Below are 72,089 nucleotides of genomic sequence, written 5' to 3'. Positions count from 1 at the left end.
TTACATGCAGCGTGCGTGTATGAATACATTATGGCCATGCAATTGAATACTGTTAAAGATAGTATATGAAGTTTTCTTCGTAATTTGTAAATACATATTAAATTGAAATATCTTCGTAATTTGTAACTTTATTTTAAAAATAATGTAAATTGTACTGTGTAAACTGTTGGTTAGATTGGGGCAAATTGGGACAAATTTAATGGCGCATTTACGTATGAAAGATGTCTTGTGATGTGTTGTTATGTTGTCGTCGTCGTCGTTGTTGTTTTTCTATGGACTGCGAGTCTGTAAAAAGGTTTTTAAAATGATAATACTGGTAAGTACACTTTCTAATTATATTTAAGGGTGCCGGGTGTCAGTCTACCTTTTTCATAGAGTAGCTTAATTAAATGATGTCATTGTAGTACCTGTGTGAGGCTAGCTCTGGATGTATACGATGGTCTGTCTAACCTCGTACCGCATACATGGCTCGTCAGAGCACAGGGTACTCGGGCTTAGTTATGTTTACGAAAACCAACCAACCAACAAACAAACAAATAAACAGACAAACAAACAAACACACAAACACACACACAAACAATAGATACAATGTAAATACTGACAAGCATCAACAAGAGAGTAAATACAAATCATTATAAACAACGGTAACAATTACAATATGTTTTCCCATATAATGGGGTATGTACAATTGTGGCCATTTAAATGCATTTCGCATATAGGAAAACATATAGTAATTTTTGTTGATAATGATTTGTAATTACTCTCTTAAGCTTGTTGATGCTTGTCAGTATTTATTCATTTATTGTTTGTTTATTTATTTTGTTTGTTTTTTTCTTTTCGTACGTATAACTAAGTGTCCTGTGCTGTGGTCAGAGACCATCAGTACTAGAGAGTTCCATGCACGTTGTATGAAGTAACATGATGTGAAACCGAACCATGGACGGATGAGAAAATGCATCTCAACAATCATAGTAGGGTTATTTTCCAAGAAATACTAGTAAGTATTACAGAGAATTGCGTCAGGGACGCGTTTTCAGTTTTATAGGGTACCAGTACCAACATGTTGAGTTCTAGCTCCTCCCTCATATTCATCTTCACCGTTCGCCCTCTACAGGGGGCTAGGTATGTTGTTTAATGTCGCTTTGGATTATGGGATGTGCAGTTGTCAACATGGCGTTCAACTATGCAGTGTCTCTGACACCTGTGTTTTTCCTGCTGTTTTTGACGTTCGGTATAGCAGCAGAAAACCAGTGTAAATTTAACTGCACATCAACGGTAATTATCCACATATTTCTTATTTCCTTATTGCACTAATGACCTCGGAAAGTACCATTTGCCATTTTTAACCGTGCAACTTCCGGCTTTTTGAAATCTAAACAACTGAGAGACTACTGTGAAGAAAACACAATATATTCTATTATTCAGCAACTATAGTTGGTGTTACATCGGGTCAGATATGATTTCACATTTGATCATATTTAGATTAACCGTGAGTGCTTGTCATAGATCACGATAGAACGAAATCCGTTCGTACACGTCACGCATATCTGCTGCGCTATTTGGACCAGTCGCAGTCAGGCGAGACAGGCCCGTTTGTTTCACCGTTCGCTTATCATGCTAAGTTATGGTGATAACGTGAACATGTGTAAACAATGTACGACCTGTGACTTCGATACCTCACATGTCTTGTGCCAAACACCCGACCCAATCGATAGACCCGCAGTATTGTTATTTTGCTGTAACTATAACTACTTGAAGACGGCATAAGCCGCATTATGACTAAGTAAGTTGAGGCAAACGGCAAATCTCTGAACAGTGAACAGTGGCTCTCAATAAGCTGTGCAGCAGTGTGCGCTCTGGGGGGAGGGGGGGGGGGGCAATGTCAGAATGTAGTCCAGACTTACTTGTAAGCACTACAAGTTGGTACATCTATGGTGCATGGAGTAACGCACATTGTATTATAATATAATAATATAAATTATGTGTTTTATTGTCATATATATATATATATATATATATATATATATATATATATATATATATATATATATATATATATATATATATATATATATATATATATATATATATATATATATATAATATATAACATACATTGTATCAGATATAATTACACTGGTACATATATGATAACGAAACATGTATTGATTTTGTGTGTAATAAAGAATTTACAAAAATGTATATTTTATAATTTATATATAGAATATGCAAGTATGGTGGGGTGGGGGTCAGAAGAGTAGCAACTGATGAGTAGTCACATATATTTCTACTTCTATCAAAGCTAAACATGTGTTACTGTATCACAGTACCTTCTTGTTTTTCATGTACTGTTGTACTTTTACAGTCTAATAATTTGTGTTCTGATTAGAATTAGTCATAGATTAAAATGAATAGGGTTGACACAACACCAAAATCATGTTTTCTTAATTTGTCGCAATGCATGTTTGAAGTATGTGAGTTATCTGGTTACCCCAACACAAAATAACGCAAATACAAAATAAACTATGCATAAAGTATATTCTACAAGTGGTGGTAAACCTTGGTAATTTAGTGTGTATGAATGAATCCTACATTTCTATAACATTTATGTATGTTGTAGGTGTTCATTTCATTAACACAACTGAACTACACTTTTTGTCATATAACCTTAGCATTTGGGTGTTTGAGACACACACAATTCTTGTTTGAGACACACACAATCCTTGTTTGAGACACACTGAATCCTGGTCATAAGACCTTAGCATTTGACGTTTTATGCTACAATTTACTCTAACACAGAACACATCAAAAGATGCGTTAGTCGGAGGTGACTTCTTCAAAGCATCCTGCTTTACACACTGTTACAATTTCGTGTGGTGTCTATTAGACACACTAACTTCTGGTCTGTCGAACAGAGTAAATTGTTGACATTAACTCTCAAATGCCGCTTTCAACGTTGAAGAGAGCGCTCGAGCAGTCAGTAGACGTCTACTACGCGATGTTCAGTGTTTTCAGTGACCATCCCGCTTTCCACTGATATTTCTCGTGTCTCCTTTTTCACCCCTCTCCTTTTTCACGTTCGTCCAGTGTCTACATCAAATTTTAAAAAGTGGTGTATGATACGCTCAAACTTCAATGATTCTTCATCCAAATTAGATGGTACTCTGCCGTGATAGTAGTCCCGCTTGCATACGGAGTAAGTCGTCCCTTGAGCGAAACGCGTACACCGTCTGTGAGCATGACTACCGTGAAAGTGACTCTTCAGAATCGCAATATCACAATTTACGACCTGTTTTCTTGGTCGCGGTCCAATGGATGTTTCGCATCTCGTCGGCCATCTAGGTCCATGGAATCGTAAAAAGGGGGTACTTTTTCAGATCACCCTCCGAGAATATGGGTACGATGCCCCATTTCTCTCTCTCTCTCTCTCTCTCTCTCTCTCTCTCTCTCTCTCTCTCTCTCTCTCTCTCTCTCTCTCTCTCTCTCTCTCTCTCTCTCTCTCTCTCTCTCTCTCTCTCTCTCTCTCTCTCTCTCTCTCTCTCTCTCTCTCTCTCTCTCTCTCTCTCTCTCTCTCTCTCTCTCTCTCTCTCTCTCTCTCTCTCTCAGTGTAAGGATTAGGTGTCGTTGAAGGTATAGCTCTGGATTTATACGCTACGGGGTTTTGACACGACGTGTCGAAACTCCGTAGCATAGAAATCCAGAGCTAGTTGAAGGAAAAACTTCCCGGATTTCGGAAAAAATGGGGTTTTTGAAGTGATTTTCTCCCAGATTCACTATGGGGTACATATGAAATTTCGCTAACAAGCCGGGGTACCCACCAATCCATGATCGAGCGACTGCCACTGCTGGGGCGTCGGAGAGTCAGAATTGTACAGGGTGTTGGTCACCGACAACACCCGTCCTGTAGATTACCAGAACTGTCAATCTGTGTCGACGGCCCTTTGATATGTGCTGTTTTAGAGTAAATTGTTGCAGAAAATGCCCAAATGCTAAACTCTTATGACCAGGATTCAGTGTGTTTCGAACACCTCAATTCTGGTCATAAGACCTTAGCATTTGGTTGTTTTCTGCAACAATTTACTCTAAAACAGAAGACATCAAGGGTTCCGTCAATGAGAGTTGATGCAGACACAAGTTGGTGTGGTTTCGACTGGAGTGTTTGTTTTGTCGCCTGGAACTGACACATCTTTTGATGTGTCCTGTTTTAGAGTAAATTGTTGCACAAAACGGCAAATGCTAAGGTCTTATGACCAGGATTGTGAGTGTTTCGAACAAGAATTGTGTGTGTCTCAAACACCCAAATGCTAAGGTTTTATGACAAAAAGTGTAATAAAGTGCAGTAGTGTAATAGGCATGGTGCAGTGTCTGTGTGTGTGTGTGTGTGTGCGTGCGTGCGTGTGTGTGTATGTGTACGTGTGTGTATGTCTGTCTGTCTGTTTGTCTGCCTGCCTGCCTGTCTATCAAAATAGTGTATGTGATAAACATGAACAAAAAACCCCTACAGTACAGTTGTGCTACAGTGCCATTGGTGCTATTTTTATATTTATAAAAATAATTTCACATCCTACAGTGCCAAATAGTTTGTTGATGTTATGAATAGTGTGAAAAATAACTGATTGATAGCTTCTGAGATAGTCACCCATGTTTTGTACTGTAACTTACCCACTACTTTTTTTTCTCTCTCTGACAGCCGCCTACATCCTACAGCAACATAAGTTATTCCGTAAACTGTAAGTAAAGAATAATGATTTTTTAAATTTCATTTAGTAACTTATGATGAAGTTCAAGTATATGAAATATCACATGAATTCATCAGGTTTTCACTTTCTTTTCAAATTTCAAAGAAATTAACATATTATATTCAGATAATGTCATTCTGTATTAGCTTCCTGCTATTGGTTTACACGGAAGTTGATGTGAAATTTTACACATTGTACAAAGTATGTCTAGTTTAGTATATTTTATCCCTGTTACTAACTTTGAGAGAGTGGAACTTACTGTACACGTAGTCTCTTGTACATACGTTGTAAGTGCAGCGAACTCTAGAGATGACACATACTGGCATGACAGTCTCTATATACTAACCTTAATGTAAAGGTCGTAGTCCAGATCAGAATGAGTACAGTATTATTTTTCACAAATTTTGTTTCATGTGAAGAATTAGACATCATTGGGTGTGTGGCATTGACGGTGTATGATCCAAATTTAAATGAATCAATGACATCATAGTTTTGGATTGACCCATAATCGACATTCATGATTGACATCACTGTCATAAAGCAACTGCATACACTTGTGTGAAGGTAATTTTTTACTCTTGTCAAGGCACAAATCGATATACAATCGTAGATGAATTTCTTGTCAATTTATATATTTTAAAAACTGTTTTAGACTCTCAAGATGAACAGTGATTTTAAACCAAGCATTGTGGGGATGGTGACTGGGTATTGACGTATTGTAATTTTTCTCTGTGCTCTGAATGTGAAAGTTAAATTAAACAAGACATGAAACCCTTGAATGTGCAGTCTAGAGACGCATTGTTTTGTTGTCAGATATTTCACTGTTTTACAACTTCAAAGCCAAATGACAACAGTAGTGACTAAGTCTAGACTGAAGGTGAGGTCAGAGGTGGGGAGGGGATGGGGATGTGGAATGTAAAAATGTAAAAATAATGATCATTACAGTAGGGTACAACTCTTGTCATGCTCAGCTGTTCAAATTGAATGGAAATTCCAAGAATGGATCGTACAACTGGACACTTCAGTTACTTTAAAACAAGACATGCGATTCGTACTAGTCACTAGAGTGTCAGGAATGTTGATGGGATTGTTGAATGACTGCCAGAAGGTCACACATGACCCAACAAGGAAGTATCTCATTTTATCATGTCATTCTGTACTTCAATGGCTTATTCATATCTCAAAAAACTGAAGAGATCTCGTTACAATAGATTGCTTTGTATTTATGTAAGAATATCTAGTTACTTTTCTGAGAATCGTAATTATCTGACCACACACAAAGGACTAGGGGAATTTTTTGGACTTTAAGTCTGATTGATGAGGGGAAAATATGGGACGGTCAAAAGACATAGTTGTATAACCTAGTAACAACTAACATTGATTTGGTGTACAAAGATTTAGTCCACTTTAATACAATGTACTGTTAAAAAAAGTACCATATATTGATTCATATGCTAATACTAGGATATGTATTTTCATGGGTAATCAAATGTAATGGATTAAAACACTTCAAAGTCATTTTAGATGGATTTTTTTTCAACACAACACTAGGATTTGTCGTGTGGAAACTAGGCTATCTGACTCAACATACAGGCTTGACAGTTAGCCATGGTGTACAAAGCTGTACTATAGCAACACCAAGAAAGTCTCTGGGCTATAGGATTGCAGAATGTGTTTGTGTGGGTTTTGAAACTGTTAACTATTAAAGTTTTAAGTCACTTTTGTTATTAGTAGTGATTTGTATGTGGCTGTGAAATATGGCTTCATGTGACTTGTGAGTATCCTGATTTGTATTTCTGAAGTGCTTTTGAGTTTACTGACGGTCTGACCACTGAATTGCGTTTTGGACCATTAGATTTAATTATCGGTATAGGTTCCAGTGCTGCATATGTAATGTATTCACTATTGCTTTCAAGGCATGAAGGAATTTAGTCAGAGTTTGAAAAGAATGAAGTGTTGTTGATTCATGATCACTATAGCCGATAGCCCTGTCCAGCCCTGTCCATACCTGATCTGGATCCAATCTGAATTAACTGATCCACTTTAATCTGCATCAAATCCTCTTTCCATATGCACTAAAAAATTGAAAGATGGAGTTGATATCTGTCCATACAATACATGTACTAGTTTTGATTCAGATTACTTATTATCAAAATAATTCACTCAAATACTCACCTGTCCATACCAGGCTTAACTGATCGTGATCTGATTCAAATTACTGTGATCTAGATCGAAACCACCACCCAGATGGAGTATGGACAGGTAAATCAATTCGGATCAGATTTTGTGGTATGGACAGGCTTAATGTCTACATTTTGCATTGATTAAGTGTACATTTATTACAGTCATAAAACATTTAATTGGCTAGGTTTGGGAAATTGTAATTCAGAAATTTTGGAGATACATGTATTCTCAGTCTATATGAAAAAAGATTGCACAGGAAGAGAAACATGATCAGAAATTTAGCCACCAATAAAATGAACCAAACATTGATAGCGGTTGAAATATTGATTGTCAAGATCTTGTTGTGGTTGACCAATCTGTCTTACACCAAGAATAAAGTAAATTTGGACCCTGAGTTATAGTTATACAATGTGAATCCCACCCCTATCAAAGCCCTAACCACTCTCCTTTTCAATTTAATGGCTTGATTTCTGTAAAGATCATGTAAAGTTTAAAATTTGAGACGAAATTATTCTCGTTTTACTGAGATATTTAGTAATAGCCATTTTACATCATGATCTGTGATTTTGTTTCTGTGTCTCACTAACTGTTTGTATAATTGTTAACAACGTCAAACAATTAATGTTGTTTGAAGATTATATACTCAAACCGATTGGGTTGAAAAAAATGCACCAAACTGATTGGTCACAATGGGAGTGATAATGTATTCACTCGAGTAATTTTTATTCCAATGAAGTCAATATGTAAATGTACCCTCATTCAGATCACAGGCACTTAAATCAATCTGTATGATTTAAAAAAAAATGTGTAGTAAAACATTAAAAAAAAAATTACACAGGTTGATCCAAGTGGCTGTTATTCAGATGGGCACAGGATTGACAGTTCATTCACATATTTAAGGTATTAGTCATACACCAAATTTGAATAAAAGTTAGAGGACTTTGTCCTTACTCTTTGTCTCCACCCACACACCCACCCACACATAATCTACTAATGTATGCAGGTCTGTGTTCAACCCCTCTCTTTTCATGATTTTATGTCATTCCATGCCATTTAATCTCATCGAAAGGCGACAAAAACAAAATATTGTGTTACGATTTGCAGTAATGTATAGTGGTTATTATTTTGTATGGGTTATACTTACTACTACTTATGTAGAGTTACAGAGGCAGAATTGTAGATATATTGGTACAAGGGAATGCAAACTCTACATTTAAATGTAAATCATTCTAATGGATCATTCTGTATGACCATAGTGGTGCTTTCTATATTGCATTCCAACACATGACTTTTCAACAATTTTGTATTAAGCCGCTCTGTGTCAGGGAGAAACTTTAACTACCATTCAGTGATGTACTAGTCAGTGGAATCGTATCATATCAATACCTTACAAATCTGAAACATATAAAACTAAATGGTGCTTGGTAGTACATTTCAAGTTCAACAATAAGGGTGTCCTCAAGTGTTATAGCACAATGATCCAATGCTAGTAAAGCCATGACTTCATAAATCTTCACTACAATCCAGATCATAGAGCAGATCTTCACCAAAATTGCATCAATTATGTGGATTGGTCGTTATCTCACAGACAATCTTTGCAAAGTTATTCATTTAATCCAGCCATATTAAAAAAAAAATTAGATATCATGCAAGCAAACAAATAAGGCCTAAAAAAAATTGTTTGGTTCCGGTTACCCGACCCCACCATTTTTTCACACTGACCCCAAACTTTTTTTTATGTATTCAAGAAAAAAATAATAAAATCCTGAAAATTGTGAATTCCCTTGAAAAATAGTGGCTGTGGAAACTGACATCAACCTAAAATAACAATATAAATCTGTTCTTTCAATATGTAATGGCTGTACATATGACAAGAAGAAACCAAGAACACATATGGAATCATATGGAAAACAACGGAAAACATAACTATCTGAACTAGACACTCACATATGAAAAAAATATATATAAAAAATAAGATAAAAAATCTACCTACCCCACCTACTTTAAAATTAAGCGTAATCGGAACCACACAATTTTTTTTGTTAGGCCTAAACCAGGTGTGAAAACATATTTACATGTATATGCAGTCAGAATAGGCCTTTAAACACACGTTATGTCTTACTATGCATTTCTTATTGTCTATCACAAATCAACCAGTGGTAGTACTTGATGCATATTGTACTACATGTACTTGTATTACTCTGGAAATCAGTACCTTTAACATCTTTTATTTGGAATTACTGTGGTCCTAGCAATGTTTACATTACTCATTCTGTTCTGTTGATGCAATGTTTCAATTTTGATTTCTAAAATCTTGTCGCTTTGTTGTCAGTTCAGTCCTCATTCGGTATATAGAAGATAGGTTACATGGTTGCCATAGTAATGCATAATTCAGTAGTACCATGTTCATGAGCAAGTTAGAAACTAACTTTCCATCTTTTTACTTGTACTAGATTGCCAACCCTATCCATTTGGTGATGATCCAAACAGTTATATGCATTTTGTGGACAAACCAGACAGTCTAGATGTCAGATTTGTTGATACCTACCAGTGTAACATGAAACATTTCCTTGGATTAGTAATTTCTTGGTCAGTACCTATTGGTAAGTGAATGTTGTTACATTGCTAATGTGTGTTATTGTCACAAAATATTGCGAGGTGGTGAAGTTTTGACATTGTACAACACACATTGGTTTCCCATGTTCTGTGTAACACTGTATTATTTATAATTTATTCCATTAAACAAACCCACTTGTGTATAACCAGCCAGAATCAACCATATACTAATATAATCTATTTTTGTCATGTATTTTTGTCATGTACCTGTATATATATATATTTATACGTCACCTGTCACCAATCTCGCATTCTGATTGGTCGAGAGCCCTGCAGATACACAAGCGTATTTTTCACCAACAGCCGTATTTTTGCTTGTTGTATCACGTGATCACTGCACGTCCCCTTGTAAACAAATCTACCAGACAACTAGAGATCGAGCTATAACCAGCATTTCCAATGCCAAATTTGTTGTCAATCGAACAAAATATCACCGTTGTATACATTGTAACAAGTCTTTGAACTGTACTTTTCATGTCACAGGGAAATAGTCAAAAATTCCACACACAACCGTGAAAGTCCAGTGACGGCGAATGCACGGTCGTCATGCGATCGTAAACATGAATTCCTAAATTTATGAAGGATATGAAAATTACCACCACAGAGGGTGTAATTTTTGCTTAACTAGAACAACAAAGCATATCACGAACATTTATGTACATTTAATGGAATACAGTACGCAAAACAAAGATGCACTCATTTTTCAGCTGATGGTTATAAGTTTGAATATATCGCTGATTGATATGCAAATAGTAAACATTACGTCATACTACTGAGCAAAGGCGCACTCTGATTGGATGATAAAGTTAAGGCTGACATGTAAACAACCGCATTGCAGTTATCAGAGAGGTGCATAATACTACGCTCAACAGTATAACGCGGAAGTGATTTTATTTCAACATGAAACAGCATTTTTAGACATTCAAAAATGAATTCATAGTCGCAGGTGACGTATAAGTATGTTATTTGCCATATACTGTTCCACATCTTGCTGTTCGAGATAATTTTTCTGGTCTCCGGCTCTCCATTATACCAGAAAAATTACCTCTCGCAGCAAGATATGGAACGGTATTTGGCAAATAACATATACATATGTATATATATATACTTTACTTCGAAACCACATTGGTCTTTGAAAGGACAGTGTCATACTCATACAAGCTCAATAAATGAACCTAGTTAGTTTGGGTGGGCAGGGTCTAGTGTTAATATGATTGCTGAACTTCATTTTTGCACATCTAACCAAGTTTTGAAAACATTCATGCCTTCAATAATAACAGGTTCTGTATTTACTACTGAGATGTTGATAAGTTGATTAAAATTTACTTCTAATGTAATATTATACTAATTGCATCAATCATAGTAATGTGACCACTACAATTTTCATCATGGTTTACACCATATATAAATGTGTTGATGTTGCACTAGTGAACGTACGTTAAGGGTTTTTGTCCTAAACGAACAAATTTCATTTATTGAGCTTGTGTGACATTGTGCTAGGCATGAGTTTTAAAAGCCATGTTAATCTGCAATCATGGCATTTTAAACAGCCCAACTGGGTTACATGTTTGGCACCTTTAAACAATATTGTGTACTGCATTCAGGCGCTTTACAAACGTTTTTGATTAATTGATTGATATTTTTGTGTTGTGTTTTACAGCTGGCATGGAATTCCTCAAGGGATTTCAGATAAGAGTCACCCCTACAAGTCCAGATGAAATTACAAATCGTCCCATAATGTGTCGAGATATGCTGTTTAGTGATAACACAGTGCTGACAATACGTGATATGGTATGTACAAGTGGTGTAGACTTGACTACATTTACATGTAATACTAATAAACACACAAAAAGTTGTTGAACGTAATGGGTATAGCATAAATCAACTTACTATAATTCACCTCTTAACTGTTTGCTGGAACTATTTCAGAAAATCCTGCATGGTGTAAGTTTCTGGTGAAATTGGCACTTGCACAGATACTATACCCACTCTTAAGGACACTCAATATGGATCTACATAAGTAATTTTTATATGAGAGTCTATATAATATAAAGTGTAAATATTTAATATATTGTTTACAGTCTTGTGTAAAAGAAGTATGTACATGTAGTTGCAAAGTAGATAGTTGATGAAACCAGATTTTATCAAAAATATATTCAAATCAAAATTGCAATATAATATAGAAAACCTTTGATATAATAATAATATTTATTTATACTGGATAGTTCTTTGAGTATATAAACACTTATCTCCTAGTGAGGGCCATTCCTCATGGGTTCAGTGTTAATGCAGGAGGAAACTGGCATACCCAGGGAAAAACCTGCATTGTTTGGTAGAGTCAAACTGAACGTACTTACTTATAGCGTGGTAAATTTAATAAAACCATGAATGGGTTTGAACCCTGACAGCAGTGGTAAGAGGCAAGTGGTTTAACTACTTGGCCACTGACAACCCTGTGTATCTTTGTATACATTCAGATTCTCTATGACCTCATGTTTAGATCCTAGAAAACAGATACAAATGTACATATAGTATTGTTGATATCCACTACATGAATATTGTTAACAATATTTTGCAATGAAATTAGACAAGTCGTTTAAATTTGATTATATTTCTTTAACCAGTATACTACCTTCAGCCTGGATTGCTTGAACCGTGTCACCCCTGGAAATGAATACTACATTGAGGTACAGAGTCTACCCAAGCCTATGCCAGGCCTTCAGAAAGACAACACTGTTTTCATGAAATATCAAGCACCAGGTAGCCATATTGGATTTCAAATTATTATCATTCAACAAAGTATTGGTTTTGATAGGTGTTTGTATAAATCTGTTTTTAGACAGCCATTGCAAAAAATATCAATGAACAAACATGTTTGATAGGAACTGCTTTTCACCAAGTAAAACTTCAATAAGTAACATCTGACCACCTAGAAACATCAACAAAAAACTTCAATAAGTAACATCTGACCACCTAGAAACATAATGTCTGTCCAATACAATGGATGGGTGCAACCATATCTATATCGTACCATAAACTTATGTTATAGATCTGGTTGTACTCACTCATGGTTTATTCTGGACAATATTTGGACAGTGGTCACATATGTGGCACTTATCAAATATGTATGCAATTATAATTTCTGTTGTTTCCTTGGGGACTCGATCTCTCCAAAGAAATTAGTTTCTGATGGGGTAAAGCTGATTAAAACATTAACACACAGACCTGAGTGTTGTTGTGTCACAATACAAAAATCATTCTGTACAACCAAAACAAGCATTCATGTAATCAAGTGATCAGTTGCCTATTTATTAATCATCATAGCAGTAAAAGTTTAAACATTAAAAAAATGGTACAGTTTTGTACTTCAACGATAAAAGTTAACTAAACATTAAAATGTTATACTAGTATATTTATTCATCATAATAGCTGTGAATGGTTCCCATAAGTGTATTGAAACTGAACTGGTGTTATGAATACTCACAGACTGGTGATCTGCCAGTAATTTGCACAATTACTTTACTGTAGTACTGTGAAAGTATAACTGCTAATTCTCCTCTGTGAGTTATTGCTAGTACAAATGTGTTTATTATCTTGTTACAGATTGTTCTTCTGTACCCATGGTAGTTGACTGTCCAGATGGTGCATCAGGTAAGTAAACAAGTACATTGTGTACCCATGGTAGTAGACTGTCCAGATGGTGCAAGAGGTAAGTAAACAAGTACATTATGTACCCATGGTAGTAGACTGTCCAGATGGTGCAAGAGGTAAGTAAACTAGTACATTGTGTACCCATGGTAGTAGACTGTCCAGATGGTGCAAGAGGTAAATAAACAGGTACATTGTGTACCCATGGTAGTAGACTGTCCAGATGGTGCATCAGATAAGTAAACAAGTACATTATGTACCCATGGTAGTAGACTGTCCAGATGGTGCATGGCAGGTAAGTAAACTAGTACATTGTGTACCCATGGTAGTAGACTGTCCAGATGGTGCAAGAGGTAAGTAAACTAGTACATTGTGTACCCATGGTAGTAGACTGTCCAGATGTTGCAAGAGGTAAGTAAACTAGTACATTGTGTACCCATGGTAGTAGACTGTCCAGATGGTGCATCAGATAAGTAAACTAGTACATTGTGTACCAATGGTAGTAGACTGTCCAGATGGTGCATGACAGGTAAGTAAACAGGTACATTGTGTACCCATGGTAGTAGACTGTCCAGATGGTGCATCAGATAAGTAAACAAGTACATTATGTACCCATGGTAGTAGACTGTCCAGATGGTGCATGACAGGTAAGTAAACTAGTACATTGTGTACCCATGGTAGTAGACTGTCCAGATGTTGCAAGAGGTAAGTAAACTAGTACATTGTGTACCCATGGTAGTAGACTGTCCAGATGGTGCAAGAGGTAAGTAAACTAGTACATTATGTACCCATGGTAGTAGACTGTCCAGATGGTGCATGACAGGTAAGTAAACTAGTACATTGTGTACCTATGGTAGTAGACTGTCCAGATGGTGCAAGAGGTAAGTAAAGTAGTACATTGTGTACCCATGGTAGTAGCCTGTCCAGATGGTGCATCAGGTAAGTAAACTAGTACATTGTGTACCCATGGTAGTAGACTATCTAGATGGTGCATGACAGGTAAGTAAACTAGTACATTGTGTACCTATGGTAGTAGACTGTCCAGATGGTGCAAGAGGTATGTAAACTAGTACATTGTGTACCCATGGTAGTAGCCTGTCCAGATGGTGCAAGAGGTAAGTAAACAAGTACACTGTGTACCCATGGTAGTAGACTGTCCAGATGGTGCATCAAGTAAGTAAACAAGTACACTGTGTACCTATGGTAGTAGACTGTCCAGATGCTGTAAATGTCGTGATATTACTTCCTGAGATGTCATGAAAATGACTTAAGTTAATGTATTTCCACAACATTAAACCTAATTACTTAAAAATATAATTGTCAATGTGATAGATATTGCTGCATTTTTATAGCTATCTTACCCTCCAAAGATCAAAAACAGAATGGGCTAGACCATACCCAACATGAATACAATGTATACAGTAACCAATAATTTGTACCCATGCTTGAATCTAAACAGTACATACTGACCTGCATACTAACTGACAATATATTGTGTACCATTATTTTATTATACCACTTTTGATAATTTTTTTATTTTTGTTTTAAGGTGTAATTCTCAGCGATTGGTTGCCTCCATTAATGCCACAAGTTGTGGTCAGTAGTCGAACTGTGCTTGTTAATTTTGCACTAGCACCTGAAAAGTATAATGTCAATGAATACACTGTGAATCTATTCTCTAAAAAGCTGAATAAATCAGTACTTCAAGAAATTGTGTCAGTAGCAGAGGGTGATAAAAAGGTAAGTAGTGAGAAACATTCCACCTCATGAATTCAATAGGATGTTTTAAAGCCTAGCAAATAATTATATAAGACTACGCTGGCTGACAGATAGTCACCTTAGTAACCTGGTATTTATGCAGACATTTGGCATTCAGTCCATGCTAACCTGTCTTATAGTATGTGAAATGACAAAAAATTTGAGCCTCAATTTTCCTTAAATTTTGGTACCCTTTGGCAACTTTTCTTTCAAGAATGATTGGAAAACAGGTAACTGGAAAATGTACAGTAGCATTAGGTGACCACTGACATGTCTTACACAGCGGTAAATAAAAACTGTCACATCAACAGAAAAAAACTTTGCCATACACTGTTTATCTATATCTCTGTTTCAGGGTACAGCACAATTTGAAAATGTAGACATTGGAGAATATGAAGTGAGGGTATGTATATGTTGACATGAATTTCTATCTCAGCATAAGGGTTGTGTGTTCTCACGACAATTCTTCAAATTTCAGTCACTTTCCGTGAATATTCCCATGTCAACTGTGATAGCTAATTTTAGATATAGTCAGTAAAATGTGAAAAGTATGCAGTAATACACTCATACACATACGCCAGGATGGAAATGTACTGGTTGACACCCCAGTGGTGGCAGTCCCTGGATGGGTGGCAGGGTTCGCACGGTCCTGGAAAACCCTGGAAAACCCTGGAAAAATGCGCCCTACCCCTGGAAAACCCTGGAAAATGATCATGGTCAATCGATCGATTAACATTGACGATCGTCATGTATGTGCTCGAGCCACCCATTCATATGATTCTGAATCTCGTAAATGTGAAATGGCGAAAATATTTTCAGTCTTTCGCCACGGTGGTGAATCAAAATTCACGCCGATTGAACCCAGACAGTCATAGTCAAACGATCGTTCCACGAGACACTTTGCCCCACGGACCGCCTATGATTAGTTGAATGGGCGCCGCAGTGTTTGTTTCGATCTTTCGTATATTGCTACTCCATACATCTCCCAGTCATCATTTCAGGGACATGATATTGTTACAGTCCCGGCCGGGGGTAACAGTAGGTTTGTTAACAAGATTATTGTAACATTGTAGCGAGTATTAAAGCATCATTAACCTCGATTAGAAATTATTACAAGTTCAGCGCACGAGTCGACATACTACAAGCTCAGGCATGGCAATACTAGGGCTAAGGCCTAGGGAAGTGCAGTTGAATTTCCGGGTTGTGGAAGTACGGTTGTGACTTTTATGACGTTGATAAATGGGTATTTGTGTTACATGTTCTAAAAGAATAAACTACTGTTTTATGTTGTCGGTACAGTAACATTCGTCAATGGTCAAGTTGAGTTGAGAAATCGCGATGTTCTGCAACTCGTGGCATCCTTACATAAACATCGAGACGCAAGCGATGAATGTATTCAGATATTCATAGCTCGAAATTTCGTTACGTAAATGACGTTTTTATGCAAAATTTTGAAGAAAAAAATTATTTTAGGTGACTTATAAATCTAGTAACCTCAAACCATACAATAACGAGGACAAACTTTAGTTTTTAATTTATTTTTTCTGGATATGTCTGAATTAGACTGACGAATGCTGCGACTCAATCTTACACGATCAATGCACCAGCTTGACGAAACTGCTACTTAGGGGGCAGGACAGAGGTTTCTCCGTTAATCTTAGCGTGCAAACGTGGTTTTGAAACCAACATCTTGCATAGTGTCGATTGTCTTTAAAATGTTTTGTGACATATTATGGGAACTGTTGTTAATTTTTCTCGTCCACATCAGACAATTAGATGTCATTCAAAAAATATACTTTAGTGTCAACAGCCCTGGAAAATGGCCAAAATCAATATGAATACCCCTGGAAAACTGACGAAAATCCTCTGGAAAGTCCTGGAATTTTGTTTTGCTTTAAGTGTACGAACCCTGGGGTGGGTACCCATGCTTGTTAGCGAAATTTCAGATGTACCCCTTTTCCTGGAATATTTCAATGAGAAGCTTCCCCATTTTTTAGTGAATCTGGGAGAAAATCTCTGCTAAAAACACCCCCTTATTTCCGAAATCCGAGAGGTTTTACCTTTAAGGACACCTAATCCATACCCCCTTTTTACGATTCCATGGACCTAGATGGGCGATGAAGAACACCTTTTTTCTGTGAAATTTCTAACAAGCATGCATACCCACTTTACCTGGTACTACCACCACCGGGATTGAAACAGAATTTTAGAACAAAGTGAAGGAATAGTAGCCAACAAAACATTGCACTGTGTTGCCAATAGTTTTTGCTAGCTACTGGCCCTTATCAACATCCAAGGTTAGAAATGTTGGAGAGTGCTAATTTTCCATTTCGTGAAGTTTGATGTTAGATTGTGAATGTAAACATTATTTGATATTTCCTCTCTCTTTCACGACTTTGTTACTGAGAAACATATATTTTTATCAAGACTTTTATGTGTTTTATTTTTTATATACATGCAAGTATTGAAACTAAAGTAGTACACTTGTTATAAGGAGCTAAAAGCAGAATGTAAGTGTGCATCTCTGAGAAGACATGTTTTTAGCCTGGACTTCATCTTGTATATATGAAGTCATGCTGTGGAAAGTACTTCGACTGCTCATTTAATTCAATCTCCCACTGAATTTGTTTTATTCATTGACTTTTTAGGTATTTCCATGCAGAGACTGCATCGGAGCTCAGTCTGAGATATTTGATGGTGAGTGCTTTCGAACCACATTGTACACTGTGACTGTGATATTATCATGAAAGAGTGACTGTAAGAAGCATTATGTATCATAAGATTAACTTCAAAACACCTTTTGTATGGAATGTAAATTGCTTGTTAAATGAAAGGTTGAAAAACACTTGCCTTGGCTGGATATAAAAATATATTGAATGGGTGGGATGGGGTAAAATTTTAGATCTTGTAATTCATTGCTATCACAGCTACATTCACAAACTGTTTTTTGCAAGAAATCTAAGTTTATCACATGAATTGTGGTTAGGCCAAATAAAAAAAGTTGTTTGGTTCTGGTTACCTGACCCCACCTAGTTTTCACGCCGACCCTAAACTTTTTTTGAGTATTTGAGAAAAATAATAATCAAATCGCAAAAATTGTGAAGTCTTGCAAGAAACAGTGGGTGCGGAAACTGACATCATCTTAAAAAGACAATATAAAACTATTCTTCCAATCTGTAATGGCCGTACATCTGATGAGAAGAAATAAACAACACAGAGACCATTTGGAAAACAATGGAAAACCTGAACTAGACATTCACACTGTGACACATGAAAAAAAAATATAATAAGATAAAGTGAAAAATCTATCTACCCACCTATTTTAAAATTGAATGTAATTGGAACCACACCATTTTTTTATGCCTTATCACAGTAAAGTCAACCACACTGGGCTGAGGCCTTGCTCTAATGTTCATTGATAGATATGATCATGATGCCATTAGTTTACAAATGATGGGGTTGAGAAGAAAGAAAAAGAGTGATATTTTGAACAGCACATTTCAGAATAGATAAAATTTACATTTAGAATTGAAGCAACACAGCACTGTTGCAATGCATCAAAATCTATATCAGAGAAACTTTTACAAGTAATGTAAAACTCTGCACAGGTAAAGTTCATAAACCATACATGTATAGTTTATCAACCTGCATGTCAGCACACTGACACAAGTCAGATTTCTAATTGTATGTGAAAACACAGTATTCATCATAACTTTCTGTCCTTTTTCTCACAGTGGAAGAATGGAAGGCACAATATATACATGGCAATGTACAGGGAAAGAGTCGCACTGTTGAGGTGTATTTTGATATGGCAGATGGTACATATGGTAGTATTGTCTACAATTACACAGTTCAGCTAGTCAGTAATGATTACAAAAAAATGGACCCATTGTCACAAGTGGTACAAAAGGTAAGATGAACTTCCATGAATTCAGTTACGTTTCTAGTCCCATGCCCATCTTCAACCTGTGCACTACCTTTTAATTTTAATACATGTAGCTTTTTTATCATGTGAAAATGACACAGTCAACAAATTCATCTGTACATATGATGTGGCTCTACCATGTAAAATTCAGAACTTTTTTCTCATTTTTGTGTCATGACCTTTTCTTATACAATTCTTTCTGTCATTCTGTCTTAACAGCCTCCAGCAACATTCCATAACATTCCACCTGGGTTCTACACTGCAAAGGTAGGAAAATAAAATGCACAAGAAAAAGAAAAGAATGAAAATATTTACTTGATATTACACACGGTTGCATGTAATGTGCATCTATTGCTAACCAAGGGATTACTTGACAGTGCTCAGAATTTTGATTCCTATTGGAAAACAAAGTGTGTTTTCGTACCACTCTTTAGGGGGCCATTGATAACTACAAAGACAGCAAACATAATTCCTTTTTTTAGTCAGACCTCCATGGTTTATCATTGTAACAGTATAGCAAACAAAGATAGCATTTATGCAAACATTTCATAAATCACATTTGTCATACAACACTATTTGTTGTTATCAGTGATTTATTTATTTATTGCTGTTTTCTGTAATGTGTACAATGGATTTTTTCTTGTCTAAGGTTGCGAAGTACAATTGTACACAGTGTGAGTGGGCAACGTCTTCGCCGCTTGAAGTAGGTAAGTGTGTAAATCTTGCTTACTCAGCATAAACTTGCAGAACTGGCAGACATTGTTATCAAGAAGCTTCTTTGTAATGTTGAAAACAAAGTAATGTTTTGTAATGTTGTTATTAGTAGTGTATACAATAGATATGATTTCTAACTTTTCCAGATGTAAATTGTCTAGCACTAAGTGACCTGCCAAACGGAAGCAAAAATTGTACAATAAATGGAATAGAGACTACAAATACAACTTTTAACACAGAGTGTAGATTTAGTTGCCATCAAGGATATGAGTCAGCTGGTTCAACACAAAGGACTTGTAGAGCTAACAAGTACAGCACCACGTGGTCAGGAACTGATTTCACTTGTACAGGTGAGTGGAAATACAAATGTAAAGGCCAATGATTTGATCCCAGGTTCCCACATTACTTTAGTGCTACAGAACATGTATATTGTCAGTGGGGTCATTAGAATTAAATAGGATCTTTCTTTTGTTTAGAAATGATTTTTTTGTAGCTCTACCAGACGACTGTGTTTGTTACCAAAAGTTTAATTCTAATCTGACATTGGCATGTAATGTACTTCATAAAATACAAGCTATAATGACCTGCTTGCAGTAGAGGTATACTGTACTAGCCTAAAAACTTAGCTTTAGTTACATTTTATTGATTAAACTCTGAGACTGTTGGCAATATTTTCTACAATGAGACTTTAATTTCTTGCTTTTCAGCGGTCAAATGTCCAGTTTTGAATAATCCTCCAAATGGAAACATCACATGTAACAAGAATGGAATGAATGCAATGAGTACACCAATTTATAACACAGTGTGTACGTATAAATGTCATGATGGGTTTGTCCCAGGTGATCGATCTGACAGGACTTGTCTGGCAAATCGCACGTGGTCAGGACGTAATTTTAGCTGTATAGGTGAGTGGAATGCAAATTACTGTATTAATGTACAGAGTTAGAAACACAGTTTTATGACAACAGGGATATCAAGATGAACCATAAATCATTAAATCTGTAGAAAACTGTGTAAACTTCCAAAGCTGGATTATCACATTCCTACATACATAACACACTGTGGAGGAAGCTGGTAGCAACTTAGTAATAATGAGTACTTTCAACAATTGACATGATATCCAGAGTTTGTATTCAAGATTTTAATCTGCCAACCTTATGAAATGGAGTTTGAAAGTTTTTAAGTGTACTGACCTTTAGTGAGACCATTACTTTCATTCTCAAAACCAATTCTAACTTTTAAGGGGGCTAAGTCCAAATCTGACTTTTTTTTATGGTATTTGGTTTCATATGAAGAATTACTACTGTGTTATTCTACGTGTGTGTAAAATATAGTCAATGACCCTACATGTGTTGTGACAGGTTTAAGCAGAGTTTCTCGTCAAGCCAATATCAATGACCATTTCTTAACGTCTCCAAATATGGTGTCATGAAATTATTCATTCATTTCACCTAATAAAATGCAATGCTATAGTTCTAATAGTTACTATGATGATTCAACATGTGTCAGTAAGTACAATAACATAAGTAATTATTTATATAATGAAATAAAAATTGAAAACAGAAAAATGTTTAAAGTGGACTGTTGCTTTCTCTAATGGGAAAATGGAATGTGGAATCTTCCCAAAAGTTGTAAAAGAATTGTTACTTGTTTGTGACTTGGCTCCATAGAACCTAGATCTACCATTGAGTAATGTATTATCCCCTTGTCTGTCTGTCTGTGTCTGTCTGTCTTTCTGTCTGTCCTATGTCTGTCTGTCATATGTCTGTCTGTCTGTCTCTGCATCACAGCAATTTATATACCACAACAAGAATCACAGCAAAGAGAGATTGGAAAAGTTGCAGCAGGTGTGATAGCAGGTGTATTAGGAGGTATAGTTCTGGTTGGTATATGGTACTTGATCAAGAAGAAGAACCATTGCATCTCTGACAAGATGTCACAAAGTAGTGAAGATACTGATCCAATGATTGAAGACACTGAGGGTAGGTCTTATTAATCTTTACGGTGTAGCTATGGGTTTTGTGGACTAAGATTGTATGGCGGATGGGTCCAACTTTAGTACGGCTTGTAAAACACAAACCCATATCTGGGCCATAAAGGTTTTAATATACCTTATGTGTGACACATTATTTTGTGCTCAAAAACAAAAGATATTGAGAAAAATCAAAACCGAATCACTGAGCATTATATCCACATAATGAAGGCACAGATATCACCCACTTGTGAAATATACCACCTGCAACAACAATAGTTTTAGTTTGTGTCTACCTTAGTTTGGTATTAGCTTGATTTCTGTACTGTAGTAGTAATTACATGTATGATGTACCCAGATTATGAAGTTGTAGACTTGAAATTTGGCCAATAACTGTGGGAGCTGTGTTCCTATGGTTACCACTTGATGTCCACACCAGTATTATCAGAGGTCACCCTTCTAATAAGACACTACTCCATGACCTTGCCCTTTGTAGTCAAGGTCAATTAAACAGTTGACGTTTTCCATGTATGGATGCAATTCAAGTGTATATACATCTGTACTTTTGGAGATGATGTTTTTGAATAAAGCTGACCTTTGGACTAAGTATAGGTGATATAAATTTTCCCCTGTCGTGTATTGGGATAGAAAAATTCATATCACTTCATGTTTTGCATAGACCTTGCTATGTGTTACCTTAAACTCACAAATTGTAGGAGGACCATATCTTAGACACCCATTAACAGCACATTAATGTAGGGGGAGCTATGATATTGATAGACTGTAAGAAATGTATCGCTCTGCCCTCACTGACCTGCTAAAGGGATTGGCTGATGCGTGAGGGCGCCCTGTCATAGCATACTGTACAGACTATGACTTTAAATACAGAAGATTTTTCTTTTAACTATGGTCGTCTTTTTATTGATTTGCATTTGAAATTTGAAACAAACTGAAAATTTGATACAGAGTGTCTACTATGTTTTTATGTTGTAGGTGAAGATGTAACGTCTGAAGTACAGCCATTTAACAGGCATGTGACACAGGTAGACAGACTTGCACCTGAAACATTTCCATACCAACCGCCTGCAGAGAATGAGCCATCAGTGACTAACAGTCAGTACTTCCGTGAGGTAAATAGACAGGTCCACGATGTACTGCCACTTAGCCAGGAAAATCGCTACACAACAACGATGGTGGATACACCAGAAGAGGTAATGCAACCACAGTACGAAGATACACAATTGTGGGAAAAAGATCCCTACTTTGAACAACTACGTGGCCATGCTGGTGACTGGAGGACAGCTGAGTATTTAGAACCTTGTCCAAATGAAACATTACTGTATGATGAACCAGACTGTTACAGGTACAGCATAGAAGGTCAGAACACAGATCTTCAACCTGATCAGTTTGCTGTCTTACATAGAGACACCCATTGTCTACCGGATGGGAATTCTGCAAGATGTAAGAATGAAGGAGAAGATGAACTTGAAGTTGGAGATCGAGTTGATTCCGGGTATTATGAGCATTGTCAGATTCAGGTAGAGGCTGATGTTCACAAGTCTGATGACACTGGTAGCTATATGATCTGATAATGTTGTCATAGTGACAAGATGTTGTAGGTATTTCCTTGACTTCTCTGGGTCTGGATGAAAGATGCAGATGACATTATCATCATAAACAGCTCTATAAACAAAGTTTGTTATATCTGGTACAACTGGTGCTGGCCTCATGATGACCTCTGATCTGAGTTTCAGTCAGTTAAGAAGCTCCAAAGTTTAGTCTCAGAGCCTTAGGGAATATACATATACACAGAGGTGTTTATTAGTAAAGATATAACGTACATTGTAGTCATCAAAATGATAACAGCTGTGTGCACACTGATACATATAAAGATTATCAGACATCCAAAGTAAACACAGTTCAATTTTGCAACTATTAAAGTAATATGAACCAAAGGTGTCACCGTGTAATTCCAAAGGATACTCAACCAAACTACCCATCTAGCAAAAAACCTACGTGTCATCCATTCTGGCCACTGCGCAAAGTCTTTTCCACATGTCCGCACTGGCCATTACTCTTGCTAAGACTTACACACACACACACACATGTACATGCATGCGCGCGCGCACACACACACACACACACACACACACACACACACACACACACACACACACACACACACACACACACACACACACACACACACAGTGACACACACCCACACACAAACACAGTGATACACACACACACACACACACACACACACACACACACACACAAACCCACACACACACACAAACCCACACACAAATACACACTGTGACAGACACACAAACTGAGAGTCTTTTAAACCAAAGTCACTAAGTACACAGTGTTGCCACCAGAAACTAATCATTACCCTTAGCGAGGTGACTGGCTATCATCAGATCTAGCAATGGCTTTAAAACAACACACATTGTGTAAAAAGGAAAGGTAACTTCAAAAAGGAGGGAAAGTATCAATGAAATTAAAAAAAGCTAAATAACCTACATTTGTGTAGAGGTAGAATGTAGATTGTTATATTAATCAGAATATTATTATTATCATTTACCACCAAAGCAGTTTGGTTTTTATGAATACATACGCCTGTATGCTAATAATGAATGTCACAGTGGTAGGGCAGACATATGGACTTGGTAGAAATACGTCATACCAAATTTACGGTACTGTGGAAAGGAAACCATAACAAATGAAATATGGTTGTCTAATGATGTATTGTAGTGTTTTGAATTGTTCCATAGGTATGGTAGAATTGTTCAATATATATACTGGTTTATTAGAAAACTGACCGTACTATGACATACCTATTGCATGGTACCTAAGAACGTTATCACAACAGAGGAATGTATACCATTATCACCTTGTCAAGGAATTTCTCATTGTAGATTTTACCTACCATTATTGCCTTTGAGAGTAAAAGTTTGATTTGGGTTTTGAATTTCAAGTACCGATATTCCTTATTTACAAAATGAAAAATATACATAAAAGTACAAGTATTTGTTTATTTGTACTCCATGTATAGTATTTTAGATACCGTGTATCTTATAGATCCAACCTAAGACCAGACTGTAGTGACATCATCGGTCCTGGCGTATCAGCCTGCCCTAATAAGACTGTAGTGACATCATCAGTCCTGGCGTATCAACCTGCCCTAATAAGACTGTAGTGACATCATCAGTCCTGGCGTATCAGCCTGCCCTAATAAGACTGTAGTGACATCATCAGTCCTGGCGTATCAGCCTGCCCTAATAAGACTGTAGTGACATCATCGGTCCTGGCGTATCAGCCTGCCCTAATAAGACTGTAGTGACATCATCAGTCCTGGCGTATCAGCCTGCCCTAATAAGACTGTAGTGACATCATCAGTCCTGGCGTATCAGCCTGCCCTAATAAGACTGTAGTGACATCATCAGTCCTGGCGTATCAGCCTGCCCTAATAAGACTGTAGTGATGTCATCAGTCCTGGCATACCAGCCTGCCCTAATATGGCTGTAGTGACATCATCAGTCCTGGCATATCAGCCTACCCTCATAAGACTGTAGTGACGTCATCAGTCCTGGCCCACCAACCTGCCCTAACACCTATACTTTCAAGTTGTTTCTCTTTGTCTCTGTCATGTGAGAGTTCTATGCAGGAGCATGTTAGGACTTTGGATGAAGAATGTGTTTATTTGTTCTTTTATTCTCTAGTCTAAATTTATGAGTTTAATTTGTTGTGTGACGTACCCCATGTAGCAGTTTTCATTGTCAGTGTTGCAGTTAAAGTCCCTATTAGAGAAAGTACATGAAAGTGAATTTCATATTCATTTGAATGACTTGTTACTATAAAACTGCTTGTATTTCTTGTACATAAGTTTTCAATAATCTATTTTTCCTCTATTGAAGTATATGGTAGAAAATGTCATGGTCTATTTTCTGCAGTATTCTGCTATGTTGAACCACACTACATTTTGCCGAATTTGGTACTGTTTTTGAAGTGTATCTACCTCATGGGTTGGCTTTACATGTAAGATATAGCAGTGTACTTCTTTGAGTCTGTCTAGTCTTTGTTTTAATAGTAAGTATGGTCATACACACTGTCTATGATATGATGTTACGAAAAACTATAGATTGATTTGACAGATTTCATACATTGAAGGTAATGTAACCGAACCCCATGACACATGAGTGACAGTGTAGTGTACTCAAGAGTATTGGCCTGAGTGCATATGGTATTCTATGCAAGCACTTGTTCAAGTACCCTAATACACCACATTGGCAATCGCACACCATGAGGTTCTGTTATTATTACCTGTGTTTATCCAAAACAATAAATTTCATGGAATATAACCATGTATTCACCTTCACGGGATGTTCTGTACATACGTTATGAGATACTTGCATGTTCCTTGACGTTTGCATAGAGGTATGCAATAATGTTTTCAGTATGGCATTGCAGTGCAAATACCAGTGGTATGTGGGTGTACTAATTCAAGTAATAACTGGTATATAAGATAATAATTTCAACATTATAACCCGAGTAGCTATATATCTAAGCTCATATTTTACAGCCAAGATGACTGACTGTTGTTGTTGTTTTATACTTTGCTTACACATGCCTTAGACTTTAGCATGTGTCTTTGTCTAGTTAGCAAGCTGCAGAGTTCAACCCTCAATTTTGTTGTGAAAATCTCTGTATCTCAGAGTCAAAATTGTTTACATACATAGTACTGAATGTAAAATCAATTCTTTAGACGATCAACTGGTTTTCAGTGACATTATGGTTGTACTTTTATCAGTATGAAAAGAATACATTTGCTGATACCGTTTGTGTATTTCATTGCTTGACCTTGTTGGAATTTTACCGTATTATTCAGAGATATAGTAAACTCAAAGATTCTTGTGTGTTTTGTATATTTTTGTTGAAAACTATTATCTTTTTGTAAATTTCGTCATAGTTACCAGAGTCGCTATAAACAAATATTCACAGATTTGTATATTTATCACAAATAAGAAAGAAACAAAAAAAAAATTTCTATGCAGCAGATTATAAAGAAAAAAAAGAAGTTTTTCTTTCTGTGTAAGATGTGTATAATAACCAGTATATTCAGATCTTCCACTTTTATTGTCAGTTTTATGTATTGCTTTCATTTTCTGTTTTATCTAATACTGAAAATAATAATGGTATAATTTTTTTTTTGAAGTTCCTGAAAGGAACGTTGATTGAGATAACAATAAAATTTGATAGTCTTTCGAAATCTGAACGTTATTATGTCTTTGTACTCAGAAAGTGGTGACAACATATTTATTGTCAGCTATAAATACTGTAAATATTTGAAGTCATTTTTGTAGGAGAGTGAATCGTGGTGATATTATGCCATTAAATATGCAGGAAAAAGGTATTCATGTGAAACATAGTAATTCAGTGAGTACATAGCAACAATTTTGAACATAGACTTTTGTCATACGTGAAACTATAACATTACTTTCCATTACAAAAGGTGAAAGGGTTTATGTCAAACACTAACCAGATTTATAATAGCAAAATGTGCCGTAGTGCCTTATTAATAGAATACAAGGAAAAAACTTGAATATATCATTGAGCAACCAATCAGGATGAACCTTATAAGTTTTGTACATTATTAGCCAATCAGGTTGAACCTTGTATTTCTTCACACTCACAGCCTATCAGGTTGAACTTTGTATTTTCTTCACATTCCCAGCCAATGAGGTTGAACTTTGTATTTTCTTCAGATTCTTCAGATAATCAGTAGAAATCATGCATGTTGAATTGAAAATTCAGTATTTAACTTTATTCCACAAGAAAGTGAAAAAAAATGTCAAATGGTGAAAATAATGTTTATAATGATGTCGTCACCATGAAGTATATTATTGCTGTGATGCCAACCATTTGTTGGTGTTCAAACTGCAGTAGTTCATGCATGGTGACCAAGATAAGCTGTCTGTCTCAATGATAATATTTGGATTGCAAAGACACAGTTTCAATGAAAAGTATGTGTAAAGCAGTACATCCGTTATAGTTTTTTGATTCCGATCATATATTAATATATCACCTACTGCAACACTAATGTTGAATTTGTATGGCTAACTATGATGTACAGTTTGTATCTATAACTCGCAGAATGGAATAAAATATGCTGTATTTTATACTCATCTTATAACTCATCTTTATTACTTAACAACATGCTGTGGAAGCATGGTATAGTAAACAATACAATACAATACAATACAACACAAAAATACAATACACATTACTTGTCTGCTGAGGATATCTTTCGAGATGTATCTAAAAGAAATTTGGCAAAAGGAAGTTTATCATCTGAACTTAGAATATACAAACATTTCTCTTGACTGTTTAAAGTGTTAAAATAAGCACATTTCAAAGATATCGAAGAAAATAAAACCTCTCATTTTCGTGTTGTGGGCAGTGAATAATAAAATGATATTCATCTTTTATAAAACACTCTGGTCTTACTCACTTCTTTCCTATACCTCCCCCCACACCCCATGGGTTTTATCGATGTAGAAGTCCGAGTCTACAGCTTAGTGCATTACACCTTGTTATTATGTAGAAGGCTTATTGTACATATGATGTGTATGTGATTGTGAAAGTTCTATAATTTTCTATGTTTCATTCACTTCTAATTTTAATATCTCCCCATATACTGTCACATTCCAGTGAATCAACTGTGTAAAAAGGGATGTAAAATCAAAGGAATACAAGGAAAGCAAATTTCAATCGAAGTTATTAGAAAGTAGAGAATGTATAGTTGCAATCTCTAGATACTTTTGCTCAATGTAATAGTTTTCAGTATGTTGGTAATCGCTGTGAATCTCATTGCACAGCCTGTCGACATGTCCAGCCGGCATTGCAGTGAGTACGCCCTCTTGAGCCAAAAGATCACAATTACCTCGCGAACTTTAACCTATCCGGTACACTTTGGCCTTCGTCGTCAAAAGTGTGTTTTGTAATCTTTCCTAGTTTGAGTGAGAGAAAGTGCAACATGTCTTCATTGAAGGAAGTCTGTGAGTGGCCGTTGGATGAGTTGCCCCCAAGACGTCCCAGGGATGAATCAGTCCCCCATGCACCTGTCAGAACACATAATCTCAATCAAGAACAGCAAAGAGTAAGTACAGTGTCCCAAGTCAACGGGACACACATTGTTGCAGTTGCATTGTTGCTTTTAGCTTGCTGTTTTCAAGAGGAAATCATCACACGAATCATGCTACTAGTACTACAAATGTATTAAAGTCAAAACATCATACTTATACTGCATGTAGACAAGGAAAACAATCTTAAGAAATACCACTTGGATGATATTATTCATTTGATACAATTCCCCGGTCTGACATTTACGTTGTATTCTATTTACGGTTTTTACCCAAGTAATACATGTAATAATAGGCAACTTCACTGACATCTCTTGATCTGACTTGACAAGATACTGTAAGGGGTAAAAAAATTGTGTGGTTCCGATTACACTCAATTTTAAAATAGGTGGGGTAGGTAGATTTTTTATTTTATATTATTATATATATATTTTTTTTTTCATGTGTGAGTGTCTAGTTAAGGTCACTTTCCATTCTTTTCCAAATGGTCTCTGTGTTGTTTATTTCTTCCTATCAGATGTGTACAGCTATTACAGATTGGAAGAATAGTTTTTATTTTGTCTTTTTACCACGTGATGTCAGTTTCCGCACGCACAATTTCTTACAAGACTTCACGATTTTCGCGATTTTATTATTATTTTTCTCGAATACGTAAAAAAAAAGAAAAATAGGGTCGGTGTGGAAAGCTAGGTTGGGTCGGGTAACCGGAACCAAACAAATTTTTTTTTTATTTGGCCTAATACGTAAGTGCCAGATCAAACTTTCAGTCGCGACAACGTTAACTCAGCCGGCCAAGTTACATTGCGCATAAATTAGTAGGACCCATATTGCGTGTTCATTTCGCTCGCTCGAGTCGCGCAGTGTAGTTTGTTTACTTGATATAACAAAGAATGAAAGTGGCATCACACATGATCAAAGCAAACTCGACTGTTGAATAAGGTCCATGCATAGATAGACCATGTAAGTAAAGCTGCACACAGTATGCTGGTGCAATGAAAAAGTGAAAGCGTTCTACACTATTGTTAAAAAACTTTGTCTGTCTGTCTGTCTGTCTGTCTGTCTGTCTGTCTGTCTGTCTGTCTGTCTGTCTGTCTGTCTGTCTGTCTGTCTGTCTGTCTGTCTGTCTGTCTGTCTGTCTGTCTGTCTGTCTGTCTGCCTGTCTGTCTGTCTGTCTGTCTGTCTGTCTGTCTGTCTGTCTGTCTGTCTCTGTCCGTCCGTCCGTCCGTCCGTCCGTCCGTCCGTCCGTCTGTTTGTGTCAGTCTGCCTGTCTGCCTGCCCAATGCCCATCTGTCTTGTCTGTTAGTTCAAGGAGGCTCTGACTTGAGTACAGAGTCAGATATATTTGGTCAATACAGTCACTTGTAAGCTAAATATTCTATTCAACAAGGATGGTCATAATACAGAATGAGTGTGTTATTAGGTAAATACCATCACCGATGTTTGCATTGGAAAAGAGTAAAAATCTTAAGCTATAGATACAGATTCAATACACCCACACCATTATCTACAATATTGAGAAGTATGTCATGTAGCAACAAAGCAAAAAAATGTCCAGCTAGTGCCGCTTGAACAGTTAGATGCTCTATGTGGTTAAGATGTGTGTAATATTCACCAGATTTATAAATGGTACTCAAGCTACATGTACCAGCCAGGTAGCTCCTTCAATCTACTTGTTGTTGTAATACACTTAGTTATGTATCATAGTCCCAATATTATTGCATGCATATACACCAGTTATAGATAACCATGTCATACATGGATTTATTTAGTCAAAAGGCATTGCCAACAGATAGGCTAAAAAGAACAATTTAAACACTCACATATGATGATTTCAGATATGTATGAAATATAAGTACTGAATAGTAACAACAACAACAACAACAACAACCACAACAACAACAACAACAACAACAACAACAACAACAACATCAACAACAACAACAACAACAACAACAACAACAACAACTGTATTACACTACTATACCTTCAGTGGATACAGTATCTACTATGGTAAAAAACAACAATAATGGGAATGCTAACAACACATTTGCTGTTAAAACAGTAACAATTATGCAAGAAATATTCTAAAAAATTAAAAAGAAATTATAAACAACTTTTCACAAATTTACATGCAGCATGATGATTCATCATAATTTTATTATTTTGTTTATCCCACTTTCCTTAAATAATATTGATCTTTCAAAATAATAAACTGGAAATAAATCAAATTTATTATCTACTAAATCTAAATTACATCTTTTACAATATCTTAAATCAAAATTTCTAAATTAGGATCACTTAACCTAAATTTTGATAACAATTTTCTTAAATTAAAATCTTGTAATAATATTTAAATAATTCTCAAAAATAAAATCATTTTTATATGTTCTGAGTTTGTTCTGTCCGTGACCATGTTTGCAACTGTTTTGCATTTCAATCATTTTCTCATTTCATTACATAATTATTTTTACATTGACACAAATCACTCTCCCTCAATCTTTGATATAAACCACCAAATCTGAATTAATATCTGTTGATTCACTATATTATTTCCATTTTTCCCTTTTTTTTTACCTAATTGCATAGCTGGCCTTACAGAATGCTTTGAGGTATTTTCCATCTGAGATGCATGACACACTAGCTCCTGAGTTTGCAGAAGAACTGAGGCAGTATGGACATATTTACATGTATCGATTTAGACCAGACATTGAAATGAGGTATGGCTCTACTCACTTTTTCCTGGAACTTTTATGAATTTGATGACAATATCATCATTTTTAATGCCAGAATTTCTCATATTATTTTTATAAAACATACTTTTCTGCACTATTAAAGTGGTAGGTCCCAGTAGTGTTTTTATTGGGTCCAATATTGGTGTACCATGTATTAATAGGGATAAAAAGCTTGCATACATACGTAAATATACATGATCATCACTAAGCACTCTGATTCATACACAAATTCTCTTCTTCCACTTCTGACTGGGGAAACACACATGTTTCAAACAAATCATTTTCTTCCAGCAAATTTGGATCATTCTGTCTAGCATTGAGATTCGGTTACTGTAGACACTGAAGAAGGACAGTAAGGAGAATTAAGTGATTTGTTCAAAACATGTCTGGTTCTCAATCAAAATTGGAAGAGAACTTGTGTGTGTGGATTCAAAAATATATATTTTGATATACAAATGACTATAAATTTTGATATGATTTAGACCACTATTTCAACAATTTGTATGATGAACCCAGACTTGTTTTATTAGTTTTAACTGAGAATAGGTTGAAGTTTTGTGGAACAACAACTGTATTTTGGTTTAGGGTGGACAAATGTAAAGTGTGACTTGCACTTATCTAGTACATAAATTTTGTTTATGATGGATACTAAGTACTGTGTATGGTCATATGCTGTTTGTATCGTACTATATTACTATGATACTACTTCAGAGTATTTAAGACTGCCTTTATGAGATATCAAATGCAAAATAATTGTTCCTGATTACAGAGCTCGTCACATCAGCGAGTGTCCATGTCAGAACAGACATGCAGCAGCTATTATGCATATGATAATGAATAATCTGGATCCAAGAGTAGCGCAGGTAAAGTTGATCTTTGACACCTTTCTCATTTATCTTACCTATTGAAGGCACTGTTCATTATGCTGTGAATGAGACACTTTCCTTTCTACTCAGACTACTGTGTAGATGAAATTTTTCATTGCCATGGTGATTGCATACATGTAGTGCTGAACTGACAAGATTTCAACAAGGCTAGACTGAACTGTAAAATGTAGTCACTAGCCATTGCATTCCACTGAGTCTAGAATTTATAACATGGTCATTGATGGTATTCCAAGCATTTAGTTAATAATAATATGTAGTTTAGTGCAATTTGATTACACTAACTAACTGCATGTTTGGAGTGCCACCATGGCTGTATTTTACATTCTAGACTACAACAGGCCTTGACCAGGAAGTAAAGTTTAAATTTCTATCAGTAGTTGAGATCTTGAAATATAAAGTTGATAGAGTGGCAATAACAAATTTGTTGTATTGTAATGTTGTAGTTAGATAAAACACAACTTTTGACCTAGACTTTGAGTTATCTCAGTCTTTAAGATACATCACAGCATTGGTATGCAGTTTTACCCACATAAAAGGCAAGTGAATGTGTACACAAATATTTCAAATCTTTTCCTTTCTCTGTACAGTTTCCACAAGAATTAGTTACCTATGGTGGCAATGGACAAGTGTTTTCAAACTGGGCACAGGTAGGAAATAAGAATAACTCACTCTGTGACTGGGCACAAATATTTTGTGTAGAGTCATCTAAGAATATTCAAACATTTATGAAGTCTTTGTGCCAAGGAGATACCAACAGTGCTAGAATGTCTTATCTGTGCTGTATAAGTTAACATTTAACCATGAGACAATTATCCCATTTCTGCAAGTGTAAGTCTGGTCTAATGTATGAAGCAAAAAAATCGAAGTTATAGATTTATGATTTTGAAGTGGAAAGAAATGATGCTAGTGGATTTAGTCTTTGCTAGAAACAAAGTCAGTCATATCACAGTAGGGAAAAGATAATGTTCTGATTTGGAATTTTAGGTTATCAAAACCTCTTGAGTTACCAGCAAAGAAATGATAGACCAACTACATACAAACTGTTAATTATTACATAGGCAAGTGCAGACTCTCTCAGTCCTTGGGAGCATTGCCATTAGCTGTTTTGTATGTCCGATATCTACCGCATAATTGTACTAGAATATCCTTGTACTGTGGACCCTCATCAACTATATAGTCCTTTAAGCAATGCTCCCAAGGACTGTGAGAGAGTCTAAAGCAAGAGTTAATCGTCACTGACCAACCAACCCTTGACAGTGATCATGTATTGTAAAATACACCAACACTGTATACTCACAAGTCTAAATCATGATGACACTATTTTGGGTTGTGAAATTGATCACATTATAACTACTAGACATGACCATAAGTTAATTATGATATAAATTAACACAATTTAATTTCCGTAATTGTAAATATTAAGTGTTATTTTATCTTTGTTGAAATTTCCAGTTTCGGTTGACTATGCACTATTTATCCAGAATGACTGAAGACCAAACACTTGTGATGTACTCAGGTCATCCCCAGGGTCTCTTTCCTAGTCATTCCCAGGCACCAAGGGTTATCATCACCAATGGAATGGTAAGTTTACTATTCCCTAGTCATTCCCAGACACCAAGGGTTATCATCACCAATGGAATGGTAAGTTTATCAATACTTACCACTATTAACATGGCTGTCATGTCATGTTTCTGTTAATGATAACAATGGAACTAGTGTGTCAACATAATGAACTTTATCAGTATAGCGTGTGCTATGGAAAAGAATGTGATGTCATTATGATAGCATGTTTTGACCAAATAATTCAACCAACTAACCAACCAACCATACTAAAATATATTGTTTGTGTCAGTGCAGTTTTAACTGAAATCTTTGTATCTTTTAATCTGTAGGTAGTTCCAAACTATTCCTCCAGGGAAGACTATGATAGAATGTTTGCATTGGGTGTTACCATGTAAGTACTTATTAGTGGCCAATGTCTGCTTTAGGTGTTACCATGTAAGTACCTTTAGTGGCCAATCATAGAATGTTTGCATTAGGTGTTACCATGTATTAAAGTACTTATTAGTGGCCAATCATAATCTGCTGTATTTTTACTGTCATGCTATCATTCTGCATCTCTGTGACTGCACAATTTTCAACTGAGTAGCTAAGATAGTAAAGTTTCATGTAATAATTATGTTTCGTGCAAGCGTGTGTGTGTGTGTGTGTGTGTGTGTGTGTGTGTGTGTGTGTGTGTGCATGTGTGTGTGTGTGTTTGTGTATGTGTATGTTTGCATGTGTTTATGTGTGTGTATGTGTATATGTGTGTATGTATGTGTGAACACTAACCATTTCAATCTTAGATCATTTTGAGATGCAAATGATGAGGCAGACACAAACTATCAATTGTCAGTATTATAACAATATTTAATAATTTGTAATTTGAAGGTATGGTCAAATGACAGCAGGTAGTTATTGCTACATTGGACCCCAGGGCATTGTTCATGGCACAACAGTAAGTATAGAGTCAATGCATATATAGAAAGGAAAGTTATGAGTTACTGTAAAATCTGAGAAAAATAACAGAAAAGTGCTAACAGAAGGAATAAGTTTTATATGTTATAGATATACCATCAACACTTTGATATGTAGTTACATGTTCTTGATCCCTCTCCTTCATACATACCTAAGTGTTATTTTCACCAATCTTACTATCTGTTATTGCCTTATCAGCTTCTCCCACTCACCCACCCACCCACCCACCCTCATCTTCTGTACCCCAGAGCTGTTTTCACCAATATTTCTCTCCCTCTGTACTTCAGATAACAGGTATGAATGCATTTAGTCAATATCTATGATTGCCCAATCAGCCACCGTGGTCAACTATCATAAATCAGCCACCCTGGTCAACTATCCCAAATCAGCTACCCTGGTTAACTATCCCAAATCAGCTACCCTGGTCAACTATCCCCAATCAGCTACCATGGTCAACTATCCCCAATCAGCCACCCTGGTCAACTATCCCAAATCAGCCACCCTGGTCAACTATCCCAAATCAGCCACCCTGGTCAACTATCCCCAATCAGCTACCCTGGTTAACTATCCCAAATCAGCTACCCTGGTCAACTATCATAAATCAGCCACCCTGGTCAACTATCCCCAATCAGCTACCCTGGTCAACTATCCCCAATCAGCTACCCTGGTCAACTATCCCAAATCAGCCACCCTGGTCAACTATCCCCAATCAGCCACCCTGGTCAACTATCCCAAATCAGCCACCCTGGTCAACTATCCCAAATCAGCCACCCTGGTCAACTATCCCAAATCAGCCACCCTGGTCAACTATCCCAAATCAGCTACCCTGGTCAACTGTCCCAAATCAGCCTGGTCAACTCTCCCCATGCACACCCTTTCCTGTTTTCACCAATACATTACTATCTCTATGTACTGCAGATAACAGTTATGAATGCAGGTCGCCAATATTTAGGTGTTGGAGATCTTAGTGGCAAAGTATTTTTGACGTCAGGTCTTGGTGGTATGAGTGGTGCGCAGGCTAAGGCAGCAGTCATCTCAGGGTGTGTTGGTGTTATAGCTGAAGTCAGCAAGGAAGCACTCATGAAGAGACATAAACAAGGGTATGTTAGGCTGTTTTATGCTTATCATTCAAACTTTTTTGATGGGAATATCACATTACTGTTGCTATAGCAACATCATCTTTGAAACTACTATTCAAAATTATGTTGATGAGAATGTCACATGTTACTGTTGCTATAACAAGTTAAATGTTGAATCTATGATATTCAAATTTCTCCCAATCTTACCTTTTGCTATTACCATAGCAACATCAGTAGTTATAGATATCATCACATCCATGCTCAGTTCTGTTAATGAAGATGTCATGTTACTGTTACTATAGCAACATCATGTATTACATTCTCACAGCCATCGACAAGGATGTAATTTCTTGTTGATGGAGCAACAACATTAGTGCGCCTATCATATTTGAATTTTATATTGATGAATATGTCAGATGTTGTTGTTACTATAGCAACATCATTAGTGACTCTATTATTTATATTCAAACTTTTGTTGATGATGATGTTGTATTTAACCTAAACCAGTGATGAATCTAACATCACTGGATACTAGTATTTAAGTGTAATAAACTAACTGTTATCACCATGGTGATCTTTTAGTTGATATTATTAATAAACGTAACAACCTTTAATTTGTAGATGGCTAGTGGAAGTTACAGACAACTTAGATGACCTAATGCGAAGAATAAGGTATGTTACCATGACTACCATGTGTCAATCTTATTTTGATTTCATTTCCAATTCTTTATTTATGTTAGATCAAAACAGACTATATACACTCTCAAAGATATTCATGGTATTTCCATTTTTACTGGGTATATTCTTTATTTCTTCAAGGGAAGCAAAGCGTAACAAATCTCCTACAAGTATTGGTTACCATGGAAACATTGTTGATGTTTGGTAAGTATAATGATCAGAAGCGATTTGTTATTATTTATGGGTGCTCATGTTGAATGCTTTGTTGATATCAAAACTGTGTGGTTTGTGGTGAGTAAGATGATGGCTGACAGATTTGTAATCAAGTGAGTTATTGGAAATGTTATATAAAACATGAAAAAGTACATTCAGATTGAAAGTTTTTAGAATGTTGATATGTTGTAAATTGTGTTTTCACTGCTTTAGGGAATCTGAATAACAATAACTAACATTCTTTATATGCGAGTACAAAGTACATACTGTTACACTACATGATACCACCTGGTAGATTTGACTACACTACATAATACCACCTGGTAGATTTGACTACACTACATGATACCACCTGGTAGATTTGGCTACACTACATAATACCACCTGGCAGATTTGACTACACTACATGATACCACCTGGTAGATTTGGCTACACTGCATAATACCACCTGGTAGATTTGACTACACTACATGATACCACCTGGTAGATTTGGCTACACTACATAATACCACCTGGCAGATTTGACTACACTACATGATACCACCTGGTAGATTTGGCTACACTGCATAATACCACCTGGTAGATTTGACTACACTACATGATACCACCTGGTAGATTTGACTACACTACATGATACCACCTAGTAGATTAAACTACACTACATAATACCTCCTGGTACATTTGGCTACACTACATGATACCACCTGGTAGATTTGGCTACACTACATGATACAACCTGGTAAATTTGACTACACTACATGATACCACCTGGTAGATTTGACTACACTACATTATACCACCTGGTAGATTTGACTACACTACATGATACCACCTGGTAGATTTGACTACACTACATGATACCACCTGGTAGATTTGACTACACTACATTATACCACCTGCTAGATTTGACAACACTACACGATACTGCCTGGTTCTTGCATGAGACTAGTGTAATCCTATCACTGGAGCCTAAAGGATTACAGAGCCTCATAGGAAGATTCTTTTGTTCTGGACCAACTTTTTCTATAGCTCTGCAAAGCAGCTAATTTTCACATTAACTCAGTTGGAGCTATTTGTCATGTCCTTCACCATGGTATACCTCTAGTGTTTGTATTGAGTATTCATAAATTGTGGAAATAAAATTGGTGAAAATAAAGGAATGCAATGCAACACAAAACAACACAATGCAATGCATCACACCACACCACACTGCACCGTTCTGTACCATGCCGCATATTTTAATCCTAATCTGAACTCTTTGAAATCTGTTATATTGGTAAGTGATTCATATGAGAATCTTAAACTTATGGATATAAAGCCTGTCGATGTTATAAATGATATATTTTTGACACTACTTTGATGTATTGGTTGTGTTTGGTATAGGGAAAGATTGGTGAGTGAATACGAGAGTACTGGAGAGATGTTGGTAGAGTTGGGCTCAGATCAAACTTCCTGTCATAATCCATTCAATGGAGGATACTATCCAGTCCAACTCAGTTTTGATGAAGCTAATGAAGTGATGCACACGGACCCAGACAGATTTAAAAACCTTGTACAAGAAAGGTAATAATCACAAAAAGTTGTTCATTCTTCTTTCTGATATTATAGCTACACTAGCAGCAACTGGAACATTTTTTGAAAATTTTTAGTTAGATATGATGACGTACTTATAAAATTGTACACCCTGCACAGTATGGAATCAGCTGTGGGCAAACATATTAAGAATATTAAACACATTGTATGGTGCAATATACCCAATCAAATTGATTTTTTGAGGTCTGTACCCACAAATCAGTGCCTCCAATGAATCACAATTTCAACTTATTACTGTATACTACTAATAGAAAACTATATGTTCAATGTCTAATTAATTGGTATTTTAACAATTTTCTGTGAATATTTTATTGATTGTTTGATCTAAATAATACTACCCCTTGATCAAAGATACAAAGTTTACACAGTACTGACTCATAACTACATCCAAAATAACAATATGAATGATATTGGAGAATGACAATTGATATTTAGAAACATTAAAATAAGCTTTACAGGAAAGAAAAATGTCTACTCAAATTTCCTGATAGATTTTCAATGTAGAAAGAATCCCATACAATATAAATTTCGTAGTTTAGTTTCAGATTTAAACAATGCTTTACACAAACTGAACAATGATAACAGGATCGTAAACGTATCTAAATCCATGGCATCTGTATTTAGTGAATTCTTTAGTACCATTGGTGCAAAAATATGCTTCAAATTATCAGACAAATTGATATACTTTATATTCTTTATCACCCACTAGTAGTAAAGTATTGTCTAATAGACTGTAATTCTTATCATAAATTTTGTTTCAGTTTACGTCGCCAAGTTGCTGCAATTAATAAACTCTCTGACAATGGTCTGTATTTCTGGGATTATGGTAATGCATTCCTTCTAGAAGCTAGCAGAGCTGGTGAGTTGATGAGAACCCAATGAGATCCTCAAGATACCGAATTTGTCATATTGTTGATTCAGCACATCTACAGAAAGTGTTGATATTGACCTCAAAAATCCATTTTGATTTGTGTTTAATTTTTGCCAGTTACACACCAGTACATCACAACTTTGTGATGTACGCCTGTTTTACATGCACATAGATTGTCATTTATATTTCAATACATAGCACACATTTAGTAATGATAAGTTTCATACTTGGAGTAAAGTGACAAAATAAGTGAAGTTATTGGAATTGAAAATGTGTCTGTCTTTGTGTCCAAAACATGCCCATGAGAGAAACACCAAGGCAACATCATGTAATACAAGAACAGACTGTACTTGTGATGTACTCATAGTCGAATGATGTCCTCATTTACACTGAACATTAAAATGTGTATCATGAATAGTTGATTAGTTTGTTAGACTATGTATTCCTTGACAAAGGCAACTATAGGTAAAGTGTGATATGTACAGTCACAAGGTGTGTGCAAAGTCTCAATACTTTCTCTTCATTTAGGTGCTGATGTAAAGAAAGAAGGTGACACCACTGGTACCAGATTTAGATATCCAAGTTATGTTCAAGACATCATGGGGTAAGGCAACAAGGGCAAGTTCAAAAGTAGAACATTTGGCCACCTTTTTATAGTACTGTAACAATGCATTGAAGGTTGCTGTTGACTGGCTTTGTTTGATATAACCATGCAGAAATCAATAAGAAACTGCACTTAATTGCCACACAAGATTGTATAAATACAGTTTCTTGCTTATGTACATTTTGTCTAAATGAAAGGAACTTAGACACTGCCACCATGTAGACATCATTGACACCTACATGTTAAGTGGTTTATTTCATTCAGACTAAACATAGTATTTATTAAGAAATTGCAGTCTTAGCATAGACTGTACAGTCTCGTATTCGTTTCTGCTTTGTTGTATCAAACAGAGCCATTGAACAGTACGTAGCCTGCAATGCAGTGTACAAGTGCATACATAATGTATTAGGATATAGTTATAGACCAACTTTGTGACATCACTTATAGCTAGGCAGATGTAGCAATCAATGAAAACAACATGTAGGTTGACATCATAACTTGGTTCTTACAATGTATAAAATACAGCACAGGAACCAAGTGAAGAAAATACCATGAAATATGCATGCATCCACACAATTAAACACATTGAGCAATCTTCTACAACACTATATTGAGGGTTTATCTGTTGATTGGAAATGAACTGAATTTCTTCAACTTGTGATAATGAAGTCTTTTATTTTAACCTGTATGTGTTATCAAATGTTCTTTCCTAGGGATATATTTTCTATGGGTTTTGGTCCTTTCCGTTGGGTGTGTACATCAGCTGACAGCAATGACTTGGCAACAACAGATGAGATTGCTACCACAGTACTGGAAGATATCATCAAAGAAGGAGGTAAATTAAATGTCTTAGAAGATTGACAAGATAGCATGATGGCATCACATTGATAGACAAGACAGTACCTACCTTACTTCTGACTTAACCAGCATAAAGTTAATTCCTAACCGTACTAGAAAAAAAAAAGACGTATACCCACCCCAGTTTAGAAAGGCATGCAGTCTTATGCTGACATACTGTTTTGGGGCCTATTATGGTTTCTAGACGTTTAGGATGACATTATGTATGTGTTGAAATTGTAATGTCAAACTTCTGTTTGTGGGCCAAGTATGGTTTCTAGACATTTAAGATGACATTATGTATGTGTTGAAATTGTAATGTACAACTTCTGTTTTTTGGATAACTTGTTCTGAATCAGTGAGTTTCTTATTAAAGTTGGTGACAGAACATGAGCTGAAACTAACATCACTAAGATTTGAAAAATAACATTACATTCTGACAGACAGTGAGTATCAGGGGATCGGGAGCGGGGTAACTTTTTGAAACATTCTTAAAGGAAGTGAGAGGAAACACATTTATTCATAATTTTGTTTGTTTCTGTTTGTAGTTCCTGAAAGTACAAAACAACAATATCAAGATAACATAAAATGGATTACACAAGCCTCCCAACATGACCTGGTTAGTCTTTAACATTCTTGGAGTTTTATAGTCCGGCTATTAGACCCTTAGGCAATTCTGCTAAAGCAACCACAAGGTGCATAGAGTCAAAGGTGCTGTTGAGGGCTTGCATGAGAGTGCCAGAGGTACTGTCATCTGCGGCTTTTGTTCGGCAACCTTTTGTGTGCAGATCTGAATTCTTCAAGACTAAGGCTTTCAACTCCATTGAATAATCAAGTGGATAAATAACGACCCTGTCTAGAATTACATTGATGTACCAAACAAAGACTGAACACTTGAAGATGTCTCATAATGAAAGGGGTTTGGAAGTGTAAAAAGTTTTACAAAGTATGCTATAAAATCCATTGTGATATCAAAAAAATGTAAAAAATGTAATATTTGTCTGTTCAACAGGTTGTTGGGTCACAAGCTCGTATTCTGTACTCTGATCAGCAAGGCCGTGTTGCCATAGCGACAGCTTTCAACCAGGCAGTCCATGAAGGCCGACTGAAAGCACCCGTTGTGATAAGTCGAGATCACCACGATGTGAGTGGTACTGACAGCCCATTTAGAGAAACATCTAATATCTATGATGGGTCAGCTTTCTGTGCAGGTGAGAGATGTTGCTGTGAAAATATGAATCACTGGAAATCATTTCCTGACAGTGCACTAATGCTGTGACAGCCCATGCAAAGAAATTTCTCAATTCTCCTATTACACTACAAATCAGTTCCTAGCTACTAAAACTAACTACCAAAATTTCTTTTTAAAAAAAAAGATAATACAAAAAGCAGGAGAGGGTGGGAGGCGGAAAAAGAAAGTGCTTACTATTGCACAACAGGGAGAGAAAGCTAGTTCTGCATGCCAGGGAGTAAGGCAACTGCTGTGCTGTTCCCTTGCCAAGTGCTAAGAGCAGACCAGAGCAGGCCATATAAACCCACAAGTGTCAGACCAATATTAACAGAGATAAACTAGCTTATAGTCCCCTTGTCTTTCCCACACTCACCAACCAGACAAGTAGTATAACAAAAACATGATAAAGGATTAACACCTGATTCCTATACAATAGTAAACTAAACAATGCAAGGTGTCAATAAATATGCTTGTTACTACAGGTGTGCCTTACTATTATCTTAATACTAGTAGTTCTCATACCCCAGGGTGTGGTTGGTCAGACTCTGCATTTACAGGTCTGCATACTGGGTCATTAGCATCCAACAAGTATTAACATTAAATTGTGAGTTGAAACCAACAAATAATGAAAAGTTTATGAATTTGAGAAAGCCCACTGAGCCACAAAATCAGTCATACATCCCAATGAGGCTTTGTACTCTTTACTGTTTTGAGTTGGAATTTTTTTCAACAATGTGTAGGTCAACTTGAAGTCTATAGCATTACATGTACTATGTATAAAGAAATGAATTGATGCTTTGATTAACTGGAAAATTACAAAGTGACCATTGGTGAAGGTGAGAGATCACAGTGCACATGATATACAGTGGCCATGGCAACAAGGACTAATCACACAGAAATTCCCATATAGATTATTTGTTACACGGTTTCTTTGATATTGTACACTTCATACAGATGACTGATGAACATATGATCACTGTTTTTGTTTTGAAACAGACATGGCAGTCCAAAATGTGATTGGTGATTCATTCCGTGGTGCTACTTGGGTGTCCTTACACAATGGAGGGGGTGTAGGTTGGGGTGAAGTCATAAATGGGGGCTTTGGTTTGGTACTGGATGGAACAGAACAAGCCGGTGAAAAAGCTAAGATGATGCTTGGCTGGGATGTTTCCAATGGGGTAAGTACACACATGCACTATAAAGTTAGTGAAAATGCAAAGATTATGCTTGAATGGGGATGTGTCCGATGGGGGTAAGCACAAAACCCACCCACCCACCCCAGCCAAGGCTGAGAAATGTGCTTACATGCAATTGATGCTTGGCAGAGGTGTTTCAAGTGGGGTAAGTACACACATGCACTGTAAAGATGATGACTGTAAAGATGATGCTTGAATGGGGATGTCTCCAATTGGGTAAATACACCCATCCACCCCCAGCCAAGGCCGGGGAATGTGCTTATAATAAGTGTTGCTTGACTCGGATGTTTCCAGTGGGCAGTAAGTGCACACACCCCATCCCAAGCTAAGGCTGGTGAATATGCTAAGATCATTGTTGCTACCTCCTAGCTGGCATTTACTGAAGTGGGTTATACAGAGGCCAAGAAAGTGATGAATTGACACTCATCCCAGCTACTATATAGCTGATGAATGTGTTAAAATCGTGCTTGGCTGGAGTGTTTCCAATAGGGTTTAACCTACCCACCCCAGGTTATACATATTATGACCTTTGACCCGTTGTCTTGTTTTGCTCTTTTATTCCTGATATAATGTACATGTGAGTTGATGATTGATTAAACTATGAAGGTATAAACAAGTCAACTTCTTGTGGAAGTTGTACAAACATGATAAAGGTGCTATAGTATTTATTTACAAGGTGCATTCGACATTTGAATTAGATGTATTTTTTTGAGAAGTTTGGCAAGGCTCAATGTCTGAATTCCAGGTTGTAACATTTAGTGCTATCCTATCAGTAAAGCTATAAAAATTAGACAGGATCATTCATTTCTTCTGGTCAAAGGTTTTGTAAAGTTCTGCTAGACAACTGTTTTGGTTACCCAAATTTTATTCCCAATCCAAAAAGGGCCTTTCCTTCAGATTATAGCAATTTCTGAATCTACAAACTAAAATTCTTCATTATCATATTCAGTGAGATTTCCTTAATGAAGTCTTACTCAGTGGTATATCTCTCTTTCACTGTGTTTGTTATGATTTGTGAGTTGTCTTAATTGGGAACAGTGTGGTTTGTCCTAACTGAAAAAATACTGACTGGGGAGGTGATCATCACTTTCCATAATAAATCAGTCATTAAATTTGATGTGTTTGATTTAATTCTTATGTCCTTGAGTCTTTATCTTTACTAGTAGAAATCACAACATAGACATGTATTTGAACGTGTACTTCAGTTTTAACATGTGTTGATTTAAAAAACAACCCAGCATGACCGATGTAGGTATGTGCCAAGGATAAAGTCTGTTTGTACTACCTCAAGTAGTGATATGTAATCTATATCTCAGATTCCACTTCAAATTTGATGTTAGTTCACCTGGTCGTTAGATTCCGTCTTTGAACTGTTTGTAATACTTTCATTTTTGCTTCAATCGTTTTTTGTACAACTTTATGTTTGCATCAACATTTAGATCATCAGTCTCTATGTATCCAGCACAATGGTCATTTAAGTTCTGTTCGGAATCTTGCACACTGAGAGGGAAAGACCACGTCTGTCAAAAGCCTATCATTGGTGATAGTGCAAAAATAAACATGTATGAATAGAAAAACTGTAAACAATCCATCAGAAATATGACAACTAGTAAACTATGAAAGATGTTTTACATGTACTACCATCTTGTATTCACATCTCTAGTGTTAGAAAATGTTCATAATCTGACAATAAACAAAGTAACATGATCATGTTCTTTACCTGATAATCAAGTTTTATTCTGTGTACTCTTTTCAAGGTGACACGACGTTCATGGGCTGGTAATACCAATGCCAAGGAGACAATCTGCAGAGCAATGGAACTAAACAGTAAATTGAAAGTCACCATCCCTCATCAAGTCCAAGATGATTCACTGCTAGACAGAGCTTTGCAGTCATAGTCTCAGTCTGTCATACCTTGTGTTGATTTGTGTGCTTTGCTTTCAAACTAGGGTGCCATGGTATATAGAGACGTGTATACAGAGTCTTCCATTTCAATACCAGTGCTTTTGCTAAGGTTGGGGAACCCCAGTAACAGAAAGGGGGAATATGATAAAACTGGCATAGTTTTCAATACATTGTATCATAAATTTTGGTAAGGAACAGTGGTAAAATGACAGGGGGACTCAGGTAGATTTTACCTGCTTACTGCCCTTAACAAAAACTCTGAACATATATTTATTGAATTGAATGTCTGGTTGAAGAGTTATAAATATTAATACTAACACCAAGAAAAGATAAAAGTGTTTCTCATTACAAATTTATAGCGAGGGAACATATCTTTAATATCCCCTTTTCAAACCATTTTTGGTGCTGCTGTTCGTCTGTCCAAATGCACTGAAAAACCAAGTGCATGAAAGAAAGAAATTTGAAATGCAGAAAGTATATCAGCTTGAAAACATTACAATTACTGCCACATAAACTGATGTCATTGCTTTTACCATGAGTATTAAATGGAAAATTGCACTTTCAAGGAACGCAATTTCACTGAAACCAGATTTCATTTGCTTTGCTTAGAACTTATTGCCTTTTAGAAAACAATTGAGAAATGATAACCTAAGTTTCTTCATACAGTGCTTCCATTATCTTTTCTGAACTGTATATTTTGTGTTGTATAAGCTCTTTGAGACTTTAGCTTTGCGGCCTTTATTGCAAATAAACTATCTATCAATTGCCTTTTAGATTAACATTTTTTATGCTTTCATCTGGATGTTTCCACAAGATTGTAGGAAAAGTAGTAAAATTGTTAAAGGAAAAAAAAATTCTGAGACTTAGATATTTCATGGCGCTGTCTATTTTAGATTAAATTAAGAATGCAGTAAAATTATTTTAGAAAATAAATGTCAACTATACCAATAATTTCTAAAAGGTTTTAAGGGCAAGAGGTGTGAATGGGTGCATTGTTCGTGCTAAATCATGCACTTTCTGTTTTTCAGTGAAGTGTTAGAGCTAGCACTTTTTTCTTGCACCATATTTCACGCACTTGTCAGTTTTTTGGCCAAGTACTAGATCTAGCGTTGTTGACATGTACTTGTCCGTATTTAGCCCTCTTTTACATACCAGAGGGCAAATTGGTATACAGGTGGTATTTTAAGAACTATAATCAGTTAGATTAGATCATGTAACCTACTGATTACAGTGAAAGACAGGCCAGCAATATCTTAGTGATGGACTCATGAAGGATTAATAGGTGTGTTAATGAGACAGATAGCATTGTTGAATACCATGATAAGAGTATTAATCTAGATAGATTCACCAGATTGCTAAAAAGTACATGTAAGTGATAAGATTACAACACTTGACTCAAGAGATGTTGGCATTTCAGATACACTGTAAACTGTATACATACATAATATTAGTGCCAATATTAATAACATTACAAAATATATCTTGTACTAATCCTGATCAGAGGAAAAGAAATAGAATGTGAGAAGAAAAGTGACAGTACCTTGGATATATTTTAACTAGTACTTACTTCTTATTTTGATTACTTATTATAACAATTGTGATATTTCTAATTGTGTGCTGGTTTCTTAACTGCTAGCCCACATAATTATATTATTTGTAACAGTAAGGCAAGGTTTCACACCGATACAAATCTGAAGGCTTCATTTTGTAGACAGTACTATTTTTGTTTTGGTATGTGACAGTAATTAACTCTTGGTGACACTAGGTCATCTACAGCGTTCAGAGTAAGATACTCTGTAATGTAAGCTACAGCAAAGTGATTGTTATGGGTCAGTAAACAGTTATGTCCCTTTGATTCTGGAATCAGGCCAATGTCCACAAAGGATCCATTTATCACCACTAGGGTGTAAAAATCTAGAGAGTGCCGTTGTCCTAGATATAAAACATATCATGAATTTTTATTAAGGCCAAAATGCTATCATGAGAGTTCATAATGCCTTCATTTCATGTGCACTTACTGCAAAGTATTAACGTCAATGATCTGTCAATGTTTTCGCACACAACTATAATCTTTATACTTGAACTATTGACAACAAAACTGCAATCATTTCAAGTCCACCATGGTCTGTATGATGTGTTCAAATATAATTGTACATTTTGATCAATAACAACATTGTAATTCATTGTAATTACATATGAAGTTTCACTGCCTCCAGTGATCATTGATTTTATTTTAATATGGAAATAAAATTTATGTTTGCTGTTATCTCTGTTGTGTGAATTCCTTTCTTTATTATACTGCTATATTGGCTATCAAGTGCTTGCATTCATTTTACTCCTAGGTTCTCTCTCTTTACTCAAGTACTTATAACAATGGGTTAATGTTCAGTTTTCATTTTGCCATGCCTCCTTACTGCCAATAATTGTAAGAGAAATCAACTGTTTCTTGTAGATGTCGAGTCTTGCAGTGTACAGATTGGATTTCCAAGTGTTTGCACTTGTGTTCTCAAACTATAAATGTACATGGGTGGGGGAGGATCAAGGAATGGAGATTGTTAAACTTCACAAACAGATGATGGGTTGTGTGTCAATATATACAAATTATTATAACAATTAACAATCATTCACTTTGATCAAATTCTTTTTAGAGATATAGCTACCTGAAAACCCTGTATAATGTTATATTTTGAGCCACAGAATACCATTAAGGGTAAATTACATGTCGTACACAACAAATATAGTCGTGTGTGTGTGTGTGTGAAGCTTTTTGTCAGTTTCATCTCCCCATGACATGCATATTTGACCAGACAGGTCAGTATAATATCTCACAGAAATTAGTTTCCTTAGAGAGTTCAATGTGACCTACATGTTATTCCCGTAAATGACTATATATGGAGCCCATCTGTAAAGGGCTTTTGTACTGAAGAGGTTGAAGAACTATTCTTACGTTTAATATGACATGAGCTTTGGTCTACAGATGTAAGTCCAACAGCAGTCACTGTTATATATTTTCTACAACTGTCACCTACAACAGATTAAGCCTAAAATTTCTTATTATTAGTATATATTATCATGAATTTCTCCTGGTCATTATCTACAAGTTTTACTGAAACTAAAACACTTGATATAATGAGATAAAGAATTTTGTAACCACAGTATCATTAAATTGTCTAAAATCTCCAGATATTCATTCCGTTTTTTTCTGCACTGCTATTTCAAATACTTTATACAATGATCAAATTTAGTAATGAGAAACACAGTGATTGAACCATCTGCAGCCAGCTGTTGGATAAACGGTATATATACCACTGTTATTGGATATTATATGTGTAATAAACCTACCCCTATGTATGGAATAGGTCAATTTAACTCCATATTTACAGAAGACTGAGATTCACTTGGTTACAGTATGATATGGAGGAATAGTGGAGGTCAAATAACATTGCAAGTCATGCAGACATGTCACATGACAGACCTCATACATGGAAATGCTATCTTATTTATGCAAACATTGTCAATGTAAAATTCAAGTTCAAGTCTTTTTAACAAGAATTTTTTTCTGAAGCATGTCTGTGGGTCAGGGATACATAAAATATGTTTGCAATGTTTCATATTATTATTAACACATCATTTGGTAGTGTCCATAGCATACATTTAGTTTCATGCAACAGATTCCCAAAACAAATATTTGACAGTCATCTCAAAATCACTGAGTGTAAAACTGTTTGATTTCCAATTCTTTGATCGATTGACCTACATGTGTTTCCCCTTGCATGTAACATCAGATCAATTTTGAATTCTTTTATGAAATTTTGACAACTATTTCGGCTGTCTTGGCAGTTTTTCTGCATGACTGTTGCATCTCATGTATTAAAAGTCACCTGCACTCCTGACAGTGACAGTCATCTCAGATAAATCATTCACCTCATCTTGAAAAAACAGAGACTCGTGACAAAAGAATTGCTCTAGAGAGCCTTCTATATTTTGTTCTTTTGAGCAAAAACAACTACACAGCAGACATATTAATGCTTGTTACCAAAATTCATACACCAACAATTTCTCAAGTCATGAAATTAGTTGCTATGGTAACTAACTTTACCTGGATTCAAAATATGGAACATCATTGATATAAAGGTACATGTATCTCAGTACAGTAGTATTGATTTGGAAACAATGAATTGTAAACTACTGTGAATGCATATATTTCTAGTACAAATATATTTTTGCTACAAATAGTGGAAACCTAAATTGTACCAAAATAAAGTTGTCAGGTGGGGATCTACACTTTAATACTAAGAAATTATAATAACATATAACTGTAGGGCAATCAATGGAGAGATTTTTAAATTTTTTTAAATGGAATTTAAGCCATGGCATAATGCATATTAATTATTTATTTACATATTTATTTATAATGTGGTAACAACAAAATATATCCATGTTTGTTACCCACTTCTTTTCTAGTAAACACACCAAAAGATATTTGTCAAAGGGAATATTTTATCAAATATTTGTACCAAAATATATACATTCACAGTATAATATACATTGCTATTGAACATACAATGTATGTATTAACTAGTTAATTTTCTCTCACCTGTGACATATAAGTACACAGCATGCTAGTGATAGATCACTAAATCTATGAATAGTTTAAAATAAATCACAAGATTTAGCAGACATTTGATTTCCTTTATTCAGTGTACTATCAATTTTCTTCCAACTTTAATAGTTCAACTTTTGGTGAAAAAGACTCACCTCAACCCTTCATGTCTGTCTGTGGCCAAAATAATCCAATACAACACACCAAGTGTTCCTCTCTTGGCAAACAAAAATTCACGTAGCCATGAGTATCCCTGTCATTTTAACTATTCAGGTCAAGGTATTAGGGCCAAACTAATCAAGAACAGCAATATATCAAATGTTCTTTTCTCTTAAAATCAAATTTGCAAATTTTTTCTCCACAGGAGGGTTCTACTTTCTTGTCCGAAAAGACTGTCAACTAACATGTCTAATTGCGCTGGAATTAAACTCGTGTAAATCATTGAAAATGTGCCCCTGTTGAACACTGGACTCAATTTGATGACCGTTATTTTTGATTCCTCTATATCAATCATGTTGAGTGATTTTTTGTTTGCCAATACTACAACAGAAATGGTAAAGAAACATTCAATGTTTACAAATAATTTTTATTATGAGTAAATAGAATTAAATCCAATGTACAAATTTTAATTTTGGTATCAATTAACAGTTGAAGTCCTTCCAATTATTACCATAGCACTATAAATTTACAAGTAGAACTGTGTTTATAGCAATTAATGTCAAAATACATTCACCTGGGAATATCAACCATCTTGCTTGAAGCTATCATTGTCAGAAGTACAACTTAGTTGCAGGCTAGTGTCACATTCTCTATTTTGTATTTCTATATACACTGGCTGTTATCACAGTTGCATGTGGGCTAAGAATCAATTCAAGGATGGTCCTAGTAAAAAACATTCCCTTCATTAGGTATTTTACAAACGCATCATCACCAGTCACTAACAATATAATTATTCAACACATCATGACAGTAACCATGACGATGCTTTGTATAATTTGTGAATGTCTGATAACGTGGCACAGAATGTTTTGTACTAGGACCACCATTCGACTGAATCTTAGCCCACATGTGACTGTGACTGTGACTTTTGAAAAGTAAGGCTAACATGACTAATAAATGTATGCATAGATGCAGACAATTCATCCTAAACATAATGCATTTATATTATGCACGTCACATACGATTCTTGTCTGCACATAAAAATTGATGTCATGCATTGCTGACTATCTAGCTAGAGTTCTATTCTTCTAAGTCTACCATTGGGTACGATGTAAAGATTTATAGTGCAGTGCACTGTCTGGACACTCAAATGTATTGTAAATTTAACACATCATAACCGCTACAGAAAACCTAGTGCATATTGTAATAATGTTTTTTAATAACCACAGCATATGATAATAATAGTGATAATAAAGTGCCTGTCAGAATGGATGTCATGATCATAGTGCTATAAAGTACAGCACAGACCTATTGGTGCAACAGCAGTTTATATTTCCTTCCTCAGTTCCCTGAGGAGCATACAATCCATTAAAACCTTTGTAAGCACCTAGAAAAAGCATTCACATTGATTCACATTGCAACCGCTATCCTACCAGGTCCCCAATTATACGGCTCAGGTTTACTGAGGCACAATCATGGTTCAAATCTTGCCAAAGGGTTTTAGCCATTAAGAAACAAATGGCATCAGCGAGGCTCGAACCTGCAACCTGCATATTCCAAGTCTGTGACTATAAGCCATTCAACCATCATGACTCCACTTACATAGCAATTTTGCTTGTATAATACAGAAATCATAAATCATAAAAAAAAAGTAAAACACTGGCATGAAATGAAAGTATTATATGCAGACATGCTCAGTGACAGTGCTTTGTATTACAAATATACATACAGACAGAATAAATGAAATTATCAACAGTGGCTAGGAATTCTCCTTTCTACTCAAAGTCTTTAGTAAACAACAGCAAATCTAAAAATGACACATATATCAAAATATAATATGAAACTCCCACATATTTCAGAAAAAAATATATAAACACTAATAAAAGTTACCAGAAATTCTATTACCATATTTTGCATTGTTTAAAGTACAAAGAACTATATAAACATCACTCAACTTGTTCCAAATGAAGTTTCTAACTTGTAAAAGATAATTTTCGAGAAAAATTCCAAAAATTGGTAATTTCGGCAAACAGAGACACCAACATAGCAAGTTACATGTATACTTGGAGTCTATCCACTTGAAGGTACATACCCAGAATGTGTCACAACAAAAGTTATTGACACGTAATGTCAAAATGTGGAGGAAACACAAATCCATCAACAACAAAAAATTTAATTCCTTTTTAACAAAAATATAGCTCTTTCATCTAATTAGAAAGTTGAAGCATATACTAAATTATTAGCCATCACAAATGCAATACTAAATCTTTGGTTGTATGTATAAGACACAGTCAAAATGTCTTCTTCAATATTGGTATTTTAGTCATTATTTGGATGTGCACTGTTTGACACAGCCTTCCGGTTCATACATCACTCACTCTGCAGTGAGACAAGGAAGCGAGTCAAATTTGTCATTGGTTCATTCGAATTTCATCCGCTTTGCAGAACTTGATGTTGGGGATGGCATCCTTGTTTCCCTAACGATCTCACCTCGATAGTCATCTATGTATGGTTTGACAATGTTCCAAACCTATCAAAGATACATGCAAAACTGTTATCTTAATTATACATTCAATCATGTTTCAACGATAATGTAATGATGTAGAGTTCCACTGTTTTCACAGGAACGGTTATTTATTTACCAACCTAACAGTGACATCATTGTATGGATCAGATGTATTTTATGACCATTGTGAAGGGTTAGCTACTCAGTTCTAGCCGAGCAACCACCCAATAAACACCTGCATAGTTCTAGTCGACAACTACCAAATTAATGTAATTGGTGCATATGTCCATTATGTATCTGAGATTTAACTCAACCCGTTGCACTTGCTTTTGCTACCCTGAGACTTTCCAAATTACAGATAATAATATTCCCAGATTTGAAAAGTATTCAACAACAAAATTTACACTATATAGAGAATTTGAATTTGTACACATTCACTTGAAAAATAATTTTACCTTTTCATCCTGTAGTAGTTTTGTGGCAATTTCAATGTCTGCAGCCATGTAACGATCTTTGTCCCATGCCCTAACATGATAGAACACAAGATTTGAGAGTTTACATTTACAGATGGAACACAAGACAAATATTTCAACCTAAATAAAATTATTCAATCTGTATAACTTTTTAAAAGAATAACAAAAATCAATACGGAAATTAATACAAAATAGTATGAACACAATGTAAAAAAAACATCAGAAGTTAAAATGAAGGGTTGAAAAATGACACCAGGAACTACCAACTTAGTGCTTGTATACTGCTAACTTACTTGACATAGTTACGGACTAACTGATATACTTACTTGACATAGCTACGGACTAACTGATATACTTACTTGACATAGCTACGGACTAACTGATATACTTACTTGACATAGTTACGGACTAACTGATATACTTACTTGACATAGCTACGGACTAACTGATATACTTACTTGACATAGTTACGGACTAACTGATATACTTACTTGACATAGCTACGGACTAACTGATAAACTTACTTGACATAGTTACGGACTAACTGATATACTTACTTGACATAGTTACGGACTAACTGATATACTTACATGACATAGTTACGGACTAACTGATATACTTACTTGACATAGCTACGGACTAACTGATATACTTACTTGACATAGCTACGGACTAACTGATATACTTACTTGACATAGCTACGGACTAATACTGATATACTTACTTGACATAGTTACGGACTAACTGATATACTTACTTGACATAGCTACGGACTAACTGATAAACTTACTTGACATAGCTATGGACTAACTGATATACTTACTTGACATAGCTATGGACTAACTGATATACTTACTTGACATAGCTACGGACTAACTGATAAACTTACTTGACATAGCTATGGACTAACTGATATACCTACTTGACATAGTTATGGACTAACTGATATACTTACTTGACATAGTTATGGACTAACTGATATACTTACTTGACATAGCTACGGACTAACTGATATACAGCCTCCAGAGGTCTTGTTGTCTTCATTGGTCTCAGAAACTCAATAGCCTGACATGCTGCCAGTAGTTCAATTGCAATAACTATATAGTGACAGACAAAATAAAAAAAACAAACAATTTTTTATTTCTATCATCTAATTATTATTATGAACAAATTAATTATTGTGCTGATTGTTAAGATCTATTAATTTCTTTGGCTCCAATTTCAAAGTTATTTGAGAAGACAGACTTCAGGTTCTCCCACACTACACATCCTGACCTATAAACCATGCAGTCAACTACACCATAAAAGACACAGTATGTGAAGTATGTATGGTGGCCTATAAACTGTACCATTCATTCATTCATTCAAATTTTGACATGACCCACTTTACCTTGTTCTACGTGTTCCACTATAGTGACTGCCTTTCTGGCGGCAAAACCACCCATAGAGACATGGTCCTCGGTACCAGCACTGGTTGACAAAGAGTCTACTGATGACGGATGTGTCAACACCTTGTTTTCTGAAACTGTACACATACAGACATTATTTTAAATTCCTCATTGGCAAAGAAATAATAGGCTTAGCTTAGAACTTACACATGGAAATAGATTAAATTATCTGAATTGATAATTATAACACAAAACTTACATATACTCTTACTATTAAATCTGTGGTAATTAGCATAGCTATCAAGGCTTTGTTGCTAAGTTGAAGCTGTATTTGCTAAATGCCATTTTATTTGCAAATTTCTATATATGTTTTAGTGTTGACCTATATTCTTATTGGTGATTTTTATGTGTGAGGTATATCAATTAGTACAATTCTGTACATACTGTGTGAGGTATATCAATTTAATATCACTTTCACTTGCAGGATCAATATATATTCACCTATTTTTAATATGACTTCTTTTTGTTAACAGTAAAACATAATTATTTCTCCCTGGCCATAAAAAAAATAGCACAAAGCATTTCAAATGATTCATATTGTGTGTAAAATATAATTATCAAGTAGACTCAGCATGATTTCATTACCACATGGAAAACAGACAAAAATTGAGACAGTTCGTACATTCTACTTACTGAATTGGCCAATAGCAATAATATTTGTCTATTAAAATTCAAGAAATACAAGATTTTTTGGTGACCGATACCCATAACATGTCTTTACCATGTTTTATTTCTAGTAAATCATTAGTTTTATTACAAAATTGCTAAGGAACAATCTGTTACTGCAGTTATTTATAGACAACAGAGGAATTCTCAAGTTGATGTGAGACCATATGTAGATCACTACGTCTTTGAATAAATTATGTTGATCTATATAAATATTTCATGCTATGAATCATTTATGACTTCAATACTTGGACATACAAGAGTTGTATTTTAATACAACTTAAAACTCATCAAGTATATATCTCAAATATTCTAAACCAACATCAAATTACTATACAACTGATGTATCATAATTAATCTAATTTGAATTTCATTCATTTCTACTTTTTTTTTTGCATCCTGTAAAATTTATATTTATTTTAATTTTAACTTGGTGTTTGATGTCTTCAATATCAAAATCATCAGATAATGTCAGTGGATTACTTTCTTTTGGATGAGATGCCATATTTGGTAATAGCTGGATAAGACAAATCAACGATTTTTCTGTCATAGTATCACTCCAGGACATCTCTAACTTTCACCTAAAATGGTTGGATTTTCACCACATAAAAGTATATCACAAAGTTGATAGTATTTTAACTTGTGATGTCTATCGATCAACTTACCCAATGCTGCAGCAGTGCAGTGCGCTACCATGAAACCAGAATTCAAGCCTCCTTCATTGACTAAAAATGCTGGTAGGTCACTATAAGCTGTACATGAAATTGAATTTTGAAAATTTATATGAGAAATAAACCAGAAAACACAAATACACGAATCTGATAAGGTGTCATGGAATTTCACATTTTTGTACACAAACATCAATTATCTCAGTAATCTTGAACACAATAATGGTATTTCTGGTGTACTTTATTTGTAAATTTCAACAATAATATTCTAATTCTTTCAAGAACATTTTGCACACAGTGAAAGTGTAATCCACTATTGCACTGATCATCAATGTTCCACCTTTTTGCATGTGATTCACAAATGAATGAATGAATGAATGAATGAATGAATGAATGAATGAATGAATAATCTTTGATATAGAAAAAGCCAATTTAATAAAATGTCTATCTCATAAATTGACTCATTTTCTCCCCCACTACATATTGTACCAAAGTTTAGTCTATTGTTAAAAGATTTCAAAGATTCTATCTGCAGTATTATTCCCCAGGGTGGCGACATCTTGGCATTTATTAAAAGAAAACAGTCTTGAGGTATGGGTACACAAAAAACATAAATCTACTGTAAATGGCAAGAATGGAAAATATAGAAGTAGAGAGAGTCCTTGACATCAATGAGGCTATAAAACATATAACCCTGATGCATTGGGGTCAAAATGGCACACACCAAGATGTAGGTCATTGTATGGGGTCAAACCTAAAATGAAGGTCAATGCAGCATCTAAACAGAAAGATTTACAACTAACCTGGATTACACAGCCTTTCAATTCTCCTTTCACTCATATTGGCCAACTCATGGACACTAATAGCCAAGAAATCTAGTGCCTAAAAATAATGAACAAAATAATCATTCGTCAATTTTTGTTTCAACGACTTCTAACAAGAATGGAATCAATAACTACTATCCGTGTTCATTTAATTTTGTACCATACAATCATGTCAAAGTGTTCAGTAGAGCTTGTCTGTACACCATAGATTAATAACATTCAAGACTATCCAGTTCATAAACCAACTATTGATCAAGAGAGAGCTACTGTTATCTTATTCATTAACATTACAATGGAAATCTGTCGGGTACTGAAAAACAAATTGTCTGTCTCCATAAAACTCTTACAAACACTGCTTTTTTTCATCACCTTGTGTAACAAAAATCTTACCAACATTGTTAAATTTGAGAGTCTTAACAAATTGTATAAACAACATATATTTTTTCCAGCCATGTAAGTGGATTGAACTGTAACAAGAATTGTTCTTTAATTTTTGTCATGGCATATAATGATAAGATTTTTGTAGAGCCATATGATAAGATTTTAAATAAAGTAATTAATGTTAATAAGATTTGAATTAAGGAATTAATGCTGGTAAGATTTTTGTCAAGCCAGACAATTTACTATTCAACTGGCTTCCATTGTAACTTACTAAAATGTGTTCATTTCATGCTTCCATTTCAAAACCGAGTTCAATGATAAAGTTAGTATACAATATTAGTGATGGCTATAGTCTATAACATGCACAAGTACTGTTGGCTCCTTCATTATAAATATGCAGATTTGAAAAATTAGTCCAACAGCTAATTTATGGGGGTGGGTGGTGGGGGGTGGGGTGGTTGAATGGTGTGTCTGAGGTCAAATGGTTTGGTAAATAGCATTAAGTGAATGTAATCGAGAAAGGTTTTTTCTTGTTTGCTGCTCAGCTTGGCCAGTTATGTAACAGAAAGAGAGATATCACTACATTGCCATTCCTCCATTAAATTCCTCCATTCTCCCTCCTTTACCTTTGCTGGATATTCTCCATGGAAATTCCCTCCAGAAATAATTTCATGTCTCTCTGGAAAAATCATCTACATTGAGGTCATAGGTCAAGGAAATTACTACTAGTTGTATGAAAGTGGCAATCACTACAACATGTCCAGTCTGTGCATCAAATATTTTGAAACATTATCTGCACAAATAGTTTGATTATTTTTGTTTACTAGTGATTACAAGTGATTAATGTGTTTAACTTTCTTGGGGGCAATTAATGATATAGGAACAGCACTTAATTGGACTATGTTGTTTGATGTTTTTTTTTTCGAGTAGAAATACAAAGTAAAGTTATAATCACAAAACAACAATACAAAATAATTGGCTATTTCTCATTTTACCACTTTTAAAGTTATCGGTCTTTTCTAAATTGAAAAAAAAAATATGACACCATAGTGAAGTTAACCAGAAGTACTATTTAGAATGACAAGATGAAGTGATAGGTAAGTTGAAAACTTTATCATTATTTTCTTTTCTAATGAAAAATGGAAATAATTCTCCAACGTGACTATGAAAATTAAAGACTGAATGATGAGGGCAAAATGAGGATTACTGTAAAAGAATGTACTCTTCATTTTTCTTCAAATTAAAGGATACAGGGTTATCAGTTGCACTGTTCATTTCAGTTATCAAGATTCCTTTCACAAAATCTATCGTATCCACGACGATACCATGTACCTGTAAGAACCACAAAATATTCATCATCTCCATTCATTAATATTATTTGTAAAAATTATTAAAAAATTGTAACAAAACAGCAATATTGAGCTCAGTATTATTGAATTCACATATTTTTTGTAAAAGGAATTCGCTATACATTGCTGTCTAGCTAGATTTGTTTGGAACTGAATTTCAATATACTAGTTTTATTAATAAACTTGAAATCAATCCTTTTATAAAATTGTTCCTAACTGCTCTCTTCATTGACAGATATAAATTTCTTTGTACCCCTAGTGAGGTTGGAATAATTGTCAGTAATTTTACAAAATTTTCAACCATGTACTATAATGTATGATTACTTTAGGCCTGTTTTGTACCAAAGGAAAATTTTTACAGTGGTTGCCATGACAAAAATAATGTGTACTATATTGCAAAAATATTGTCGTACAGATCAAAGGTCGAAATACCTGTGGGCAACATCGCAGTGTATAAGCATCTTGTACGCGATCACAAAAACGATGACTTTCGGCAATCTCTGATGGATGATACTCTGAATGAAGTAATGCTCGTAATGTGGCAGCTACAGTTTGTTGACCTTTGTGTGGACGCATAGCATGAATATCTAAATTCACAAAGATAGGGTAAAATGATATGTTATTAAAAGTTCAACAAATATTCAAATCAAAATGCCTGTTAGTAAGTAATTTTCAGCAAAGAATCTGTGTTGATGACAAAATATTTCGTTATTCAAAGCTTAAAATCCACATAAATACAATTTGAAATGTCATTTTGATATAAGATAGTGTGATACAGATGATCAAACATAACAACAGAATCTAAATTTGACAGAATATTGAAATTGAGACGATTACTTTAACCTATTTTCCTTGAGTTGGTTGAGGTTATGACCAACAAAAGAAACAGACATATTGTCAGTATTATTTTGATATATTTTTGACTAAACAAAAGTCTTTTCACACATGTATCAGACAGCAAGCTTATACATTCGAAAGCACGCAAAGCCTTTTCTATCAGTCTTTTCCAACTTTTCCAACTCCTCTGGTTATGTTGGCACTATAATGACATCAACAAGGCTTGTTTATTGCAAGTTTAGCTTGGAATATTTCAAAGAATATATTAAAGCACCATGATTAAATCCCAGACTTAGATAAATACCATTTTATCAGTGATGTATTAGCATTTGTTCGTTCAGGATTAACTTTTTCTACAGCTCAGACAGACAACTGTTTTTCTCACTTACATTTTACAGTACTTCTATTCCTATATAAATTGTGAACGGAATAAAAATTACATCATATTAATTGTCACAGGTGTGACCAGCCTACACAATACATAACTTTATCTGTCTCATTTATTGGGACACACAGTGTAAAGCAATGCTAACAATACTACCTTACACAGTAACGACTTACTACTATCAAAAGCCCTTGCTGTGCCTTTTAAAAACTTACCGCTATCAAAAGCCCTTGTTGTGCCTTTCAAAACATCCAAGGTTAAAGCTGCTACCACATCCGCCTGTCTTGCTATAGCTGATGCTCTCTCCAAGGCTAAAATAAACCACAGCAGAATTTATTAGAGGGATTTCAATGCACATGTAGAATGTGTTTCTTTCTGTTTACTATTCTAGTCATTCTTTACTTTGAATTCTTTGGGATATATACAAGTACTAAAGTGACCATATGGATCTGAATTGCATATTTATTCAGGATTTTTAATCTATAAAACAATTTTATCATGGCTATCTACTTGAAAAATCAATGTCAAACACCACTGACCAAGTCTGTGTTTGTAACTCAGTGCATTGCAAAAAGCTATAAAAAATGTGTAAAAAGTTTTTTTTTTATTGTATGTACAATAACAAGCATGTACACATTTATAACCTTTCGTAATTTATTGAGATACAAACAAGGACTTGGCATGTGGTATGTTTTACATTAATTGTTCAAGTAGGAAGCCATGATAAAACTGTTTTAAATTAAAAATCCAAAATAAATACCTAATCCTCATCCATATAGTCACTTTAACTATTCTAACCCTACTAAGTTCACAACCACTGTTAATGTATTCCATTGAAATTTGAAGAATTTTTTTTTTTTTGAAAACACAAATATTATAGTAATTTTAAACCTAAAGATTAAAACATATTTTGCATAAGAATTGCTACTAGGGCCAGAAAAGCAATAAACTACTAATAATCTACTAATCATTGACAATGTATAAACCAAAAAAAAGTCACATCAATTATCAAATAAGCTTTCAATTTCATGATTGTCTGTCTTGATCTCTCTCACCTTTCTGAGAGAATTAACAATTATAATGCATAAAACAATACCTCAAATGTTACATTATACCTTCATTGAAGGAGTTTGATATCTGCAAAAGTGAGTTGGAGGCAAATTTTAAAGGAATTTCTGTCGATCAATCAGGCAAAATTAGTAAAAAATATTACTTAAATAACTATTCAGTCTTCTTTCCTGTTCTCAGACATTCGCTATTAATCCTCTGAGTGGGTGTGAACATAGAGGTGTATATCTCATTCTACACCAAGGGTCAGGTCAAGGGTCAAGGGTCAAGAAACAGTGTGTGTGTACAAGACTATTCTTTATTACTGAAATACTTCAACCCCTTTAACCTACAAATCTGATACATTAAAAGTCCACTTTTACCAGACTTTTGTGAACAACTTTTCAGCTAGAATTTTCACATCAATCTTAAAAAAAATGAGATGATTCTAGACTTAAATTGAGGCAAAACTGAATACAAAACAAATTCTTCAACTTTTATTTTAGGGAAGTAGTTTTAATAGTTACTTGTAGAGCCTGGCAAAAGTAAGCTGCATATAAAACTAGATTTCATTCTGAAGCAATTTTATATGCACAAACTTCAATGAAGTACATTGCCAATATTCTAGGGTGAGAGTTTGAATATTCTTTTGTTACAAGCATAATGGAAACACGAGGGAAATCCAATGAATGCATGAATTCGTATCAAGTTGAATGTTGTCAACGTGTTGTTCCAATCCTATGGTGGGCTTTTAAACCACCTATCAATGTACTGTGTACAGGGAAAGTCAATGAATTCCTTAGATTAAAACCTTCTTCAAATTCTGAGGATCTGACAATGTCTGGTTTGTGTTTACAAACTGCATAGTGCAACTTACCAACTACTCCAATAGATGTCATTAAAGTAGTGTAACTTACCAATTATGTCAAAGGATGTCATAGTGTATTAACTAACTTACCAGTTACTCCAATGGATGTCATAAGTTGTGTTCCATTAATTAGAGCAAGCCCCTAAAATGGTGAAATCATAGAAACATACAAAATAGATTTATCAATGAAACTGTACTGAAAATGACAGAATAATGCAGGACTTCCATTTTTGAGAATATAATTAGATGTTATAATTTCCCCAATATTTGTCTTTGTTCAGTGAAGGGCCTTTGTCATTATTGGTCACTAGATGAGCATTTTCTGGCTGAATATTGGTGAATAACATAATTATACCAGCGCCAGTAACATCAAAGAAAAATCAAGGAAAGTAATGGCAATTTTGAATGTATTTCGAACACAGCAAAACCAGTGATGTAGAAACATGTTGTAGTGACATAGAACGACCAGAGTGTAAATTCCATATTTTTTGTTCAACTTGACTGGTGCATGGTATAATTGTGATTGTTCATTACAGTTTTCTAGACAGCTATCACAATTAAGTCATTTCACACTTTGATTCCAGACACATGAAAAGACTACATCATTCCAATAAATACACAGAATTAGGGTCTGACTCTGAAGTAAACATTAAACTCTCAAAATATTAACATTACAAGTCAGATAATGAAACACATACAGTGTTAACACCCTTTATCAGTGCATCTAGAAGGAGTCAACACATTATAACATGGAGTGTATACTACTATGAATTTGACACTATATTTGATGAAGTTATCTCTAATATGTATGTTTAATTATTCTTGTATGATTTTATAATCATGATATGTGGTGGACTTTAAATTTAAGTTATTAGTTACTTACTAGTCACATGTCAGGGTTTATTTTACAAATCAAAAGTATTAAAAATTGTAATGGGCTTCAGAAAATGCAAATCTATGTCAAAATGTTTGCATAGAACAAATTACAGATATTGTATCTTAACATCCATAAATCTTCCATAATATCTTTCATTCAATTCTGAACCAAAATCTCCATTATCAAACTTGGATTGAAAGTTGTTTTTGCTATAATGTATGCATTGCACAGATAAAATTTATTGTCATGTCGACAGCAAACTTAGCAGCAGCTGATCCAAACTAGTCATAATCACCTCACTTCACCCCTACATGTCAATGTAAAGTGACAGCTGCTAGACTGTACAAATTGGTCTTTTCATTTCACCTCTTTCTCTCTCTCTCATGCTTAATCATCTGACATCATCTCTGTGAAGTATGGACACATCTACATATTTCTACTGAATGATGGCCGACTGAAGTAAAAGGTTAAATTGATCTACTTTAAAAAAATTCAAAACATTTCACTTACCTCTTTTGCTCCTAATTTAATTGGCTTCAGTCCATGAGCTTCAAGTACCTACAATTTGAAAACAATATACAATGTATAAAGTGAATACTCTAAAAAATTATGCTATTAGAAAATTCAGTTATTTTAACATTAAAATATACTAATTTAAATTTATATATTTGTTCATGCAATTTTTACTGTATGTGTTTTATAATAACAAAAGTTTTATTTGAATGTATTTGTAAATTTACACATATGTAACACTGCATAAATTAAAATCCAATATCTATACACTGGTCATCTTCATCTCGTGGAATTTGTGGGTTTTTGTACATTTTTGCAAATAAATCTAAGCAACAACGATTTGCATTTTGTAAAATCTACATTCACTTGGTATAAAAATTTTCATAAATTCAAAATAAATGAATTGTAAAAGTATTAGACTATATCATAATGAATAAGAAAATCAATAATATACGTATGAAATAAATTAAATATTGATTATTTCACTAAATATTGTGGGGTAGGTTTTTGTAACATTATATGTCAACATGGTGAAATAACAAGGGAGGCAGTCTCAGCTGGTCTGTTTCTTTTCAAATCTGTCTAGACATTCAAATACTGCCTGCACTGTGTAAACACCTGATAAACCTCGGGTTTACCTAATCATTTCATGCTTACAAACACAGTCTGAATTTCAATTACCTACATGTCTCACTCCAGAGTATCGGCCGGTGTCTGATATCTACATACAAGTAATTAATATTTGCAAACGTCCAGAGTGACCCCCACTATTTTCACGGTGACTTACACTGTACTGTATATGATGCACACAGTTTTGATTGAATATGAAATTTTAATAAATTTCTTAACGCTGTATTAAAAAAGCCTGACATTACTATATGGTTATTATCATAAAGATAAATAATAATCTGATAATTTAATAATCCTGGAATAAATTCAGAAATTCTGCTCATTATATGTTCCAAATTGGAAAAGTTATATTTATCAATACTGTACTGCATTTTTAGAAGTCAACTTTTAGCACAGGGAATCTAGGATGTCATGGTAACCATGAAATCTACACTGTGACAGTAACCTTTTGATTATGAAGCCAGACAAGAATTATATCTAGTATCAACAAGAAGAAAAGTAAGTGATCTGACTCGAAAATTACAACAATTGTCATTTTTCAGTTTCACATGTATTCGTGAAATTGTCAGCTTAATTGACAACTTACCCAGAAAGTAGTTTGACAAGGAGTCAATATGGCGAGACAGTCTACTAAAAATGCAGTAACATCTGTACTGAAATCCCTATAAACATAGTTTTCCATTTGGTCAGAGCAACACAAAAAGCTCTGTGACTGAACTATGTTCAAGAAATCAACTTGTGTAGACTTTTGTTTCTGTCACAGAAATATAAAACCTAGAACTCACTGTTTTGGCATCTGCCCATCCACTCTTTGGACTCCACATTTTGCCTTCACCCATCAAACCCAGAGCCAAATGGGCCAATGGTGCCAAGTCCCCACTGGCACCCACTGTACCCTTCTCTGGTACGTAGGATAAACAGGACACTACAAATATGAAATCAATTTTATTGTTGTATCTCAATATATGTACAAGATATACAAAACAATTTAAGCAGACTTCAACAGTAAACATGTTTACAATATCCCTATTTTCACCTTTCACACGGGGAGGTTATAGTATATGGCTTTGTGTCTGTCTGTATGTCTGTCTGTCTGTGAACATGATATCTCAAAAAACTATTGCACCAATACTAATAAAACTTGACTACCCTTACAGAAGGCATTCAGTTTTCATATGTTTACTTTCTGTCTTCTATACCACAGACTTTAAATAAGAACACATCCCATTACCATCTATACTAAACTTTATTTGGTTTAAGTTTTTGCTTACTTGGTAATTTGTAAACCTAATTTCAGAACCATAGCAACAGGACATGATGTTAGTAACTAAGTTTACAAAAATCTATAATCTGTAATCAGTAAAATATATAATCATACTCTAATGAACTACAACCTACAGCTTACTTTGTAATGGAACACAAATCACTGAAAGTAGCTATACTATCATAAAGACAGAATTCAGTACATGTATTAAACATACCATTAAATGCATCAATATACTGTTGTAATGTTTCTGTTGTAATTCCACTGTGACCCTTTGCCAACACATTGACACGAAGAGCCATCAGCATTCGTGTCTGCTGAGGGTTGAGAGGTTCACCCACGCCGGCTGCATGTGATCTGATAAGATTCTGCTGTAGTTCTCTGTAATAACCAGGGATAAAGTCAGGACATTTTAGCTGCAAGAATAACACCAACTCTGGTCTAAAATGTGTGCACATTCAGTTGGCTTGGAAAATTATGATATAATGGAATTCATAAAAGAATTTTCACTGCAAAAATTAAAACTTTAATCACATATCTTTTTTTGACAGCAAAGTTCTCTAAATTTGTTGTCAATTATGATTGATCAAAAGAAACTTTCTACAATATTTAATACAATTAATACACTAATACATGTAGCTAATATTTCACTGAAATTAAAGTTCATTTCTCATAGATTTTAGAAAGTTACATAATATTATTATAAAGCCTTCAAAGTATTATTTGACAGTCACATGAAACGTTTTATTTTTAAGATAATTACAAGTGACGATTCCAGAAACCATCCCACAACACTATAGTCCAAGTTTGCCAGTGTGTAGAGTCAAGAACATTCATAGGTATTTGGTGAATGTGAAATAGTTTGAGTTTTCTTTGACCATACCGTATTTTATGAGGGGGAACAAGAACTCTGGCAAATTTTCCAAAACCAGTATTGACTCCATAGGCAACTGAAAGAAAGGACGACAAGTGGGCAAAGTTGATTAACTATTCCTGCTAAAGTATGAACAAAACAACACTAATATACTAGCATTTTGCTGACTCAACATAATGCAACACACATATAGGTCACAGCAACACAGCAATCTCAGCTTGCCTATCTTTCAAAGGTCAAGGCAGGGTCACAGACCATTCTATTGCCTAGTTTTTTATGTAAACATCGATATTCAGGGTGAGCGTACTATGGGTGATGTAGATAACAGGTTCCAAGGATAGCTGATATAATAGATAGAGTTGAATTAACACCCTCAATATACAGTAGTAGAGTACAAGATTCTAGCAAACAACAAAGTACACAGATATACAACAGATGGTCGAAAGTTGGTCGATCACCTTACCTACAGTAGCATTTGTTTAATTTTTGTCAAAAGTTGCATGTGTTCGGGTATCAACAAGTGAGCATTAGATGAACAATCTTTAGTAAATCCTATCCTGCTTGGTGGCTACTTCATAACAAGTATGAAGTATATGATATTGCTACAATGTGACAAAAATAAAATGGACATGTCTGTCGATCACACACAACACACAGACAGTGTAGTCTGTCTGTGTGTGTGTCTGTCTATCTGTGTGTGTGTGTGTATGTATGTATGTGTGTATGTGTGCATGTGCGTGTGCGTGCATGTGTATGACAGACACATACACATAAGGAAAGGAAGTCGATCCCTTTAGGGATAATTTCCAATGATTTCAAATTCTTGACTCATAGCTGCAGGAATGTTGGAGACCAGATGTTAACATATTCTGAAGACCCTGCAATGTACATGTATGTAAATAAACTGCAAACTATTACTTTCACCATTAATCCAACCAAGAACTTGAAAAGAAATGGAGGCGTTAACGATGGACTGAAATGAGATGTAGATCCCACTATTAAAAGGCCTATTGTTGTTCATGGGAGTAAATACAGTTGGAAAATACCTTTGTTTTCGTTGATGATTTCATCCAATAGACCCCTAGCTTTTGATACTCTTTCCCAAGCTTCTTCAGAAAGCTGCAGAACAAGACAAAGGTATTCACAGTTCAGTACACTGGTGATTTCATTGTGTGTATTCATCTTACATCATCTAATCACCTCATTACCATATTAGCCCTAAGTATTTAACAAATTAAATCAATGGAGACACAGTGTTGATGCCACTTTACTTTCAAAGTCATGTCATTCACTCAAATTTTTGACAAAATACAAACATTCACAACTTGTAACAAGTTGATCAACACGTGTTTTGTGTGCCTTTAATTATGTATAATTTACATTTATAAGTGTTTACCTTCAAACTGTTGATATTCAGGAGACACCAAATTTTGGACAGTGTACTATATTCACTTACTTTGGAATGCTAAATTTGAAACAATTGCAAAGTTTTTGTCCACCTACTTTGAAAGGTCTATACTTCTGACTGTATTTCACAGTCCAATTTTATTCTTTGAACCATGAATGTTTTCCATAATTTGTTTTTCAAATTTTACACATTAATTTTTTTTCTGTAATGCAAAAATATGTAGAATTGAGTCATAGATGAAAGCTGCAACCAGCCAGTACTAGATATAAACTGAATATTACCTTTATTTTGTAATTCCCTTTACCAAGCTGAACTAGATCATCTGTTGACAAGGAGTAGCCATCTAGACTTAGAAACTAAAATATGGAAAAAGGGAAAATATTTTGTCATTCAATGATTCATTGCATGCACACACACATGTCACACACACACATACACACACACATGCACATGCACACACACACACACACACACACACACACACACACATACACAAACACACATATTAGTTTCTTAACCCCACTACAACTATGCACACATTGTACAGAGTGAAAAGTTGCCATTTTGCATTGAACATTTTTGAAAATGTTGGTACCAATGATATCCGAAAGCAAACTACTACTACGATAACAAAAGTCTCAACAAAAACACGGTTTATGTTGGAATTTAGTGGCCAAGACAAAAATAAATATTGCTCCCTGGCTTTCATGCTGAGAGGAAAGAATATCTTAACACATAACCAGACAATAAATGTACCAACCTGACATGGTGTGTGATGCTTTCTCTCACTGATTTCATTGTTTAAGGAACTATGATTTTGACATCAAGAACTCAAAAAATAAAGAGATTGCTCTCTGAAATTCAGCTACGATCAATATACCAAAGTATTATAAAACTGTGTCATATGTTAACATATTCCATCTGAGAGAATTTATTCTGGTGTTTGAAACAATCTACATGTTACAAGTGATTTCATCAACTCTTGTCTGTGAACAGAGAATGTTGTTTGCCTTGCATATCATTCTGTCTTTTATCCTATTAATTATGATTTCATAAGCGAATGGGTGAAAAATTGCAAAAATTTATCATATTTTACATTTTAGAACCCTGCCTAAAAATACTTATGCACAAACTGATATTGAGAAACTAAATCTGGCTGTATACCTTTTCTCTTCTTTATTTAGTATTTAATATTTATTTATTTACTTCTGTTGTTTATTGGGCTGGGTTTATACTACCGATAGTTTACATGATCCAGCTGATAGTATACTTTGGGTATCACACTTTCTTGGAATGAACAAGAAAAGGATGTAAAAGGATACAGTTGTTCATCTGATAGTCTTAATGATGACGACTTTTCTTCCACTTCACCAGCTTTACTACATACTGAAAGTAAAATAAATTATGTATTCATACATTCAGATTCTACAAACACATCATAAATTCAACATACACACACACGCACACACACACACACACACACACACACACACACACACACACACACAATTACCATGCCAAACATGCTATTACTGTGGACCAATTAATGACATCCCTGACAGCTACAGGCCTAGACAAGTAGAGGCAAATAATTAATTGGTTTTTCATTGGCATCATTACATCGGGTGAAAGACTGTATTTGATAAGAGAGAGATTAATGGATATCCTGAAAAGAGATTACCACCATCAAGTAATACTGTTCAAATATATCTACCAGTATCAGCTGTATTGAGCTGTTGATAAACTTTGTGAACTTTTCATCTTTCCAAATTTGATGTTAAATCTACTGGAAAGTATATGTATATTTGGACTGATTCCAAACTTCCCTCGATCCCTATATCCAGGGTTGTAGACTAACACTAACCCATTGAGTAAGAACATAATCTAGATCTTCTCATGGTGTCAAACTGTTTCTTTAAGACAGATCTTTAGATTCAATACCAAGGATGGCACTAGACTAGCAAGAACACTGCACCCGATGTATATTTGTATGCTGACTTTTGTTGTTGTTGTTGTTGTTGTTGTTGTTGTTGTTGTTGTTGCTAATATTGATTTATTTTGCTTTGTTTTGTTCGGTTAGGGGGAAGCATTTATATTCACAATCATACAGAAAATTAAATATTTTGGTAATCAGAATTATGGAATATTACAAAGCAAAATATCGAAATTGACACCTTTTTGATGAGCTTGTTTGGGAAAGCAATTTTAATGTTAATAATACATTGTTTACAAATTATAGATGATGACTTCTCCATTATTAATCATTGGTTACACGATATTCACTTTGTAAGAATATCTACCCTACACTGATAATTCCTTTGAGCATATTAAAATTTGACTTTGTTTTACAAAAGTCTTTCATATATTCTGGGACTAATTGAAGTAAATACCCTGCATCACATGTAATTGTGACAAAGTCCTGAGTCGTTAGAAATTCACTGATTCAGACTTTTTGTCATAATATTTCACATGGAATATAAACCATTTGAACTCCGTATGTTAACAAAAATAAGTGGTTTGTGGCATGATATATTACTACGGTAGTAATATAAATTATCTTGAATGCATGGTCAAACGTGCTCACCATGCCAGGAGATGATAGGCTACATGACTGCAGAGCATGACCTTGGGTGAATGCCATATATCTGTTGTCAGTAACAGAGGCAATGCGGCATTTTATTTCAGACTGTTTAGTTCATTATGTTGAAAGATTAATTTGACATCTTTAACAGCAAAATTGTTGTTGTTATGGTTGTTGAACCTTAATGACTACTGCTTACCACAGATGTGTGGATAATAAAATTCTGTCTGGTGAAGGAATGTCAGTTGGTGAATGGATATAATTTATGTGTATATTGATTTTACATAATCTCCATTAGATAATCAATTGAGTGAAATGGAAAGTGTTTCTCCAAGTGACCATTACAATTTTAAATGTTTTTTATTACTCTGCATATCATACACACAGTTGTTCTTAAATTTGCTGGCTTCTAATATTACTTCCTTGAGTTATGTGATTCTTATCAACAAACATACAGCAAAACACATCAATTTTGGAAGCATCGATATTTCCATAATTTCTTCATTAGTTTGATTTCATTTTTAATTTTTATCCCCATCATATACTTTTGTTTTTTTTCGCTATTTTTTTAATCAAGGAGATAATTATTCACAGTACATTTACATTGAATGCTCTGCCAAAACACTGAAATATCTTTCGCCAAACTCATTTTGTTCTTTAAAAAAAAATTACAATTTGTCGATTGTAAACATTCAGACATGAGCATGGTGAGCGATAGTCCCGCTTGCAGACGGTGCACGGGTCTATATTACTGACACAACCCTAAGGAGAATAGGAAGAACAATCGTCAGAATCGAGTCCCGGATTACTCCGTATGCAAGCAGGACTCGACTACTGTTCGGACTAGGTGAGCGAGAGCTTGGGAAATATAACAAGTCTTTATTTACTATTACTTTAGGGACATGTTCAGATACACATTGTTTAACACCGCGCAGTGATAAAAATGTGAGAAAAAATTATGATATTCATGTATTACATGTAACAGCAATTTATTCCTAAGGTGGCAATAGTCAGGAATATTGGTGGAAATTTCAGTCTACGCCATACTGTAATACAAAACCGCGTAAACTGTATTATGTATGTGCACGTGTTATATCTATGTCTTGAATTTGTCATGCGACTAAATTTGGTTCACTACATGTTACGTACCTGTAATAACGAAATCGTTATCGTCCAAAACCTCTTCAACAAGATCGTCCGGGTCTAGTAAACTTCGACCCTGGGCAGTTCGTACCTCCAAAATCGCAATACATGTATCTTCTTTAGAGTTGCTTGTGTTAGGTTTATTTTTAAGGAAACGACGCAACGCTTCCTCGCCAAGCCATTTTACGCTGTTCTGGCCAGTTTTACAGGGTACTACAATCCAATCGTCAAAAATACACACTGAGACTTTCATGGTCACCAGAAAAATATATAAAAAATGTACTTAGATCGTGGTATTTTTTGGCAAAATGTACCTTTCAACGAGAGAAGCGCGGCTATTTCTGTTTGTCAACTGTTTTGTTTTCAAGCGTTGCAGGATGTCAATTGTAATGTAATATGTGACAGCTTAGCATCAGCGTGTTGTTGTTGTTGTGACGGCATGAAACGGGTGTGTCTCAATCCTCAATGGTGATTGGTCGAGAAGCCATCCATGTATTCCATGATTGGTTTATTTTCAGGGCCTCTTTCCCGCGGTCAGTCACATGTCTGTAGCGAAATAAATAGTTTTATTTCACTACTACAGACACTGCACTGTTAAACGGTACCGGTACTTTTTGAATATCGTAAATACCTATAATAACGTCATTATTTTGTATATTATGATCATTCTAGACGAGAATATTACCATCCTGGTATGGAATATTAGTTCACAAGTGACTGTGTTGAAAACGTATTATCAATTATTTATATTCTCTGGATATTTTAAATATCATCATCTGCGGATGATTAACGTCATTTCCGATACTTCTGCGTAGGTTTCAGTTCCTTAAAAAAAAAGAACAGAAATATAAGGGAGCCTCCAGAAGGGGTCTGTTGCGGAAAGCGTGACCCTCCGCCTCCCATTCCATTTTCTAAAAAATGACCTGCCATCAATTTCCTTTCTCTAAAACATGACCCTCCCCTTTGTCCCACTAGAACAACCATCGTGAATTTGTGTGAAGACACTGCATTAATTATTTAATGAATACATTTTGTGTTGGATTTATTGGCTGAGCTGAATGCCGGAACTCCCAAAACTACATGAGTGCACTATCGACAATGTCAAAATCAAGGATATAGAGTGGAAGTCAAATGTTAAAATATGATCATCCATGAACGGACTTGTAAAAAGTGACCCCCCCCCCCCCCCCCAGTTTGCACAGCCCTCCCCACCTGTAATTACTGAAGGCTCCCAAAGCATGGATCTATAGTCGTTATCATGGTTATTGATCTATGGTACTCGTAGTCTCGGTTACATTACCCAGCCTCTCACCACCGCTGGGGGCTCTTCCTACTAGACCACCCCAAACGAGAGTCTGGGGAAACGAGATTCCAACTATCTCACGCAGAAAGAAGCCTCTGGAGCAGTGCATCATGGGGAGTACGCGGCACGTCCAAACTCAAATATGTTCACATTCGTCTATACAATACTCTGAACCGCTCTAAAACGGCATCTCTCTTGACAGCCATTAATCACCAATTTTACAATTACCGCT

General features: G+C 35.1%; 4 protein-coding genes across 4 annotated transcripts; 3 read left to right on the top strand and 1 right to left on the bottom strand.

Annotated features, from left to right (window-relative positions):
* The first annotated feature begins 1,156 nt into the window (after window positions 1–1,156).
* On the top strand, window positions 1,157–21,513 carry LOC144443394 (uncharacterized). Its single transcript, XM_078132895.1, has 16 exons — window positions 1,157–1,275; window positions 4,691–4,730; window positions 9,377–9,526; window positions 11,200–11,330; window positions 12,164–12,299; window positions 13,143–13,190; window positions 14,737–14,927; window positions 15,301–15,348; window positions 17,594–17,642; window positions 18,680–18,855; window positions 19,090–19,137; window positions 19,520–19,577; window positions 19,731–19,934; window positions 20,292–20,489; window positions 21,375–21,455; window positions 21,491–21,513. The coding sequence occupies exons 1-16, from the start codon at window positions 1,171–1,173 to the stop codon at window positions 21,511–21,513; spliced, it is 1,686 nt and encodes a 561-aa protein (XP_077989021.1). The 5' UTR covers window positions 1,157–1,170.
* On the top strand, window positions 21,474–23,618 carry LOC144442338 (uncharacterized). The gene is made up of 2 exons (XM_078131654.1): window positions 21,474–21,566; window positions 22,550–23,618. The coding sequence occupies exons 1-2, from the start codon at window positions 21,518–21,520 to the stop codon at window positions 23,143–23,145; spliced, it is 645 nt and encodes a 214-aa protein (XP_077987780.1). The 5' UTR covers window positions 21,474–21,517; the 3' UTR covers window positions 23,146–23,618.
* Window positions 23,619–28,563: 4,945 nt separating this feature from the next.
* On the top strand, window positions 28,564–47,266 carry LOC144447281 (urocanate hydratase-like). Its single transcript, XM_078137241.1, has 18 exons — window positions 28,564–28,724; window positions 31,294–31,424; window positions 32,209–32,302; window positions 32,914–32,973; window positions 33,779–33,907; window positions 34,219–34,280; window positions 34,757–34,823; window positions 35,762–35,943; window positions 36,544–36,594; window positions 36,742–36,804; window positions 38,197–38,376; window positions 39,168–39,265; window positions 39,806–39,881; window positions 40,595–40,716; window positions 41,267–41,337; window positions 41,731–41,929; window positions 42,946–43,127; window positions 44,903–47,266. Exons 1-18 carry the CDS (start codon window positions 28,602–28,604, stop codon window positions 45,041–45,043), a joined length of 2,031 nt encoding a protein of 676 aa, XP_077993367.1. The 5' UTR covers window positions 28,564–28,601; the 3' UTR covers window positions 45,044–47,266.
* A 1,779-nt stretch (window positions 47,267–49,045) lies between these two features.
* Window positions 49,046–70,992, bottom strand: LOC144436122 (histidine ammonia-lyase-like). The gene is made up of 20 exons (XM_078124825.1): window positions 70,561–70,992; window positions 68,153–68,216; window positions 67,591–67,618; window positions 67,112–67,186; window positions 66,469–66,541; window positions 65,432–65,498; window positions 64,766–64,929; window positions 64,070–64,209; window positions 62,652–62,699; window positions 61,355–61,406; window positions 59,565–59,660; window positions 58,560–58,714; window positions 58,030–58,110; window positions 57,405–57,470; window positions 56,377–56,455; window positions 55,571–55,657; window positions 54,182–54,316; window positions 53,780–53,888; window positions 52,774–52,843; window positions 49,046–52,342 (listed from the first exon to the last, which is right to left on the bottom strand). Exons 1-20 carry the CDS (start codon window positions 70,805–70,807, stop codon window positions 52,232–52,234), a joined length of 1,947 nt encoding a protein of 648 aa, XP_077980951.1. The 5' UTR covers window positions 70,808–70,992; the 3' UTR covers window positions 49,046–52,231.
* Between the last annotated feature and the right edge of the window lie 1,097 nt (window positions 70,993–72,089).

Source organism: Glandiceps talaboti, chromosome 1, assembly GCF_964340395.1.
Source record: "Glandiceps talaboti chromosome 1, keGlaTala1.1, whole genome shotgun sequence".
NCBI classification, from domain to species: domain Eukaryota; kingdom Metazoa; phylum Hemichordata; class Enteropneusta; family Spengelidae; genus Glandiceps; species Glandiceps talaboti.
This window is presented reverse-complemented; position numbering and strand designations above follow the sequence as displayed.

Bases quoted from the DNA above. Each gene is read 5' to 3' on its own strand.
- LOC144443394 (XM_078132895.1), top strand. From the start codon at position 1,171: ATGGCGTTCAACTATGCAGTGTCTCTGACACCTGTGTTTTTCCTGCTG. The intron at 11,331-12,163 runs GTATGTACAAGT...TTCTTTAACCAG, and splicing joins TGCTGACAATACGTGATATG to TATACTACCTTCAGCCTGGA. The intron at 14,928-15,300 runs GTAAGTAGTGAG...TCTCTGTTTCAG, and splicing joins TAGCAGAGGGTGATAAAAAG to GGTACAGCACAATTTGAAAA.
- LOC144442338 (XM_078131654.1), top strand. From the start codon at position 21,518: ATGTCACAAAGTAGTGAAGATACTGATCCAATGATTGAAGACACTGAG. The intron at 21,567-22,549 runs GTAGGTCTTATT...TTTATGTTGTAG, and splicing joins AATGATTGAAGACACTGAGG to GTGAAGATGTAACGTCTGAA.
- LOC144447281 (XM_078137241.1), top strand. From the start codon at position 28,602: ATGTCTTCATTGAAGGAAGTCTGTGAGTGGCCGTTGGATGAGTTGCCC. The intron at 36,595-36,741 runs GTATGTTACCAT...TATTTCTTCAAG, and splicing joins GACCTAATGCGAAGAATAAG to GGAAGCAAAGCGTAACAAAT. The intron at 39,882-40,594 runs GTAAGGCAACAA...GTTCTTTCCTAG, and splicing joins TATGTTCAAGACATCATGGG to GGATATATTTTCTATGGGTT.
- LOC144436122 (XM_078124825.1), bottom strand. From the start codon at position 70,807: ATGAAAGTCTCAGTGTGTATTTTTGACGATTGGATTGTAGTACCCTGT. The intron at 67,187-67,590 runs GTTGGTACATTT...TCCATATTTTAG, and splicing joins AGCATCACACACCATGTCAG to TTTCTAAGTCTAGATGGCTA. The intron at 58,111-58,559 runs GTATTTCGACCT...TGGTTCTTACAG, and splicing joins CACTGCGATGTTGCCCACAG to GTACATGGTATCGTCGTGGA.